The sequence below is a fragment of the Neovison vison genome, chromosome 9, assembly GCF_020171115.1.
Source record: "Neovison vison isolate M4711 chromosome 9, ASM_NN_V1, whole genome shotgun sequence".
Classification (NCBI taxonomy): Eukaryota; Metazoa; Chordata; class Mammalia; order Carnivora; family Mustelidae; genus Neogale; species Neogale vison.
In genome coordinates, this window is record NC_058099.1 from 3389566 (window position 1) to 3446510 (window position 56945).

General features: G+C 58.2%; 1 protein-coding gene across 1 annotated transcript; it reads left to right on the forward strand.

Annotated features, from left to right (window-relative positions):
• Window positions 1-3439: 3439 nt before the first annotated feature.
• Window positions 3440-26153, forward strand: ABO (ABO, alpha 1-3-N-acetylgalactosaminyltransferase and alpha 1-3-galactosyltransferase). Its single transcript, XM_044264580.1, has 8 exons — window positions 3440-3598; window positions 10884-10956; window positions 14624-14674; window positions 15453-15494; window positions 15908-15955; window positions 16914-16949; window positions 17991-18119; window positions 24352-26153. Exons 1-8 carry the CDS (start codon window positions 3586-3588, stop codon window positions 25037-25039), a joined length of 1080 nt encoding a protein of 359 aa, XP_044120515.1. The 5' UTR covers window positions 3440-3585; the 3' UTR covers window positions 25040-26153.
• Window positions 26154-56945: the final 30792 nt, after the last annotated feature.

Here is a 56945-nt window from a genome sequence, read left to right on the forward strand (position 1 = left end):
CTGAGCAGAGGCTGGCGGCCAACGCTCTTGGCACACATTTCTACATCAGGCTTGGCTCTCAGCGGCAAGCTGTGGATGACAAGTCTGTGGAGCTGAGTGGTAAGGGGATTAAGAGATTAGGGCACGTCCACCCTGAAGATGTCAGCACGAAGCTGGTATTTCTTCTTTCTGAAGGCACCAAAGCCAGCTAGGAAAATAAAAACAGAAAACAAGACGATCTTGTTGTAAGTAGGAGGCATTGGCGTCCCGACCCACACAGCCCCTGACGGCGCAGAAGCCAGCAGGAATCGAACGGGAGCAAAATGCAGTGAGGAAGGGATGTCCTTGGTCGTCGCTCTCTGGGAGGATCCGTAAGTCCCCGCTCCGAGAGGCAGATGCAAAGCCTGTGTCAGCTCCGGGAATGTGAGGGGCAGAATGGCAGCTGGAGCCCGTGTGGGAGTTTGGTCCTGGGCAGCGGAGTGCGGCATGGGGACGAAGACTCAAGCACCTGGCGGGAGCACCTCTGTGGGGGATGGGGTGACAGCGACCTTGCTCTGAGACAGTCCCCACAGCTGCCTGTTCTCTCCGACTCGGGGTGCAAACGCTGAAGCTACACACCCAGCCCTCGGTTATAAGGAAAATCCTGTTGCTCTGAAAGATAATCCCAGCTCATCCTGCTTCCGTGACCCGTGCAGATACCTGTGCTGGGAGGAACCTTCCTCTGTCATGAGTTTCCACGTGGGAATTTGCGTGAGATCTGTGTAGAAATACCAGCCGGTGCCAAGGAGAGAGCCAGGGACAGGTGCACTTGAAGAACACGTGCCAGTGAATTTTCTCAAATATTTCTTCAGGAATTAAAAAAAAACACGCAAAAGCCAATCACCTCTCTAAAGGAAGCCCAAAGTAGAAAAACGACCTTGTAGAGGCAATAGTGAGTCAACAGAAGGATTAAAAAATATCAGGCAAGGGACACCCGGCTGGCTCAGTGCGTGGAACATGTGACTCCTGATCTCAGGGTTGTGAGTTCGAGCCCCCACTGGGTGTGGAAGTCACTTACAAATAATATAATTCTAGGGGCATCTGGTGGGCTCAGTGGGTTAAGCTTCTGCCATTGGTTCAGGTCATGATCTCAGGATTCTGGGATCGAGCCCCGTGTGGGGCTCCCTGCTCAGCGGGGAGCCTGCTTCCCCCCTCTCTCTCTGCCTGCCTCTCTGCCTACTTGTGATCTGGTCAAATGAATAAGTAAAATATTAAAAAATACAAAAAATTCTAAAATATGTCAGACAAGGTCAGAATGGGAGAAAAATAGGTCATCACAGCAGTAAAACTGAAGCAGCATAAGAAAGACCACACACTCCTCCAATTTCACCCATGAAGACACGGAGAGGCAGGGACAAAACACACAAGGAAATAAAAGAAGGGGAAGCATTCAGTAGGTGCAAAGAGAAACGGCAAAGTATGGGGACTCAAGGAAAGAACCCAACAAAGAGCACAAAGAAAAGAGAACGGTCCTTCCAAGCTATAAAGAGCAAAGCAAACAGGAAGAACGTCACGGGCAGAGAGTAAACACAGCAGTCATAACTGATAATCCATCCTGTTCCCTTACCAGAGGGAAGGAGTTTCCACGTGGACCACAGAGCCAACTTGAACTCAGTAACGTGTGGGAGGAACAGAGTTTATAAAGATGTGACGCAGGTGAGCTCGCAACCAGAAGAAAACTTCCCCGAGAAAACTGGGTGAATGTAAAGTCTCTCAGGCCAGCAGCGTGGGGAGAAGGTTTTGAGGGAAGAAACCGTAATGGGACGAGCTGTTAGGCGGCTGTAACCGCAGGGAAGGGCTCCTTGCCAGCTGGGCATGGGCCGCATCACCCCTGGTCTACCTTACTTCCTGTTGGCTCTGGCTCTGCCCCACCTGCGGGCACTGCACTGGGGACTTGGGCCCAGTCTGTGCTGTTGACATTTAGGTGCTCTTTTGTTTCTCCTGGTCTGGACCACTGCTCCTTCAGCCTCATGGTACCACATGGCGGTTCTGAGACCCCAACCTCAGGCTGGAACTCTGGGGGCCCTTGCCGGGCTGCCCAGGCCCATGTCAGTGTCCAGCCCCCGCTGGTACTCCAGCAGCCTCTCCGTCGCACGTCCAGCCCTGTCAGACTCGGTGTGGGAGTGGGGACCCGCCTTCTCCCTCGGCCCCTGATGCATCGGAGGCCAGCATTTCCCCAGGGCCGGGGGATCCCAACCAGGAACAGGGAGACCCAGGGACTGGGCTGGCAGGGAAAAGACAACGTCATCTTGGTTCATTGTGAGCCGACGGTAGAAAATACAACACAGCTGATTTTTTAAGAAATATTTTATTCATTTATCTGTCAGAGAGAGACAGAGAGCGAGCGCGCACAAGCCGTGGGAGTGGCAGGCAGAGCAGGCAGAGGGAGAAGCAGGTTCCCCGCCAAGCATGGAGTCCCATGAGGAGCTCACTCCCAGGACCATGGAATCATGACCTGAGCCGAGGGCAGTGGCTAAACCGACTGAGCGCCCCGGGCGTCCCAACACAGCTGATTTTTAAAATATTATTAGGAGGGGGTGCCTGGGTGGCTGGGTGGATCGGTTGGTGGAGCGTCTGCCTGAGGCTCAGGTGATGGTCTCAGGCTCCTGGGGCCAGTCTCTGCATGGGGCTCCACACTCGGCTCAGCAGGGAGCCTGCTTCTCCCTCTGCCTCTGCCCCTCCCCCACCTGTGCTCTCTCTAATATACAATCTTTAAAAAATTAATAAAAATTGTTAGGATGGAATTCATATAACAGAAAACCGAACTTTTAAAGCACCTGACTCAGTGGCTTCCAGCGCGTTCACGCTGTCGCGTGGCTGCCAACGTTCTCTTGCTGCAGGACGTTCTTGTCACCCCCAGGAAAGACCCCATTAAGCAGTCCCTCCCCTTCCCTCCTGCCTCCCACCCCAGCACCCACCAACCTGCGTTCCTCCCCACTGAGTGACCGCCTCCGGACGCTGCACAGAAGTGGAATTACAGAATGCGGACCTTCGGTCTCCTTTCTCTCACGGAGCCCGGTGTTTTGAGATTCCTTCCCTGTAGCATCTCTCAGGACTTCCTTCCTTTCTATGGCTGAATCATATTCCATTGTGTGGACAGACGGCGTCTCGTTTGTTTGCCGATGGGTGTTTGGGCTGTTCCCACCCATCAGCCCTGAGAACCTGCTGCTGCGAACGTGTGTGCAGAGAGTCCATGATACAGGCACCTTGGCCCTGAGAGCGCGGGGAAGCCCCCAGCCCCAGCGCGGGGAAGCCCCCCTTCGGTAATCTGAGATAGGGGGCTATTTCCGCCTCTGTGCCAGCTGGGCAGCTAGCCATGGGCATCTAGCTGAAAACTCTGGTTTTTGTCATGGGACTGACCTAGCTGCCTCTCTCTGCCAGGTCTGGGCAAACCGGAAACCTGCTGAGGTTCCTCCCACCCAGAAGGGAGCCGGGACTTTGTTCCTCGGGTTGGTCTGGATCTGAGCCTAAGGTCTGAGCTGCGCTTAGCTTCTGCCCAGGAGCCCTCCACCTCCGATCCCGGCCTCTGCTTCCAGGGCACCTGGCCCGTGGGTCCTCAGAGGAGCCATGGACCCCAGAGGTGAGGGGGGAGGAACCAGGCCTCCAGCATGGGGTGAAGGCTGCCTCCATGGGCCTCTGACCATCTTCTCAGCGGCAAGGATCTGGAGTCCAGACCTGGCCTTGGTGGGGACAGCTGGCAGCAGTGGGAGCAGGGAGGGTCTGGGAGCTACATTTGCTTCTGTGCGTGGGAGTGGCTGTGCCCTTGGGCAGGGGTGACGGTGGTGCCCAGGGAAGTATCACAGATAGTGTGGCAAGAGCAGTGTTGGGGTTGGAGGCAGACCCTTGGGGGAAATGTCTTGATTTGACATGCAAAGCTCCCTGCCCAGGAGTCCTGCCCAGCCCTCCTCTGGGCTCTCCTTTTTGTATTTGTCAGAGTCCTAGGGGTGAAGCAGGTAGCCGGGAGGGCACCTCCTCCTGCTGTGAAGCCTGCCTGTGAGAGAGGGGGCTCAGAGTCCCTCCCAAGAGTTCAGATCCCAGACACAGCCAGGGCTTGGAGTGGGGATGCGGGGGCACCTGCTGGGTGGGGTTGGGGTAGGGTGGGGGGAAGGAGGCCGGGAGAGAGAGGGAGGGAATGAGGAAGTAGGCTGAGGGAACAGGAGTCTCCTGTGGGTACGGGCAGGCTCCTGATGTCAGATACATGGCCAGGAACTGGCCCAAGGTCACCTCGTGAGGCTGTCATCTAAGGACAGAGGGGAGGGAAGGAAGGAACATGGAGGGGAGGGGGCTGGAGAGCCAGGAGCCCCTTCTGGCCCTGACCCTTCCCCTTCCAAACTGGCCAGGATGGTGAGGTCTGCTGCCCTTTCCCGACGGTGGTCTCTGCCTCTCTGGCTGAGGTAGGGAGGCTTCTCTCTGGCTCTCAGCCCTCTGTCCCTGCCTGGCCCTCTGTCCCTGCCACCTCTGCTGTTCCCCGGACTCAAGTCAGATCAACAACTCTGGTTCCTTTCAGCAGGACCAGTAGGCCCCAGGGCCCAGCCCCTGTGGCCGTAGAAGGGGCAGCCCTGCTGGAGGGCTGGGCATCTGAAGTCCCCCACCCGACGGGAACAGTAGTGAGCCCCCTCAGGGACTCTTACGGCAGCACGGAGAGCGCCAGGTGCACCTGCCCCGGGCCACCCTGTTCCCAGCTGCCTCTCCTCAGTGACCAGGAGGGCAAGGGTCTGACCTTTGTTTGTGGGCATCTGTGAATGCCCAGGACCTGGCTCTGTATTCAACCTCTCATCCGTGGCCCTTTGCAGGGGCCTGGCACACAGTGTGGTCTCAGTAAACCTTCCAGAACAGCCGTCCGAAGCCCAGCCTAATGGAAGTGACTGGGCCTTGTATATCCAGATCTCTCAGGTGCCCCCCACAGCTGGGGTCGAACCCCAGGCCCTGCAGTCACCCCTCCTCCGGCCCGAGGAGAGAGAAGACATCCTGGGGGCCTCTAGGAAGGCTCCCCACGCTCTGCTCAGCCCTCTCCCCTGAGAGCAGGAGGAAGAGGCTTTGGAGAGACATCCAGGGGGACAAGGACAGAGCCCTGGGACCCTCCCTCTGTTCCCTCCAGCCTCCCGGGACAGGCTGGCTGGGTGGGTGCCCCCCAGAGCCTGGGAGGAGGCGCAGAGTGGGAAGGGGCTTCTCTGGCCCCTGCGGGAGTCACGGTGCAGCCGGGGCAGGACTGCACATGTCTTCCCAGAAGAGAAAACCAGAGACAAAAGCCACTGCCTTTCCTGATATTTAGTCATCAGAATTCTTGTGTGGATGAGGCAGCCAAACACGGCCAGGTGGGGGCTGGGCCTGGAGCCAGGCTCCCTGAAGATACCCTCTCCCGGGCTGGCTGGGGGGGACGTGCTGGGCCGTCACTGTTTACTTTCGTCCTCGCTCTAGAGTGTGTCTGCTCTTCATGACCAACGCAGAGACCTGGTGTGGGCGGTCGGTGGAGGGAAGGGCAAATCCTAGAGCCGGCCGAATCCCATGGCCCGGAAGGCATGAGCCCCTGGGCAGAGTCCAAGGGCTTCCTGGTTCCCTGGAAGGTGGGGACCACAGCTCTGGGGACAGTCACGCCCTGGTGGGGTCCACTAAGGGTAGGCGTTGGCTCTGATGTCGAGCTTCTCAAAGGAGACAAGGCTGGCAGCCTCCGACTTGCCGTCTCTCCCCCAGGGGTACCTCTCCTTAGAGCCCCACAGGCAGGGGACTCGGGTCTGAAAGTGGGGCGCCCAGTTCATCCCCGATTGTTCAGACCTGACCTGGTCAAAGTGCTGCAGGCCACCCCCTGGGGCCTGGGGTTCCGGCTTCCAGTCCCTCTGGGAAGGGCCTCTGTTCCACCCCAACCCCCAGGTCCTGGGACACAAGGTACTTTCTGCTGCTGCGGTTTTGTCGGTCCCTTCCCTTGACCGTGCCCCCGCCCCTGCGCCCCTCCTGCCTCTCCTCCTCGTGTTCTCCCCGTCTGGCTCGCCGTACCCCAGCAGGTCAGCCGCCTCAGCGCTCCCTCCTTTCTTGTCTGGAGCGTGCGGGACGTGTGCGCCTTGCAACCGGGATCACAGGAGAGCCCCCTGCGTGCGGCCAACCCGACCAGTGAGCCTAGGGGGCCTTCAGGTTCACCTGGGCCGGCCTGCTCTGTGTCAGAAGGGGCAGGCAGAAAGTCAACTGAAAGGGCCAGGACGCCCCGGGCCCCGCGCTGAGCCATGGGCTGCTGGGCTGTTCCAGGTGTGGGCTGGAGGCGTCCCATCCACAGCCGTCTGTTGAGCTCCGACGGTGGGCTGGCTCTGTCCAGAGAGGGGGCAAGAGACGCGTGAGAGCCCACGGCACTCACGCCCGCGGCAGGATGGAGACCACGCAGGACCCCGGGGGAAAGTAGCAGAGAGCCGGCCTTGGGACGGCTGGATGGGGAGGTAATTCCGTGCTCGGTCGTGGAGGGCTTGCTGCACTTTCCCCCCCATTGACTGCGCCCCAGCAGCTGCCCCCGCGCTCCGAAGGTGTGGCTGACTCGGTGCGCTGCTGGGCTGAGTTTGGGGTGGAAGGAAAGCAAGGTGGAAAGATGGCCCCGAGCTTTCCGTGGGTCCTGGTGCCCTGAAACAGGAAGCGCTCCCCACGGGGGGCAGGGGTGATGGGGACCCACAGGCCTGTTTGTCCGGGAAAGGGCTGAGGTCCCTTCTGTGCGGAGCGCCCATGAGTCTTAGGTCTCCAAGTCCGAGGTCCGCAGACAGGTGGAGGCTGGGGAATGGCAGGAGGGGGACAGCAGCCCAGATGGGACAGATAGTGCTCTGTTGCACGGTGGGGACAGAAGAAAGGCTGGGGCCATGCACGGAGCCTCCAACAACGGTGCTCCCGTGGAGGAGGGGCAGAGGTGGCCGGACAGGTGTGTCCAGAGGGCAGACCAAGGGAGCAGAGTGCAATGGCGTTGATGAGTCAAGTTGGCCGGGGGCAGAGGGGAGAGTGCGGGGTTAGGACTGCAGGTGGCGCGGAACCAGCCCGAGACAGAGGAGTCCCAGTGGGTGGCTGGCGTGACAGGCTGGTTAGGGAGACTGGGAGGAGGGACGGAGGGCCTGGGGATGACGTTTCAAGCTGTCCTCTACGGGGAGAGGGAGCGCGGGGAGGGCCCCGGGAGGGAAGGTCAGGAGGGAAGCAAACGCTGCTCAGACGTGCGGCTGGGCCGCGCCCCGCTCATTCGGGCCCTGCTCTGATCACGGCTGGTCTCCCGGCTCACCTGCTGGCACACACCTTACCTGGGCTGGCCGGCTGGTGCCCCGGGCACACCTGATGGGGGACACCAGGCCTCTCAGGACTGTCTCCGTTGTGTCGCTCTCACTGTGGGGAGCTAGAATGCCTTTAATGTGAGTTGTTGCCCCGTGGCACTTGCCCTTGAAAACAGCTCATGGGGCCTCTGGGTGGCTCAGTGGATGGAACATGAGGCTCTTGATCCAAGGTTGTAGGTTCAAGCCCTACCTTGGGCGTAGACATGACTTAGAGATAAAAATCTTAAAAATAAAACTCAATTCACCAGCTGTTGTTACTGATTAAATCACAGGAGCTGCTGTTGTGAAGGGTGTAGTGTTTTGGGGGTAGGAGTTTGAAACTACTTTTTTTTTTTAATTTGTCCCCATGATTTTTTTTTTCAACCTTGCTTCCAATTTTTATTTTCACTGGGTCATATTCATTTGTCTTCGTTTGGGACTGTTAAAAAAATCCAGGGCCAAACTCAGAAAGGGTCTCCCCACCATAGCTAACTGCTTCTGGCTACACCGATGCACACTCTGGGGTTTCCAGGTGAGCATGAATAACACACAAGAGGCAGCGGGCTGTTCCTGCTGTTCCGGACTTTGCATTCTCCCCACCGCCCCTGTGCCAGGGCTGCCCGCCCCTCAGAGCCACACGGCCTCGCCTCGGTGGCCGCCGGCTGGTGACTTCAGTCAACCCCTAGCGAGGAACAGCGGCCGCTTCCCGGCTTCCGCTCTGCAAACAGCCGATCCGAGCAGCAGGTGCTTCTCACGTGGGCAGGGGTCTCGGGAGTGTCGCGCCCCACAAGTGGGTTCGCCGGGTCAGATGTGGAGTGAGTCTGTCCCTGGGCAAACACGGCCAGGTGTCCCTCCCTGTGGAGACCGGCCCGGCCTCCTTCCACGCCCTACCGCGGCGTCTCCAAGCCTCACCCTTCCTGGGTGACGGCACTGTAAGGAGGAAGACAAAATTGAATTTAAATCGCCCCTGAGGAGAGAGAGGCACCTGCCTGGCTCGGTGGGAGGAACTTGGGACTCTCGATCTTGGGGTCATGTTGGGTGCAGAGCCTACTTAAAAAAAAAAAAAAAAAAAAAGTCCCTAAAAGGAGCAGTACTAAGGAGTAAGATTTTGCTGGGTTAAGGTAAGCTTCGGGAGGCAGAAGTCATTCATGTCTAAGGGGTTTTTGTATCCCCAAGAACCAATGTTCACCTCCTCAGCGGTGGCATCCCCTGACCTTGCTCCCTATTCCCTGTTCCTGCCTGGAGAAGGCTAGAGCTACCCCCGGTGCAGGCAGGCCGGGATCCCAGGAGCACCCAGAGAGCCTGGGAGAGGGCTTTCATGTTGTCACCTTTCAGTGGTGAGAGATGCTACCTCACTGTGGCTTTTTTTTTTTTTTTTTTTTGGCCAGCTCCGGGAATAATTGACTTATAGCAAACAATGCATAAAGTGTGCCGTTAGATAAATTTTAACATTTGCGTACATACATGAAGTCATTACCCAAATCAAGATATAACCAGACCCCCAGACACTCCCTCCTGCCCTTTCGCAATCCATCCAACTCTGCCTCACCCCTGCCGTACCAAGCCACCGTCGGCTTTCCATCCCTGCACACTAGTTTCTATTTTCTAGAATCTGACGGAAAAGGAATTGGACAGTGACTACTCGTTTCATGCCCCCGTCTCTCGGCGTCCCTGTGTTGCGATCCCTCTGCGCGGAGCGGGGCGTATCCCCAGTCCCTTCCTTTGGCTGTCCTGTGGTCGCATCTCAAGGGGGTGACCCACTGGGTGACCCACTCCTCAGGGGATGGGCATCTGGGTGGTTTGCTGTTTGGGGCTTTGACCCATAAGGCTGCTGGTGGACACGTGCATGCACGTCTCTGCGTGGACACGGTTTTGTTTCTCCTGCAATGACTGGGTCGTCCCGTGGGAAATGACCAGCTGTTCTTCAAAGCAGCTGCACGGCGTGTGTCCCCGCACAAGCATCTGAGAACGCGCTGGGCCACATCTTCGTCGGCGTTCTGTGTGGTCACTCCGTCTGATTCCAGGAGTTAGGTCGTTGGAAGTCACTGTGGTCTGCAGGTGCAGAGCCTCGTGCCTGCCGGCGCGGGACGCTACCCGTGAAACCTGCTCGGGGCATCTGCATATCGTCTTCAGTGAAGCGAGTGGTCAGAACTTACATACCCATGAGATGTGTACCGTAGAGGGGTGGAGTGTGTTTTCATGGAATTGAGTTTTGAGATAAACCTCATTTCCCCTGTATGGGATTTGGCAATAATTGTTTTCCTGGCCCAGCTTGGCTTTTTATTTTCTTAACTGTGTCCCTCAAAGCACAGAGCTTGTTAATTTTCATCCAGCCCCACGTATGCGTTTTTCTCTTATGGGTATTGCTTTGGGTATTATATTTTTCTTTTTTTGAAAGCTCATTTATTTATTATTTATTTATGTCAGCCCCACACTCTTTGTGGGGCTCAAACCCAAGACCCCAAGATCTAGAGTCACACGCTCCACCGACAGAGCCAGCCGGCGCCCCTTGATGTAACATTTTTAAAACCCTGGACTCATCCAAGGCCACGAAGCCTACTCTTCTTTGTGCGTACGTCTCTGAGATTCCCCACTGGGATACGTCCCTGGGTTTTCACATTTTCCTGCTCCGAGGAGAAAGACACATCTGGCTTGGACCGAGTGGAATTCTTTGGTGACGGTTTCCTGGCCGCCCCCAGCCGTCCGTGGTCACAGTGTTTTATTTCTCAGCACATGACCTGGGACCCCTGACACGTTAGTGCTCAAGGAGACTCTGGCTGCTGGGACTGGGCACTTGGGTGCCGTGAGACCAACAGTGGGGGGCCGTGGAGGAGGAGGAGGCTCCTTCGTCGTGGGTCTTGCCACACCCACTGCCCTCAGCTGAGATTTAACCAACGCGCGCACAGTGGCTTCCCTCCGACGTGCATCTTTCCGGCAGGGGTCTCGCCGCAGGAGGCTCTCTGGCCGGGGCGTCCTGCGCGGGACTCTGGCGAGAGCTCCCACCACGTCAGGGCTGGGAGGTGCCCGTGGGGTCTGGAAGGCCCTCGATGTTGCTGGGTTGGTGCACCTTGTCTGTCTGACCTCATGTGTCTTGTCATCAGTCACTTGAACGCTGTGTTCCCCCTGACCCCCATCGTTTGGAGCATAAAGAGTGGCCCCGGGGCCCCTGGCTGGCTGTCAGTTGAGCCTCTGGCTTCAGCCCAGGTCATGGTCCCGGGGTTCCGGGATGGAGCCGCACCGAGCTCCCTACTCAGCGGACAGTCTGCTTCTCCCTCTGCCCCTCCCCCCAGCCCCTGTGCTCTTGCTTGTTCACTCTCCCTCTTTAGAATAAAGCAATAGGAGGGGACCTATTCCCTGGGGGCTTGTCAGCAAGGAGGGGCACTGGGGCAGGGGCCGGGGGGGGGAGGGGGGGGGGGGGGGCCTGCAGGGCAAGGCTCGGTGCCTCCAGGAGAGATGACCCCCCCCTTCCCTGGGAATCCCAAAGAGGAGGGCTTCCAGCTGGAGCCGTCGTGGGCCCATCCCTGGCCAGGGCCCAGTTTTGGCCTCAACAAGGTGACTGAGGTGACCCAGCCCCGAGTAACTGAGGCTTCCCCTCCACAGGTTCCTGGGGAAAGAGCGCCAACCTCTGGCTGTGCGGGCTCCTGCTCTTCGCCGCTCTCCTGGGCTTCTACAGGTAATGGGAATGGGGGGCGGGGCGCGGGGCTGGGACCCCAATGGCAGCTGGGGATTTATTTATTTTTTTTAAATAAATATTTTAAAGATTTTATTTATTTATTCGACAGAGATCACAAGTAGGCAGAGAGGCAGGCAGAGAGGAGGGAGGGAGAAGCAAGCTCCGTGCTGAGCAGAGAGCCCGATGCGGGGCTTGATCCCAGGACCCTGTTTTAAACCACTGAGCCGCCCAGGCGCCCCCAGGTGGGGATTTACGATGGCGTATTTGACTGTAGTTCATGAAACCAGCTAGGGTTGGCCCACAGCAATGGCCCCGCAGAAGGCGTGACCAGCACCGTCCTTCTCCTTTTGGAGAGAAGGAAGCTGAGGGGGCGTGGTGGGGTCCCTCCCTCGGCGGGGCACCGGCTCGCAGCTGGCACCCTGCTCGGCTCCCCGATTACTTACGGCTCGTGTAGGAGCCAGGGGTTGGAGGGCTTCGACGGCCGAGCTGGAGAGCCTGTTAGAAACGCCAGTTACATCAGCACACGGAACTCCCATGATGCTTGAAGTACATCTGTGGACGACAGACAAGACTTTCTTTTTAAAGCCGCATTTTATTAGCTTAAAAGAAAAGTAAATTTTATGTTTTAAATCAAACTTAGTAACTTGCATCCCCTTAGAAAAACAGGATCTGGTGGATCCTTCTTCTGTTCACCGTCCTTACCCGCAAGTGACACTGTCCCCGCCCCCCTTTGCGGCGGATGCGGAACGTTGGCAGGTGGAGTTCAGACCACAAGCAGGCGCTCGCGTTTCGGGCTTCAGCTTCAGAGCTCTACACGTCGTCACTGACGACTTCCGTAATGAAATCGGTTACTGGGGCGCCTGAGCGCCTCCAACGGTTATGGGTCCGACTCTTGGTTTTGGCTCAGGTCGTGACCTCGGGATTGTGAGATCAAGCCTCACGTCGGGATCCGTGCTCAGCAGGGGAGTCTGCTCCAGCGTCTCTCCCTCTCCCTCTGCCCCTCCCCACAACGCCTACGTTCTCTCCAAAAAAGAAAAGAAAAGGAATCTGTTCAAGGGAGCTTCCATCTGCCGGAACTTCATTCTGTGTGAGGCTCTGAGCAAAACACTGATGGACGCTCTCGTGCCTTCTCTGGCAACCCAGAAAATGACATGCATCATCGTCCCTATTTTACTCCCGAGAAACCGAGGCCCCAGAGGTTCCGGTGACACCCAGGTCCCAAGGTGGGAAGTGGCCAGATCCCCGTGCCGAACAGCGTCAGGTCTGGCAGGGCGAGTAGACAGAGATAGGCTGTCACGTGAGCGATCTCCTGGCTGGGGCGGGAGACACCCCTTGACCTGCCAGAGCTGGAGACTTGCCGGGGCTTCCTAGAGCGAGTCTGGCCTGAGCGACAAGGGCAGCCGCTACATGTGGAACAGAGACGGGGCTCGTGACATTCCAGGTGGTCTCTGCCTACTACGTGGGGGCTGCCCAGCTGCAGGGGGACCTCCTGAGCTGCCTTGCTGTCCTCCTGGGGGCCTTGGCCCCCACTCGGGGCTTACCTGTGTCGTGCTGGGGTCACGGGGGCTGAGCTGGCTCCACGGCCTGTCCCGCAGGTGATCCGGGTCCCCCCGGAGCTTCATGCAGCAGGAGAGGCGCGCCCTCGGGAAGCAGCCTGTCCCGCAGTCGGATTCGGAGCGCGACCTCTCACCGCGAGAACCTGTTCTTCCTATAACATAAGGACCCCAGGGAGCGCCGAGAGCCCCTGGAGCCTCCCGGGTCGTGCCTTTAAGAATTTGGAGCCCTGTGTCCCTGTGGCCTGCAGCTTCCTGCTGTGACCCAGCTCTGAACCCCTGACCTCCTCTGGCCTTGCTGTTCACAATGGATGTGACAGCCAGGTGCCCAGAACGGTGGCCCGATGGCTCTGGGTTGGGACCCTGGGTCAGGGGTCTGGCCTCTATTCTTGACCTAGATGCAGCGGTTCATTTGACTTCGTCGTCCAGCTCCCTTTCCCTCTGCATTGTTCCATGTTTAATGTCATTTTATCTTCTTTTCCCCTCATTTTGACATACCCTGCATTGCCTTGTTAATTTTTTTAGACTGGTAAAGGTTTAGAAACCAAAAGATTCATCTGATTATTTTCTTCTGGATATAAATTTTCTTTTAGAGCAGATTTTTTCCCCCTTGGACTTTGCCTCATGTGCTCCTTTCATACATTTTCTGTGGGTGTAGAATTTTTACGTTTTGTTTGAGTGTAACTTAAAAATCCCATCCTGATGTGAATAAGCCCATACTTTAGGGCACTTTTCAAGAGCTCACAATAAGAGCTCTTTCTTCAAATGAAGACTTATATTTTAAAAGATGACCTCAATATGCAAAGAGTGATTTTAAAATCTTTCGACGTCTTTTTTTTTTTTTTTTAAATTCACGCAAACCAGGATAAATCCTAGGACAGAATTCTTTGATGGGAAAATTACCATCTCATTTGGCAACAAGAAGAAAGTCTCACACTGACAGAGCCTCAGACGGAGCCAGATCTCCTTTCTGACTCCCCAGGGGTCTGCCCCCAGGCTCCTGGGGGGGTCGTGACCTCTTCAGTTTGGTCTGTGCCCATCGGAGCCCCCCCCTTCCTCTGCAGTTCCGCTGGAGCGCGCGGTGTCACCAGGGGACGTAGTTCCTGCAGGGGGTCCGGTCAGGGAGGGGGAGTGACGGGAATTCTGTTTTGCCCGCTTTGAGTTCGAGGAGACTGCGGACCTCCAGCGATCGGTCTGTCCGCACCGGTGGGCGCTGCTGTCCGAAAGCAGATGAGGTCATGAGGTGGGCAAGGTCGCGGGGGATAGAGACCGCTTGTTCTCCCCGTGTGGCGTCTTCAGCTGCCATCATCAGCTCAGCTGCCTCCGTGCGGTCACCCCTGTCTAGCTCACATGTTCTCTCCCTCCACACCTGTGGGGCTCCAGCCTGGGTACCTGGGACCCCCAAGGCGGTTCAGGCCCTGTCCCTGCCCCCCAGGCGGCCATGTGGAGAGGCCGAGGTTAGGCCCTCGTACCCTAACCCAAATCCCAACCACAGTGCAGGGCGAGGCCCCTTCACAGGGACGCACAGAAACTTCTTGGAGGAGGGACCAGCTGTGCTTGGATGGGGGAAGCCAGGGCAGGGGAGGGGAGGGCAGGAGAGCGAGTCACGCCAAGACTGGGGTTCAGCGCTACATGGCACACCCCCGCTGCGTCCCCGGGTTTCCTCCCTGCCCTGTCGCTCAGCTGGTGAGCCACGGAGCTGGTGACCTGCCCTTCGGCTTCTGCTCTCTATGTGACTTGTTAGAAAATGGAGGAGGCGGGGCTCTCGAGTTCAGAGCGCCTGCAGAGCCCCCCGGGGGCTGGTTCGCAAGAGAGGTTTCTACCCACGACCTCCTCACTGCTCAGGGCTGTGCCGGGGTCTGGGGTCGCACGTAAGTGAATCTGATGCAGGGGTCCCCGTCCGTGCTATGGGTTACTGTGGTGATAGGATGGGGTTACAATGGCCCGGTCGCCTGGCAGAAGTTTGGGGGGGTCAGCGGGGCTCTGCTTGGGCCCCACGTCCATTCCCTCAGGAGCCAGAGGCCGAAAGGCTCAGAGTACGTGTGTGCAAGTCTCCGCCCAGTCTGTGCCCGGCCCGGCGAAGACTCAGCTTCTCGCCCTTGTTTGTCCCCCAGCAATGTTTTCAGCCTGATTCCCGGATGGGGGCAGAGAAGAGCATCTCAAAGGTAATGGCAGAGTCTTTGGAGTCAGGGTGGTTCCTTCTAGAAAGATCTAGAACCGAAGTAGAAATACACGTATGTATCAAACTCGAGGTAATTATAGCCAAAGAGGCCCTCGGTTCCCAGGGTGACTCCTCCCTCCTCCCTCCTCCGTGTTTTCTCAAACCGTGACAAAGGACAGGGCAGTGCTCTGACCTCCGTCGAGCGTTCGCGGTCACAGAGTTAACTCGCGGCCCAGCGGATGCACGGGCATCAGGGAGGGACGGCACGCGCGCTGGTTCCAGCCTCCCTCCAGCTGCGTCAGTGGGGCCAACGGGGGATGGGGCACCCTCTGCAAGGCAGGCCCCCCCCCCCCCCCCCCCCCCCCCCCCGTCCTCTCGGAGCTGATTTCTCCTGGCTGGCCGCCAGCGGGGGAGGCGAGCACTCCCAGCCAACAGCGCGAGGGAGCCAAGTCCCCACCCCAGCTCTTCCCCCTCTGTCCCGGGAAGGCTGGATGGATGGACAGGGGGCTCTTGGGGCCGAGTGCCACGACCCTGCAGCAGGCCCCCCGCCTGCAGGGCCGAGGGAGGGCCGCCGCTGAGGGATGGCAGCTCTCCGTCCCTCCTCTCCACTTGCCGAGACGGGCCTCCCTTGGCCTTCCGCCCGCCGCCCTTCACGGGGCTGGCTGGGGTCCGCAGGGATGGGGGCAGGGGTGTATTCCTCCCCTTCGCCCGGGGTGCCCCCCCTTAAGGAACGGTGTTAGCGGTCGCTGCTGTTCGTGAAGTGACACCTTTCCTCTCTGCAGCCAGGATGACCACCCTGCGGTCCCACAGCCGAAGCCATCCAGGTGAGGGGCGGGGAGCTGGGCTCCCAGGGTCGGGAGGTCCTGGGGGGTGTTGCCAGGCTCCTGGGGATTCCAGGGGCCCACCCTGGCACCCCGGCTTCTATCCTCTGGTCTCCACACCTCCTCCCTGCAGGGAGGGGCTCTCCCCGGGCTGCTGTCCCCCTCCGGTGGGAAGGCCCCTTGGGCAGAGCTGTGCCCCAGCTCCCAGACATGGCCAGCGTGTCCAGGGTCCCTCTGTCCTGTGGCGGACGCCTACTCTCCTCGCCTGGCCACACGGCCTAAGCTTTGCCTCACACGGGAGCTTTCCTCTGCAGGGGCCACGCGTGGGGGCCCCTGCAGAAGTCCTGCCTGTCTGGCTCGGCAGTGTTTCTCCCAGGACCTGGCCCTGGGCTCTGAGTACTGTTTTCTTCCCTCAGCGAAAGTGACTGCCACCGGGACACCTGCAGAGTCCCTGAGGTACCCAGGTAGGGGGGACACTTCTTTCGGCTGTTTCTGTGCCTCTTTCCAAGTAAGGGAACAGGAGCCTCTCTCCCCTCCCCCGCCCGTCTGCCCCTCCCAAGGCTGGTTCACAGGGAAGGAAGGACAAGGGACCCTGGGAGAGGAGGACAATGAGGGTCAAAGCAAAACAGGGGGGGACATTCGATGGTGGGAGTCACGGGAGTCTCTTCTTGACCTCAGGCCTGTGGCCGTCCCAGCTCAGGTGTGGCACTTGTGGGGTTCTCAGCTCAGGGGAAAACTGGACGGTGTGGTCATCGGGGTCTGGGGGACAAAGGAGGCTGCCGGTGGGTGGGTGTTGGGTAGGGCGGTGAGGTAGACGCCAGCAGTGTAGGGGTGGATGGGCCGGGCCGGGCCTCATGCTCCCAGCCCACAGGTAAGAGCGGGACCCGGGACTTCAGCCGCAGTGAGGCGGACCCATGTGAGAACTTAGAGCGCCCAGGGAGAGGAGGAAGTGCGGGGGTCTAGAACCTCAGCAGTCCTCACAGACCGTGAGGGGCGACCCCTTCCTTTGCTGGGGCTTTAGCCTCATCCCTGTATCCCTGGGAAGCCTGCAGCATCCTCATGGCTGGGTGGGCAGCGCCATGGGGGTCTGGGAGTGAACAAGGGCAGATGGAGGAGGGGAGGAAGGGGGGAGGGAGGAGACAGGAAGGGAGGGAGGTGGGCAGGACGGGAGGGGGAGGAAGGAACGGGTAGGGAGGGAGGGAGGCAGCAGGAATGGGTAGGGAGGGAGGGAGGCGGCAGGAAGGGGTGAGGAAAGGAGGGAGGCAGGCCCGCAGGAGGGGGTGGGGCCTGTGGCTGGATGCTGGCTCCCACAGAGCTGGCCAGCTGGACGGCAGGACACCTTGCAGCTGTGGGCACAGACTGACGGGCTCTGCGCAGTCTCGGTGAACTGTCCCTTGTCCCTGACGCACATCTCCTCCGCAGGCTGGCTTACCCCAAGGCCCAGGTCCTCAGTCCCATGTAAGTGAGCGAGTCCCTGCCGTGGCCCAGCCCTTGGTTCCCTGTCACCGATGCCTCGGGCTCGCAGTTCCCTGGCTCCTCTCCGGGCCGCTGCCTCTCCTTGCCTTTCCTTCCCCTCCTCGCACTGTCTCACGGGGGCCGGGTTCATTGATCCTGGGTCCGGGGCCAGGGAAGGCACCTCTCATCCTTGGTCCCAGGAGCCATGTGTGTCTTCTTATTTCTTCATTGGGACGGGGGACAGGGGCCTGGGCAGGCTGGGCCCTGAGGTCTTTCCGAGGCTGCCAGTGTCACAGGGTCCACAGTTCTGGGCCAGTCCCCACAGCCAGGCCTCCGGAGCCGGCGCCCACGCCCCCTGCTTGTTCTGCCCAAGACAGTGCGGCAGCCTGTCGCGGGGGCCTCAGACAGGAAGGTCACCCAGAGGCCTCCCTGGTCAGCCCTCTCCGTACAAGCAGGGAAACTGAGGCTCAGAGAGGTGAAGGTATGTGCCGAGGCCCCGCAGCTGGGGAGGGGCAGGTCGGGATCCAGCTCTGCCGCGGTTCCTCCCCGCCGGGAGAGCTGGAGACGCACGCTGCCCTTCTGGAAGCGGCACCCGCCTCTCCCGGACATTCTGGAGCCACCAGCCCCGTGAGGCCACGAGCACGTGACATATGACCGCTCTGGAGAGAGATGGGCTGTGGGGGGAACACGCTGGGTTTGAAGCACTCGGCACCCCCAGATTTAAAACCTCCTCCAGGATGTAAACTCTGCTGTCTGCTGGGAAAGGGGCTTAGTTCTTGCCTCACGGAGATGCAGCTCCTCCCCAGAATCAGGGTGGCAGCCTCCCAGCAGGAGTGTCCCGTGGGACCCGGCCCCCAGCTGGTGCACAGGACACACTCCAAGCAAGGGCAGTGAGGGGCGGGAGTGTCACGGCTCAGGGCTGCAGGTTGGGGTCCTGTTGCTTCTCGTTCTGCTGCTCCCACACGGTGACCCTCTGGACAAACCCTTCCCTTCCGCCGCGCCTGTCCATGCCTGGCTCTAACCTGTGCGGCTCTCTTCCCCCAGGAGGGCGGATGTGCTGGTCATGACCCCCTGGTTTGCTCCCATCGTCTGGGACGGGGTCTTCGACTCGACCGTGCTGGATGCGCAGTTCAGAAACACCACCATCGGGCTGAGCGTGTTTGCCATCAAAAAGTAAGGAAGGTCTGGGCAGCCGTGCTGAAGAGGGGCGCACGCCCCAGGGAACCCAGGAAGCCCTCCTGCGGGGCCAGGGGGCGCGTGTCACCTGGTGTCGCTCTTTTCCCGGATGAGGTGCTCTTGGGGGGCGGGGAGGCGGGGGTGGCTTGGGGTGCAGGTGAACTCCGAGGCACACCCCTGCTCGAATTAGCAGCCGCACACCCGAGAGTCACCTGCCCCAGAGCTCAGAGCGGGGGCCTTTGAGGGCCGGGCCGCCTCCACGGACCGCCCGCGGGGGCCAGCCGCCGGGCCGGGAGCCGAGCGCCCCCAGACCCTCAGCAGCTGCTCTGTCGCCCCGACCCCGTCCCAGACACGCTGCCCGAGGCTTCGCCTCCTAGTTGGCCTCGGCGGGTTTACCGGGGGGGCCGAGCTGGATCTGAGCCCTCCAGGCTGCAGGCAGGGCTCTGCAAACCGCCTCGTGTCTCACGAAGCACATCTTCACCTTCACGCGCCGCTGCTCAGGCGCCTTTGCCCTCGGACGCCAGGGGACCGTCCTCGTTCCTTTGGTGGGCAGTCCGCTCTCCTGCCCGGGTGCCCTGCCCGGCTTGGCCTGCCTTGCAGAGGCCCACGCGGCATTGTGACAAACACCACCGCGGCACGAGACAGCTAACCGCGCGGCCGAGTTGCAGGAAGTGTCCCGGGAGCGTGTGCATGTCCGGCCGCCGACGCGCCCCGACGTTCTCTCCTCTCTCCCCCTCGTGCTCCCTAGTGTCATTGGCCTATAACGGACACGTCCCTTCGTGCAGGTGTAGAGTGAACGAACGACTCGGTGATTTGACGGGCGTGGGCACAGCGCGTCAGCTGCCGTCGCCGCTGCGTGTCTCGTTCCTAGAACTTACCCGTCTTCCTTCTGGAAGACTCTGCGGTGCAGCCCCTCCACCACTTCCCAGTCCTGCTGCCCTGCCTCTGGTTAGCCGCTCGCCTGTTCTCTGTTGCCGTGGGTCACGTTTTCTTAGGTTCCACGTGCGGGTGAGATCGTACTGTGTTCGTCCATCTGTCTGACCCACGTCATAGAGCCTAGTGGCCTCAGGTTTCCAGCGTGTTGCTGCACATGGCAGGGCTGTTTTCTTTATCGTGGTGGAGTGACGCATGTCATGCGCACACGCCTTGTGTGTCCGGTCAGCTGCTGATGGGCACTTCGGTACTTTCCGTGTCTTGGCTCTTGTAAACGAGGACGCAGCGCACGTGGGAGAGAAGTCGTCGCTTGGAGATTCGGCTTTAATCTTCTGTCCCTATCCCTGTCTCTGTCACCTACCTCTATGCCTCCAGAAGTGGGATTGTTGGATCCTCAGGTAGTTCTTTTTTTTTTTTTTTTTTTTTTTTAAGATTTTATTTGGGGCTCCTGGGTGGCTCAGTGGGTTAAGCCTCTGCCTTTGGCTCAGGTCATGATCTCAGGGTCCTGGGATCGAGTCCCGCATCGGGCTCTCTGCTCAGCAGGGAGCCTGCTTCCTCCTCTCTCTCTGCCTGCCTCTCTGCCTACTTGTGATCTCCGTCTGTCAAATAAATAAATAAAATCTTTTTTAAAAAAAGATTTTATTTATTTGAGAGAGACAAAGATTGTGAGCAGAGGAGAGTCAGAGCGAAAGAGAAACCCAAGCAGGATCCTGGCTCAGCGCAGGGCCCGACGGACACCCCGATGCGGGCTCAGTCTCACCACCCTGAGAGCAGGACCTAAGCCCAAACCAAGAGTCCAACTCGGAACCAACTGAGCCCCCAGATGCCCCAGGGCCCTTCTCTCTGTAACTGTGGAGGAGCTTCCCTACTGCCTCCCACGGGGGCCACACGGGTTTGCCTTCCCTCCCAACCGGAGCACGCGGGCTCCCTTTTTCCCACGTGCTCACCAACACGTGTTATCTCCTGTCTTGCAGACACTCGCCTTTCAACAGGTGTGAGGTGACATCTTGTTGTGGTTTTGAACTGGATTTCTCTGGGGATGAGTGACATTGAGCATTTTCATGGACCTCCTGGCCATTTGAACATTTTCTTTGGTCTGATTTCAACTTCTCGAGTTTGCTAACATCTGTTTCGTGGCTCAATATATGGTCTACCCAGAAAGTGTCCCATGTGCCCTTGAGAAGAACGTGTGTTCTGCTGCTGTTGGATAGAACATTCTGTGTGTGTGCGGGAGGTCTGCTGGCTCTGCAGCATTGTTCAAAGACGCTCTTTCCTCACCGCGTCTCTGTCTGGATGATGTGTCCGTGCTTGGGAGTGGGGTTACTAAAGTCCCCAATCAATGCGGTATTGCTGCTTATTTCTCTTCTAGTTTTGTGAGTATTTGCCTTATGGGTTTGGGTGCGCCCATGTCGGGTGCGTAAGTGTTTACAGTTGTCATTTCTTCGTCAGGGATTGAGCACTTTATCATCATATCATAACATTCTTTGTCTTGTTTGATCATTTTTAGTTCAAAGCCCACTTTGATGTCAGGATAGCTACCCCCCGTTTTGGAGACACTGTTTGCTTGAAACAGCTTTTTCGTTTTCTTTGCTCTTGCTCTGTGCCTCTAAAGCTAGAGTGAGTCTCTTCCAGGCAGAATATCGTTGGATCTTTGGGGGGAAAAAAAATATATATATATCCATTTACCACTCAGTGTCTCTTGATTGCAGAATCCTTTTACATTTAAAAACGTCTAAAGTAATTATCGAGAGGGAAAGACTTACTTTCACTGGTTTGCTCACGGTTTTCTACCTGTGGACCTTTGTTGCTCGTTTCTCTTTAGCTTTGACGCCCTTACCATAATCTTTTGTGTGTCTGTGACCAGTTTTCCTGCTCTGGTTGTGGGGTTACATAAAATATCTTCTCCCAATAACCAGCTGATAACAACCTGACTTCAATAGCCTCCATAAGCTCTGTTTTTCATCCTCTCTCCCTCGCATGTTTGATGATGGATACTGCATTTGTGCATTTTTAAATATGGTGTTTCCGTGAAAAAATTATTGTAGTTATGATTCGTTTTTATGTTTTTTTTTAACTTTCGAGCAAGAGTTGCAAGTGACGTATGCACTGCCGTGACACTAGGGCGTCTTACTTTGACTGACGTTTACCGTTACCAGTGAGTTGTCTACATGCATCAATAGACTCATAGGAAGTCACTGGAACCAGTTTCTTTCTGCTGGAGGAGTGGGATGCCCTGGGACATTTCTTGTAAGGCGTGTCTGGGGCTGACAGACCCCCTCAGCTTTTTTTGGGAAAGGCTTTATCTCTCTGTTTCTGAAAAGCAGCTTTGCTGGGGGAGGATTCTTTCAATATTTTTACTTTTGTTTTTGTTTTTTGGAGAAGGAGAGAGCATGGGAGTGGGAAGGGGGGGCAGAGGGAGAGAATCTTAAGCAGGATCCTGACGAGGGGCTTGATCCCACAGCCCTGAGATCACGACCTGAGTTGAAATCAAGAGTCAGACACCCAACTGACTGAGCCACCAGGTGCCCCAGTATTCTGAATACGTCTTCTCACTCTCTCCTGGCCTGCAGCGTTTTGTTGAGAAAGCTTCCCGTAGTCTTCAGAGAAGGGTTACCTTATACGTGGTGACTTATTTTTCTCTTGCTACTTTGACATTTTTCTCCTTGTCTTTGACTTTTTAAAGTTTATTCATTTTTTTAGTAATGGCTATACCCAATGTGGGGCTCGAACTCACGACCCCAAGATCAAGAGCCTCACGGCCTTCCAACTGAGCCAGCCAGGTGCCCTCCTTGTCTTTGACTTTTGGCAATTTAATTCTAATGTATCTCTCTCTAATTCCTTTCAGGTTCAGATTTTTTGGGGTCCTTTGAGCCTCATGAATCTGGATGTCCCTGGCTCATTTGGGAAGTTTTCAGCCATTATTGCTTTAAATGTATTTTCTGTCCCTTTCTCATTCTTTTCTCCTTTTGGGATTCCCATATTGCATACACTATTTCCTTTCATGGTTTCCCATAAATCTGTAAGCTTTGCGATGAACATTTTATTATGCTGGCATGATCGCTAATCTGCCCGCCTGTCACCCTTCTGTCCACCTGTCAGTTCTTACTGCTTTAGATATACACGGAAGGTAAATCTGGGACATCAGCAGTGATCATCAACTAGAACTCAAGATGCGTTTATGGCTTTCTTTCTTTCCAGGTAAATTGTATGTACAAAGGTTTGCTGAGTTTTGGCAAATGCATATAGTTGTGTAACCAGAATCCTTTCTACTCATACGACATTCCCGCCACCCTCATAAAGTTCCCTCATGCCCCTTCCCAGCCAATGCCCCCCCCACCTCCCCCGCATGAGTGTTTTGACTTTTTTTCCCCACTCTTTAAGATGGAATTGTAAAGTACATACTGTTCAGTGTTGTCTTTCCTCACTCAGAATCATCCCTTGGGGATTTACCGCAGTTTTGCATGAATCAGGAGCTCTGTTTTGTTGCGCAGCATTCCATCCATCACGTGGGTGTACTGTAGTTGGTTAACCCATTTTTCTTTTGCCCGACACCCCGTTTCCAAGTTTTGGACATTATGAATAAATATGGATAGTCGGACAGATCTTTTGTGGACGTACATTATAGTTTTCCTTGATTGAACATCCAGGAGTGGAATTGCTCAGTCCTAGGTCAAAATCACATGTAGTATTGTAAAAGATTCCCCATATTTTCGCATATTGGTTGTAGCATTTTATATCCCCATCCACCATCTAGGGAGGTTCTGACCACTCCGCATGCACCACAGAATTTTGTGATGTGAGTCGCCTGTAAACCTTCATACTTGGGTCTTTGCTCCGACATATGAGTGGAGAGGAGTCCTGGAAGTGAATCTGGGGGAGAAAGGGCACATTTAAAGCTTTGGTATATTGGTGGCTCTCAGTCAGTAGGGCGTCCATCTCTCGATTTTGGCTCGGGTCATGACCTAACGTTGTGGGATCAAGCCCCACGTTGGGCTCTGTGCTCAGCGGGGAGTCTGCTCCTCCCCACCCCCACGAACTCTTTCTCAATAAATAAATAAATCTTTAAAGTGTTGATATATTTTCTCGTATGCCCTCTGAAAGGATTATAAAAATTGGTATTTTCATTAGTGGCATACGAGAATACCTGCCTTCCCTTGCCCTCAACCACACAGCGAAGTAGCCACTTTCTCATCTGTTACAAAGGTCTTTCCTGAAAACTTACTGTGTGTGGACTATAGGGATAAGGCAGTTACCCACACAGGTGAAGGCCCTGTTTTCACGGAGCTGTAGTCTAGTGGGAAAAGACAGAAGAACAAGTAAAACACAAATACAAAATATGTTGCATGGTCATTTGGGCTCTAAAATGGGTAAGGCTGGGTCAGGGGATGGAGAGATATTTGTTTGCACATTTCTTTGTGGACTTATTTGCTCCTTTTTATTGAGTTCTGATTTCCACCTGGAAAAATGTACGGGTCAGGTGCACAGCCCACTGCGTTTTTACGTCGGCTTGCACCTGTGCTGCTGCCAACAGGAGGAGCTATGGGGCACGGATGGTTCCGGGCACCAGTCAGGGGGTGGAAGGTGCGGCAGGGGTGAGCACTGCAGGACAGCAGGAGGCAGCAGGAAGTGCCAGGGCTCAGAGAAGCAGGCCCGGCCTGTACCCGGCGCAAGAGACGCCTGCCTGCCCCGATAGCAAGAGGGAGGCGAGTGGGGAAGGAGCCGAGGTCAGGGGCAGATCTTGTATGGTCTGGTAGGCCACTGTAGGATATTGATTTGCATTTTCTTTTTTAAGGAGAAGAAGCCATTGGTGGGTCCTTAGTCGGGAGAGATTGGTCATTAGATGTTACCCATCCTTTGAATTTTTGCCAATCTCATGGATTAAGAAAATATGGTTGAGGCTACGTGATCAATAGGAAGGGACCTGAGTGCCTCCTCTTACTCTACAGCTGACACACGATTCGCATGGTTGTGCCGCCGTGGGCCGCCCACCTTCACGAGCATTTTCCTCTGGGAAGACTGAAGCTCTGTGCCCTTACACTCTCGCTCCCGGTGTCCCCGCCCCAGCCTCTGGCACCCGCCTTCTGCTGCCTGTTTCTATGAATCTGCCCATTCTAGATGCCCGTGCGAGTGCGATCAGGAAGCGCCTGAACGGCGCCACCGGCTGATTTCACTGAGCAGGGTGCCCTCGAGGTGCGGCTGTGGTGCCATAAGCCGCTCACGCTCGCCTGTTCTTCGGCGGCTGTTTGGTCTGTGTGATGCCCACCGTCTCTTTCTGCCGTGCTGTCGTTGCTCTCAGGTACGTGGTCTTCCTGGAGCTGTTCCTGCAGACGGCGGAGAGGTACTTCATGGTGGGACACAGGGTCACCTACTACGTCTTCACCGACCGGCCAGCCGATGTGCCCAGCGTGCCCCTCGCCGAAGGGAGGCAGCTGGTGGTCCTCGAGGTCCGGAACTACGCGCGCTGGCAGGAGGTGTCCATGCACCGCATGGAGATGATCAGCAATTTCTCGCGGCAGCGCTTCCTCCGCGAGGTGGACTACCTGGTGTGCGTGGACGTGGACATGAAGTTCAGCGACCAGGTGGGCGTGGAGATCCTGTCCCCCCTCTTCGGCACCCTGCACCCCAGCTTCTTCAGGGCGCCCCGCGAGTCCTTCACCTACGAGCGCCGGCCACAGTCCCAGGCCTACATCCCCAGAGACGAGGGGGACTTCTACTACGCAGGAGGCTTTTTTGGGGGGTCAGTGGCCGAGGTTCTCCGGCTGACCTCAGCCTGTCACCAGGCGATGGTGGTCGATCAGGCCAATGGGATCGAGGCCGTGTGGCATGACGAGAGCCACCTGAACAGGTACTTTGTCTACCACAAGCCCACCAAGGTGCTGTCCCCGGAGTACCTGTGGGACGAACAGATGCTGCAGAGGCCGCCTTTCCTCAAGAGACTGCGCTACGTGGCGGTGCCCAAGAATCAGGCCGAAATCCGGCACTGAGGAGCCCGGGGCCCGGGATGTCTCCCGACAAGGCGGCCGCCTTAGCAGGGCTTCCCCTGGGAAGGGACGGACCAGGGATGTGGTGCTGAGTGCCTGGGTTTCAGAGTCCTTTTCCCCGGGAGGCTCCCTCATCCTCAGTATAAACCGGGCTGTCCTTCAAGGTGCCTGCAAGGTCGCCCTCCCCGGGAAGCCTTCTTTGATTGACTTTTCCTCCTACCACTGAGATGCACGGCTCCATGCTCTGCGTCTCTGTGAAGCCCAGAGCGTCTCCTCCTGGCCAAGCCCTGCCCTTCTGCCTCCATTTCCCATTGGTCTTGGTCCTCACAATGTGGGCTCCTGCGGGCAGAGGTGAGGATCTCTTCTTTGTACACGCCAGCACCCACACAGTGCCTGATGCCCAGAGACTCTCGAAACATGACCCCTCAAAGCCCGGTGGACCCTGTTCCCAGACAATGGGCGAGGCCCAGCCTGAAAGCGCGCTTCTGGGTTTGGTTTGTGTGCATCGGTACCTGGTGGCTTTGGGTTGTTTTTCTGTTTCTTACGGATTTGTGGGAGTTTGTTATTGCTTAAGGTGTTAGTATTTTTCTCAGACACAAGCTAAGAATCTCTTCTTCTGGTTTTTATGTTGCTACTACAACTCTTTTAACATGGGTGAATTTAAGAATTCCTTTCCTGCTTCAAAATCATGAAGACAGTGTCTTCTGTTAGAAGATAGTGTCCAGAAGTTTTATGTTTTTGCCTCACACTTAGGTCTTTAATCTACTGACACTGACTTGTGTGTGCTTTTAATGTCAGGATTTGATTTAATTTTCCTGTCTCTGGATAACCATTATCTGAGCACCACTGATTGAAAACCCATTTGGAAACTTATGGAAAAGGTCTTTTCCCTGACTTGCAATATCATCGGCCTCCTAGTGTCGCCCGTCCCCATGTGCCTGGGTCTGTCTGTGGGTCTGTGCTTGTGGCCATACCCCCTCTTGTTACTGGAGGCCCGTAATCCAGTCTCCATCCGGGCCACACGCCCTCCCGCCTGTTTGCTCACGAGCACTTTGATTGCTCTCGGCTCTTGCATTTCCACGTCACTTTTAAATCTTCTGTCAAATTGCAGAAAGGAGCCTACTGGAGTTTTTATTTATTTAATTTATTTATGTTTTTGAGAGAGAGAGCATGCAAGTGAGAGGCGGGGGTGGGTCAGTGGGAGAGAATCTTAAACAGGCTCCATGCCCTGTGTGGAGGCCGGCTGGGAGCTCCATCTCACGACCCTGAAATTACGACCTGAGCCGAAATAGAGTCAGAAGCTTCACCGACTCCCTGGCTGGAGTTTTCAAAAGTGTTGTGCCCAGCTGAGCAGCACTACCGCTGGCTGCTGGAGGTGGCCTCAGGAGCGCAGTCCGCGGGAAGGCTCGCAAGCCAGGGCTGGGTCCTCCTGAGGCTGGAGGGAGACCGCCGCTTCCTCTCCCCCAGCGCCAGGCCCACGCTGGCGCCGCAGGTGCTTCCCCTGTGCTGGTGCACCTGCCCCACCTCCGCCCCCATCTCTGCAGACCATCCTCCCTGTGTGCCCAGCCCCGCTTCTGAGCAGCTGAGAGTTCACAGAACACAACACACAGGATCCTTCTGTTGCAGGAATTCTCTGCCTGTAGTGCCCGCAGCTCTTGGTCCCGCAGCTTCTGAGAATGACGAGGCAGACCCGATGAAGAGTGCTGGACACCAAAGCCAAGTAGATTGAGCAAACGTGTAAACCTCCCAGAGGCGGGGGCTCTGAAGGGGCTGCCCCTAGAGTTTCTAACTTGAGGGGGTTTTATGAGCTCTTTTGCAAAACTATCTTAAGCAGTCAGGGCTTGTGGAGTCCTGCCATTCGGGCTTTGGTCACATATCTGTCCCCCTGTTAGGTTAATGTCAATGTGTTGATGGTCCTTTTTTGCTGGCATCTGGGGACGTATGTCTGAACTGTCCCCTGCCTGTGATACGGACAAATGCTTTGTGGTTAATTGCCTTAGTTCAGGATGTTTTGCCGAAGTCATTTCTGCAAAGGTATAAAGCAGAATGTTAGTTAGGTCCTGTCTAAGCCGTAAAATGGGTTGTTAGCGCTGCTTGTTAGCCATCCTGACTCCATATTTTCTTGTTGTGGACTCTGGCCTGACGACCTATCTGTCCAGCTCCCTCCTAACACTTCCTTCAAAAATCACTCAATGAAGAAAGTAGTTCTTGAGATTGAAGAAAAACAATTGGAGCTTCCCCACTTCTTTCATCTTTGGTTCAGTTTCTCTCTCTCCCTCTTGTCCACTGTTCTCGTGGCTCGGAGCACGCTGCCCTGCGCACCTCCTGGCCTCTGGTCCACACAGTTTGCACTCTTTGGTCTTCTGTGAAGTGACGATTCGGGACTAGCCCCCCAGGCTGTGTCCAGCCAGAGTCACCTGCAGACAGTGCCCTGCAGGACTCCGGGGCTGGCCTGGGGCACCCCTGTTGCCCTCCTTACTTGAAGTGGAATGTCACTGGGGACTCCGCGCAGGAAAAACTCTGCCTGGGGTTGTTGCCTGGCACCCTCTCTTGTTACGCTGAGAATGTTTCCCTCTAGTCTTGCTTAATGAAAACTGTAGTTTTTCCCCCTAAATCAGGAGTGGATTTTGAGTTGGGTCAAATCTTTTTGTAGTCTACTGTGAGAATCATATAATTTCTCTCTTTATTATTAATGTACGTGACTTGTAAATGCAAAATCCTTATTTCTGGGCTTCATTTCCCTCACAGACCTGGAATTGGCCCTACTCGGTGGTGTGCGTCACTCTGCCATTTTGGTTTCTTCTTCCTTCTGTCTGTAGTCACCAGGAGGACCATCTATGGGTCGTTTGGGGTCTTCTCAGCAGACTGTGCTATCGTGGTCCAGATGGTCTGGGAGACTGAATTCAGAACGTTATTTTCTATGCTCTGGGATATCTGAATCCTCTCGAGGTTTGTTTTTGCTCAGAAAGCCCACGGAACCTACTGTCATCGATGGCGCTAACACCTGGTAGGCTCTTCTTGTTCCTTCTATGGCACATGAGTTCCTTCTAGAGTCGCATTCAGGTTTTCTACTTCCTGAGTCAAGTGTGACCATTTACATTCTCTCGGAGAATTGTCTACCTCACGTTGATTTTGAAATTTGTTGGCAAAAAGAATAGAATTTAAGCTTTACAGTAACGTTCAATCTCTGGAATCTAAAATCATACTGTCTTATCGCTAATGCTGTTTCTTTGTGCTTTCTTTCTCCACCTTTCTGGTCTTTTTACGTGAGTTTCAAGGATTATCTGCTTTATTTTATTTTTTGGAAGAAGCCTCTACCCTGTTGTTGCTTTGTTTGTGCACATTGTCATTCCTTTCTAAATAGTCTGCTTTATTTCCTCCTTAACTCAGAATTATTTAAAAGAAATCTCAAAACTTCCAAGAGTGGATTGTGATTCCTGTTGCAATCTTTTAGTTGTGTGTTTCTGGATGTATAGTTTCATGGTAAGAATACAGCAAGTGCATAATTTTAACTCTGGGGAGTGTATTGAGCTCCTTTTATGGCTTACTGATGGATTGTTCAAAATGTTGTTATGGGCAGTTGCAAAGAATGTAGGCAAAATGGTACGGACGCTCGGGAGAATGACTGGCACTTTCTGGGAAAGTTCACACACACCTACCCTGGAAACCGTCAGTTCCACTCCCCGGTATTTGCCCAAGAGACCTGAAAACACACGTCCGCACAAAGACTTGTATAGGAATGTTTCGATCAGCCTCCTTGATAAAGCCCCAGACCGGAGACAATTCAGACGTCCACCAAGAGAAGGGCAGGCAAGCGAAGTGGAACGTTCCCTGAGTGGAGAAATCCTCAGCTCAGAGAAGCAACGGGCTGCAGGCGCATGAGGAATGCCGGTGAGTCTGCAGGACGCCACGCTGAGCGGGAGACCAGACCCGGGAGCGCACAGGCCGTCGGATTCCGCGGGCCTTAGCCAAGCGGGGGCGATACCCCTCTGTGGTGACTGATCCCAGACAGGGGCTGCCACGGAGGGAGGTGGCGGTACTCGTCTGGACACGGGGCACCAGGGGACTTCATGGAGGGGACGGATGTTCTTCATGCAGGGCTAGGTGGCCGAGGGTGTACACAATTGCCGGGCATATTTCGTGTGTTACTGATGTGGATGAGATGCCAGGTAAGAGGACCGGGACTCTCTGCGTGTGTCAGGACCAGCACACTCGGTGGGGGGCTGCAGTAGCGTCCGCGTGTGTCAGGACCAGCACACCCGGTGGGGGGCTGCAGTAGCGTCTGAGGACTGTCGTAGTCAAGCACCAGAGCCGAGTGGCTGAAAACAACGGAAATTTGCTCTTTGCAGTCCTGGAGGCTGGAAGTCTGGGATGCCGGTGTCGGCAGAGCCTCGGTTCTTCTGAGATTCGGGTAGAAGAAGCCTCCCTGCATCTCCCAGCCCGCGGCGGTGGCCGCCCGCCCTCAGCCTTCCTGGGCTCGCAGCTCCCCTGCCCCGTCTCTCTGCGGCTGCCGTCCCCTGCGCTCCTCCCCCCTGCTGCTGAGCCCATCAGCCATCCTGGGTTATGAGCGACTCTGCTCCGCTATGACCTCACGTTAATTTGTGTCTTGACTGCACCCACGAACAAAGCCCCTAGTCCACATCGAGTCGTGTTCACGGGTGCCAGGGGTTAGGATATCAACCTGTATTTTGTGGGGGGCATTATTCGACCCATAACATGGGTTCAGTCAGCCTTTCTGTTCCAACGCTCTGTGTCTACTGCCTCTTCGCGTTAATGGGTTTTACGTCTTCAGAGCAGTCTGAGACGCCCAGAAGGACTGAGCACACTGGACATTTCGCCGGCTGCGCCCCTCCCTCCGGCACAACTTTCCCTAGTGCCGACCTCCTGACTTCGTGTGGGGCACTCGTCATATTCGACATGGGAGACTCTCGGTGCGCTCAGGTTAAATGAAGTCCGTGGTTTCCATGAGGGCCCTCTTTGTGTTGTACACCCCGTGGGTCTGGGGCCATAGAGGTGATTGATGAGCTCTGAGCTCTTCAGGTCTCCGGAGCTATGCCTTTTCCAGAAAACCACAGAGTTGAGATACCGGAGGCGGCCTTTTTTTTTTTTTAAAGGATTTTATTTATGTATCGAAAAGGGGAGGGCCAGAGGGAGAGAGAATCTCAAGCAGACGCCCCGCGGAGTACAGAGCCCATGTGGAGATCCAGACCTGAGCCACCCAGGCGCCCCACATACCTGCTTTTCTTGATGGAAAAGACAGAAGAGGCAGCCATGGGTGGAGAGCCCAGCGTGGCAAGTGAGGCACCCACTAGGAGGCCCCTTGAGTGGATAGGGGCCCAATGTCGGGGCCGAGACCCCTGTTCCCGCGGGGACACCACGGCCTGACCTCAGACAAAACACGGCTGCTTCCTCCCGGGGCCCGCGCACGCCAGGGCAAGGCAGAGAGCTGGAAGACACACCTCACGCGGCCAATGCATCGCTCACCACCCAAGGCCAGAGAAAGCTTTCTCCGGCCTCTGGTTCCAACCAGGCTCCACGTCACCGGGTCCCACAATGACACAGACCGAAAGCATGCAAGTCCGGAGGGGCGTGGCAGATAGGCACGGGGGGAGCATGCGTCAGTGATGCGGGAGCTCCCGGGGAAGGCTTCTGGCCCAGGAAACCCTCTGGAGGCAGCGCGGGTCCCCCTCAGACCGGCAGGTGTCTGGCCTGGGGACCAGCAGCCCCGGGGAGAAGGGGAGGACACGGAGGTCCAGGGCAGGTCCCCGGAGAGAAGGGGGACGGGCACCCCTGTCTGGGACAACGGTGGGCAGCGCCCTTCCCAGGCCGCAGGGGCACTCAGCCCCTCCTGAGACGCCCTCCTGCCCCCCTGCTCCTGGGAACATTCAGACTGGTTGGAGGAGGAGGCGGACAGGATCCAGGATGACAGAGGGCCCAGGAGAAGGAAGGGCAGGACGGGACAGATGCACGTGCCCCGAGCCACCGTCCAGGGTCTGGGCTGGGACGCCCTCGGACCTCCCTCCAAGCAGGACTCCTGATGGATGCGCCGCACTTCTGTGCTTTCACGGCCTCCCTCCCAGATTCCTTCGTCCCTCCGTCCTTCCCTCCCGCCCTCTAGACCTTCCTCTTCTTTCCCTCCCTCCTTCCCTCCCTCTCCCCCAGCCTGACTCCCTCCCCCCCTCCCTCGTCCAGCAGAGGCTCTGGGCCCCCAGCTGGGAACTGAGCACTGCGGCTTCATCCGGGAGCACCCCCCAACCACGTGGTCCCTGTCCCCGTGGCACTCACGGTCACTGTGGGAGCCGACGGGGGACAGTCCTCAGGCTGAGCAGCGGGATGGGCACCAGGAGTCCGCTCCGGAACACGGGGCCGGCTGCACCAAGAGTGGACAGAACGATGCTTCGCCCTGCCTCGGGACACATCGAGTCCTGAAAAGGGAGGCAAAGTCAGGATAGCCTCGACCTGACGCCCCGGGAGTCCTCCTGGTCCCCCGGCCCTGATTCCTCGATGCAGCAAAGAGTGCCTCAGGCAGTGTGGACTGGGGGTTTGGGACACAACTGTTCGGCCCCAGGGACAGCATCACAGCCAACATCCCCAGGGCCTCTGAGTTTCCCAAGGGCCTCGGAGGTCCTCTGAGCCTTACGTCGTCCTCCTTGGGAAGCTCTGTCCTGTCATCTTCCCTGTCTCCTGCCTCTTCTGGGATCCTTCAGGGGCCTCCCCCGCACGGCCGCCCTCGCCAAGACTCCCCTTGCCCCGTGGTGGGACGCCTTCCTCCTGCGCTGGGCCCCCCACAAGCCCGGAGCACTGTGCGAGGCCTGTGCGCTCGCTCGGGGATCCCGAGGCATCTCCCGTGCAGGGCCCTGCACCTCCCTGCGCTGGGTGTCCTCGGACGAGCCCTGGGAGGCCAGCCGGTGCCCGTAGCACAGGCAGGGAAGCGCGAGGCCAGAAGGTCCAGACGACCTGCTCCCGGTCCCAGCGTGTGCAGCCTGGGCCGAGGGTTCCCCCCAGCAGAGGGGGTGCTGGGCCCAGGGAGCCTGAGGGAGGACGTGGCACAATGAGCCCAAAGGAGGGGAGGGAGCGCCGTGGGGGCCCTGACCTCAGGCCCACTGGGAGACCACGTCCCACCTGCACCGCTCTGTCCCCAGGGCAGGGGGTCGTCAGGATGTCCAGGCTCCCAGGCTGCATGGCTGGCAGCCGCCGGCTGGCATGGGAGGAGGCACTGCGGGGGCAGGAGAGAGCCCTCCGCAGAGAGGAGGGGGCAGGCACTCCCCCAGCGGCAGGTGCATGAGGGCCTGCAGCGCCATACCGGGTGCCCCAAGGCCGAGGCCCAGACCCTCTACAGCATTGGCCCCCGCACCCGCTTGTCTCCACCGACAACCCCACTGTTCTGTGTCTTGGCCGCTTGCTGTCTTTGGACTTGACCTTCGATCCTGCCTTGTCGGAGCGGCTACCCTGTGTGGACTGAGGTCCTAAACAAGGGACAGAGAGGGCTGGGGGGGATCCATGACATCCCTCAGCTGGGGAGGGACCGGGCGTCCACCAGGCCCCAGCTCCCCCGTGGCTCAGCCTGGAGTCCTGCCCCGGCTTCCTCGGAAGCAGGAACCCCCAGCCCCGTGAGTGTGCGCCCCACTCGCCACGCCGGGCTCTCCACCCATGGCCCCCTCTCCTGCCCTCCCTGCATCTCCTCTGCAGAGAACAAGGACGAAGACGTGGACGGACAGCGTGGTAGGACCCCAGCACCCCCGGCGGATGGGGGCTACGGCGGGGGGGTCATCCCCAGCTGCGCTCCTGGGAGCCGGGAGCCCGAGGGCACAACGCCTTCCTCTGGGAAGCCTCAGAGCTCCTCGGGGAGCCTGATGGCTGGCCTCCTGCCCCACTTAGCTTGGGGGGGATAGTCGCTGGCCCCCACTGAGCTGTCTCCACCTCCTGCCTTGTCCCTCCTTGAAGGCGACGGATTCTCTTGCTGACGAGGTCCCCGGTCCACCACTGAACTATTCCTTGAACTCCCCCAGATCGGGAATCTGGTCCAGCCCAGGGGCAGGGAAGGGGAAAGTCGACCCCTAGAAGAAGAGGGGGCTTGCTTGGGCCCCAGCTGTGAATCCAAGGGCATAACCTCAGGGTCCAGGTCTACAACTCCTTGTCCCCAAGATGTGGGAACTCTTCGTCAACAGCCTCGCGTGGCTGGTCCCCTGTGAGGGCCTACCTGCTCCGCACCGTGGGGACAGCAGCTCCCCGCGGTCAGGCAGGTGTGCCGAGCCCCTCTGAGGTAGATTTTTATCGGCAGCCTCTGAAGCTCTTCCCTGGGTCCACCCCATTCCTGGCAGATCAGTCAATGGCTCCCACTGGGAAGGCGGGCACCACCTTGAGCCTGGGGACAGGGACACTCCACCCCACAGGCTCGAGTCAGGTCACCAGGGAGAGTCCATGACCGGGCAACGTGAGTGTGGGTTCGCGGCCGGACTCTGTGAGTCTGGTTCCCTCCAAGGATCCTTCAGGCAAGGGCTCCTTCGTGCAAGCCCGGCTCCTGCCCACAGCCCGGGCCACGTTTAGAGCGCCGGGGGGACATGTGAGGACAGCCCGTGTTTATGCCGTGGGCAGTGCTGCGACGGAGCCACCCGTGCTGACCACGAGCCCTGGGCAGCGAGTGGGACTGATTTCTGTCCCGTCTCCAGGAACTGGAGGAGGATTCTGGGCCGAACCTATGCCCGTCTCAGTCCCTGCCCACAGGGCCCAATGCCTCTCTCAAGACGGCCTGGGGAAAGGGTCACCCAGGCCTCAGGACGATCCGAGGGCCTTGGGGGAGCTTTTGGAGGAAGGAAGCTCCGCCTGCCGCAGGCCCTGCACCCCTGGGCTCTCATGACCCCCCCCATGGCAATCCTGAAAGATGATCTGTCCCCAGCCCCACCTTCCAGGGGCTCCGAGGAGCCAGGCCGCTTGCCTGTAGCCGTGCCTCGCATGCTCACGGGTCACGTGGGTCCCATGGCCTCACTGCTCAGCTCCTGCTCAGGGACCTGGGGTCTGGCACTGACTGCTGGGTCTGACCTTGCCGTCCCCCTCATGAGCCGCATCCTCTAAGGGACGCACAGGAGGACCCAGCCCGACGGGCGTAGCCTCGCGACCCGTCCACTGCACGTACGGGTCTCCCTTCCACTTGTCTGGTTGGAAGTTGGTAGCCTGCAAGTTGGGGTGCGCTGCCCCTTGACTCCACGGGAGAGCGGACCGGTGTCAGGGCTGTGTCTGTGCCGAGGGGGGTGGCAGCAGGGAGGAGCTGTCATCCGCGGTGACCCGCAGCCTGAGAGGGAGCCAGGGGGTGCCCCTCGGGGGGCCCAGGAGAGCCCGTAAGGCTGCTGCATGCACGCACGGTCACATTAATCCCGAGGACGGGGTCCCTGCCCCACTCTGTGCTGCACATGCACACACACTGTGATGTCCTTGGTCTCTCCTGCCGGCCCGTCCCCACCCTCTGTCATCTCATCTGCTTACTTTTTGATAGCAAACACCGTTCGTCCGATGGCGGCGTTCTGTGGCCGGAACTGCTCATCCATGCTCCGCGTGGGAGCTCCCTTTCCAGACGACGGGGGCAGCCACCGGGTCAGGACAAGGACATCGTTCCTCCTGCACCACAGGAGGCAGCCTGTGAGCCGCCTGGAGGGTCAACACGCCAAGGGCCCCGGTGCCCACCACCCCCACCCGGGACACCCCTGCCCCCAGCCTCCATCCCTTCAGGAAACCACACGGACGCCCTCCTCCCAGAAGGACTTCGCACCTGCAAGAAACCTATGAGATGCAAACCCATACTCAACCCTGTGCAGCCCTCCCCGCTCTAAGCAAGCCCGGACCCTGCGGCACCTGAGTGGGAGCTGGGATTCCCCAGCAAGGAGAGGGGGGAGGTCCCCTCCCGCGGTCTCTGGTGGGCAAGGGACAGAAAGTGGGAAACGCCACCCGGAGAGGGAGCAAAGCAGAGAATGATCTTTGGGCCCCGCATCCAGATCTTGGCAGCAGGGACAGGAACACGATCCACAAAGCACGCGCCGGCCGAGTTTTCAACGAACCCGTCCTCAGCGTCTGCCTTGAATTTCCGTAAGTTTCTGGAAAGGAGGTGAAGGGAGGGGAGGGAGGGAACACATTTCAGTAAATTTACTCACGAGGGGGTCAGCACCGTGGGCCGGGGGTAAAGCATCCTGAAAAACACACAGCCTGACGTGGCTTTGCAGGAGGAGGCGGCGCCCAGTGGGGCTGGAGAGCTGATGCAGGGGACCGAGCTTCTGGGTCCTTCCAGGAGGAGCCGACCCCACAGGCTGCACCCCCGCGTGTCCCGCACACACGTCCGAGCGGAGGCTGACCAGCGGCTGCACAACACCGCGTCTCATCCTGAGGCCCCATCACGGGGCTCCCTCCCCGGGCGCTACACACAACCGGCCTCGGTCTCGTGGGGCTCATGAATCTCGTCCCCGTGCACACGGGTTCGCAGCAGCAGGTTCTCAGGGGCCGACGGGGGGAAGCAGCCCAAACGTCCATCAACAAACAAACGAGACGCCGTCTGTCCACACAACGGAATACGATTTAGCCATGGAAAGGAATGAAGTCTGGGGCACCTGGGTTGCTCAGTGGGTTAAGCCTCTGCCTTCGACTCAGGTCATGATCCCAGGGTCCTGGGATCGAGCCCCGCATCGGGCTCTCTGCTCAGCAGGGAGCCTGCTTCCCCCTCTCTCTCTGCCTGCCTCTCTGCCTACTTGTAACCTCCCTGTCAAATAAATAAATAAAATATTTAAAAAAAAAAAAAGAATGAAGTCCTGATAGATGCTATAGGGAAGGAATCTCAAAAAACCGGGCTCGGTGAGAGAAATGAGACCGAAGGTCCGCATTCTGTAATTCCACTTCTGTGTAGCGTCCGGAGGCGGTCACTCAGTGGGGAGGAACGCAGGTTGGTGGGTGCTGGGGTGGGAGGGAGGAGGGAAGGGGAGGGACTGCTTAATGGGGTCTTTCTGGGGGTGACAAGAACGTCCTGCAGCATGAGAACGTTGGCAGCCACGCGACAGCGTGAACGCGCTGGAAGCCACTGAGTCAGGTGCTTTAAACGTTCGGTTTTCTGTTATATGAATTTCATCCTAACAATATTTTTTTAAGGATTGTATTTTTTTTTAAAGATTTTATTTATTTATTTGACAGAGAGAGATTACAAGTAGGCAGAGAGGCAGGTAGCGAGAAGGAGGAGGAAGCAGGCTCCCTGCTGAGCAGAAGCCTGATGCAGGACTCGATCCCAGGACCCTGAGATCATGACCTGAGCCGAAGGCAGAGGCTTAACCCACTGAGCCACCCAGGCGCCCCAAGGATTGTATTTTTTTTTTTAAGATTTTATTTGACAGACAGAGATCACAAGTAAAGAGGCAGGTAGGAAGAGAGGGGGGAAGCAGGCTCCCCGCTGAGCAGAGAGCCTGATACAGGGCTGGATCCCAGGACCCTGAGACTATGACCTGTGGTGAAGGCAGAGGCTTAACCCACTGAGCCAGCCAGGTGCCCCAGGATTGTGTTTTTTGAAGAGAGAGAGAACAAGAGAGAGCACAGGCAGGGGGAGGGGCAGAGGGAGAGGGAGAAGCCTGCACGCTGCTCCCCTGGGGGTCTTCCCTAGCACCGCAGGCCCCTGTCAGGGCCGTGCCTCAGTTCCCCTGCAACGCCTGGCAGCGCCCCACGGGAGCCCACCCCACATCACCAAATGGTGCTTCGTGAGCCTCCAGAGTACGGGGACCACAGGCAAAGGTAAGACATCTTGGCGCTGTGCCCCAGCAGGACCTGGTGCGTAAACATTCACGTACTCAGTGGATGTTGGTGATGGTTTGCGTGGCAGGCCCTGTCCCAGGAACGGGGGAGACTCGGAGGCGCCTCCTTGCCAGCAGGCTCTGCCCGACCTTAAGCGCTGCTCCTCCGTCCTCTACTCTGTGCTGCTGCATCTCACTACCAACGTTATGCTCATGAACACAACTAATCTAGAAGCAAAACTTCTCTTCTGGGAAGTGTACATGAATCAAAATGATCTGAAACCTAAACCTGTGGGTAGGATTCTGTAAAGTTTTGGACCTTGTTTTATTTCATCATTATTATTTATTTTGTGACAGGGTTAACTCTGCACATTCTCTCCGCTTCCTTTACGAAAAGCAGTCTGCTTTAATCTTCTCTCTCTCCCAAAATCACCTTTGCTAAACTGTATTTCCTAGGATATGATCTATTTGTTCAGATTTTCAAATCTATTTGCATAGAATTAGGCCAAGTAACCTTCTTTTCTTCTTCCTTTTTTTAATAGTTTGTAGATTTGATGTGGGATTCACATCTCCTCTGACCCACACCAAGTCCTTTTCTCTGCTTCCCTATCATTTGCTGTTCTTTTCCTTACTTAATGCGGATGTTTAATTGACTTTTTATTTCTTGTCTTTTAACCTAAGTAATTAAATCAGTTGACTCCTGGGCACCTGGGTGGCTCAGTTAGATAAGCGTCTGCCTTCAGCTCAGTTCATGAGCTCAGTTCATGAAGTGATTGGCCAGAAGGAGGGAAGCAATCCGAGACTGGCTGGCGTGTGCGACCAAGGTCCGAGGCGCTACCGAGGGAACTAGGACGGATTCAGTGCTCGCCTCCGCTGCCCACACAAAGCCTGGAGTCCACTGAGGTCTGCGCTCAGGCATGTGAAGCTCCCAGACATCCCCTGGAATAACAGAAAGGTCAGATCCCCATGGAGAGGTAGATGCGGAGGAGCCTGGTCATGTCACCTGCTCACCCACCCACAGATGGTCACGGGAGGATCAGGAAGACACACCTTTGCCACATGCAGAGCTCAGACGCCTTGGAAAAGCAGCATGGTGGTTCCTCTCTGAAGCTGGAACACTGCTATGAGGCCGTAACTGAGCTCCCAGGGCCAACGCAGGTGTCTGTCACGACCCAACAGCAGAGAACACGCAGAGAACTTTTATTTCCCAGGCCACGTATGCAAGGTTCCCATGACTTCCTGCCAGACTAGAGCGGGGAGCTGGATGAGACGACCCACCGGGGCCTGGAGATCCTCTGTCCCCCATCCCCAGGTCTGGCAAACAGACGCCTCACTTGGGCTACCTGATTGGTCACAGCCCCTCTCTGAATTTCTGAACATGCATTAGTTCAAGTCCTGGGGCCCCAAATAGGAGGGACGGCCGGCTTCCTTCTTCCTAGCCTCACCCAAAGAACCAGTGCCAATGGGAGACTCCTGCTGACTTTAAAACCGCCAGTACTTTGCCCCCAAAATGGCTTTATTAGGGATAGCAGCGAACTATAATTTGGGACATGCAAGCTATAACAAAGCCACCGTGAAATCCAACAAAGAAAGGAGAGTTATTTTATGAGGACGCTAGAAGGGGGGCTGTCCTGACCCGAAGCCCCTGGGTGGGAGCAGGACTTCAGGGTGAGGGCAGGTCCTCACCGGCTGAGCCGCTGGGCTGGTGGATTTCTCGACAGAGATGCAATGTCCCTCCTTCCCAGTTGGGTCCGTCCTCATGATTCCCTCTTGAGGTCACATCTCCTGGGGTTTGTGCCGACGGTTCTCCCTGGGACAGACTCTGGCCGGAGCAGTGCCAAGAGCTCCTCTTCCTCCCTCCTGACTCCACTTCGGTGAGCTCTCCCCTCACTCCCTGTCATCCTACCACTGACCTTTGGGACTGTTGGAACCCCAGTGCCCGTGCAGGAGGGGTTCGGAATAGGGCAATCTTCATCCACTTCCCTCTGCCCCAGGAGAGTGGGCTACCTTCGAAACTGGGGACTAGCACCATTCGGTTCTGGAAACGTTTCTGACCTTTGGTCCTTGGACGATTGCTCCCGCGAGGCTACACGCAGGCGTGTCACCCCTGAGGCACACAACACCCAACTTTGTCTCTCAGGCCTCCGAGAACCCCTTGTGATTTTCTGACCTTTTCTTCTCTATTGGCCACGTGCCATCGTCCACTAAGGCCCCCGAATGAGCTGCCCCTGTTGCCACCTGGCCCAGGACACACCACGGGCTGCCCTGCCCTCACACCAGCAGCCCCGAAGCTCTGGGCCAGGGAGGGACGCGACTGGCCAGGCCTGGGGAGGCCGAGAAGGTGAATCAGGGTATTTTCAGGGTTGACACTTGGGGTTAGGTTCCAAGACCTGCAAGTAACTCAGAAGGACGTTTTCAACTTCTAAACGTGGAACTCAGGCAATCACCCCTTGACTCTAACAACTAAACCCTGCTGCGGCCAGACATCATGCCTGGGAGGGCGCCGATTCCTTGAGACGGAGCTTGCTTTGTGGACCAGGAGCTTGCTTCGTGGACCAGGCGGTGAGTTCTCGTTGCTGCCCCAGATGTGGGTGGCCAGCCGGCCGCTTGTGCCCAGACACAGCGCTCTGGGTCCTTAGATCAAGCTCCCAGCCTGCCTCTAGATCTTCCCGATCCACTGGAGTTCTGCCTGGTGTTTCTCGGCCTGAGAGAGGCACCACATAGCCTCTGCCTTTGTTTGTGGGCAGATTTCCCCTGGGGGACTCGCAGCTCCGTCCCTGGGGGCGTCAGCACCCCCGATGGAGGCGTCAGAGCCCTCCATCCTGCCCTGACCTACCTTAGCCTCTGCGGGGCTGTGGATCCTCAAGTCCGCTCTGGCCAGGATGGCCACGCCAGCCTTTCCGTTCCCGTCGATGCAGCTGGAGCTCCGCCAAACAGTTAGGAACGGCTTTACTGAGGAATGACTCATGAGCCACGAAGCCCCGGGTCTTGCGCGTCTGCAGTGGCTCTGCTCCCCTGCAGGGGTGTGTGGAATCCCACCGCCTCCGTGGGCGGCGCGCATGGCCCCGCCGAGTCCTGGCTCCCAGCCGTCCTTGTCTGCTGCCTTCTCCGGCACGACACCCTCCAGCCGCCCCGGCTGCCCCTGCCTCCCCGCGCAGCGCACGCCCCGCTCGTCCTCCGGCCGCCATCGCTCTCTCCACCGAACATTTATTTATTTTAGAGAAACAGCAAGAGCAGGGAGAACCGAGCGAGAGCACGAGAGATTTCAAGCAGACTCCACGCTGACGGGGGAGCCTGGTGGGGGCCTTGATCCGAGAGCCCTGAGGTCCGGACCTGAGCCAAAGCGAGAGTCGGGGGCGCCTGAGCCACGGAGCCACCCAGGGGGCCCCCAGCCGGCATCACGGTTAACACTTCCCGTGTGGCTGTTCGCCTTAGGCTCTGACTTCGCTGCTCTTGCAGAGACTCAGGACGGCGCCTCCCAGTCCCGGCCATGCCGGTCCCACCCTCTGCCCGTGCCGAGGCCGGTGCCAGCCTGGACTTGGGCTGCAGCAGCTCTGAGCTTCCTCCCTTCCAGGGGGCTTTGGACGGACACGGACAGTCCCCAAGGCCACACTCTCCCGGCTCCTGTCCACACGGCAGGGGAAGGAGGAGGCAGGGAAGAGCCCCTCAACCCTCGCGCCCTCCACGCACCCCACCCCCCAGACTTGCGGCCTCCCAAGAGAAGGCAGGATCCGGGACCCGGTCAGCCCCTTCCAGGCTCAGAAGGACCTGGGCCTCCGTTCCCAGTAACTCCCCCTATCCTTCCCCCGGGGGCGCTGAGCCTTCCCAACCAGCTTGTGGGGGAGCCCACGGAGCCCCGAGAGCCGAGGAGCACAGACCGAGCTCCCGCCGCTGGCCCATGAGGTGGGAGGGCAGCCCCGGGCCGCAGCCTCATGCCAGGCCGGCCAGTTCCAGGTCCTAGGGCAGGATCCGGCCCTTCCTGCGGGCCTCTTCCAGGCGCCCAACCCCACCCCTGACGTGGAGCCAGCGCGGGCTCCCACCGCAGGGCTGGGGCTGGGGGGCTGTGCAGGGAGAGACCAGATCCAGGGACAGAGCCTGCACCAGCCCACGGCCGCTCCCGCTGCGGAGCCACACCCAGTGCCAGGTCCAGGACCAGCGTCTTCCTGTCCTCTCCGGGGAGCGCACTCCTTTTCTTTCAGGTTTTTTTTTTTTCCTCTTGTCATGATTCAGGTATGTTGTGTTTCAAACCTAATATAAAATAAACGGTATCTTTTTAAACATTTCCAAGTGTGCAGTTTGCTGATATTAACTACCTTCCCCAGGCTGTGAACCATCTCCACCATCTAGGCCCAGAACGTTTCGTGCCCTGGAGAAAATCCCTGCGCCCACGGAGCGGTCCGTCACTGGCCATCCCCCCTCCCGCCCTGTCCTGGTCAACCACGAGTCTGGCGCTGGGCCCACTCGCTTACCTGTGATGAATTTTTCACACAAGCAGTATCAGGCAGTATGTGGTATTTTGCCTCTAGTGTCTTCCACTGAGTATAATGTTTTCCAAGGGACCGCGAGTACCAACACTTGGTTCCTGCTCTGGCTGAATGAACCCCCTGTAGGAACACGCCGCGACCTGTTGATCCACTCACCGGTGGACGCACACGGGGGCTGCTTTCCTTTCGGGTCTTGTCAGCAGGGCTGCTGGGAATACTTCTGGGCCGGCTTTGTTAGAGCGCCTGCGTTCAAGTCCTTGGTTGGGACGACTGGCGGAATGGGCTCAGTGAGGACACCATGCTTACCAGCTTGTGGACCTGCCACCCCTCGGCTCCCGCAGCTCCGCCATGCTATGTCTCCCCCAGCGACGGTCGAGGGCTTCTGTTTCCCAGACTCCTCTGCAACCCCGGTTCCTCCTGCTTGGTCCGGCTCGCCCCTCCGGGGTGGGGAAACGTGTGTCCTCGTGGTGTCGGCTTGCGTTTCCGCACCCTCTGGTGAGGGTCCCCTTCCCGTGTGCCTGCCAGGCTGTCTGGCTGTCTTCCTTGGGGAAATTGTTTTGAGTGGGATTGTTCATGTTCTTAAATTGTAGGAATTCTTCGGACCTTCTAGATGTAAGGCTCTTATGAGATTTAGGGTTTGCAAACATTCTACCACGCTTTGGGCTTCCTCATGTTTTGAGGAATGAAAGTGTCCTTTCATTCACAAACATTTTTAACAATAACGAAGCCCGATGTACCTGTTTACTCTGTTGTTCGTGCTTTGGATGCCATATCAGAGACACCGCTGCCAGGTCCAAAGGAATGAAGACGTGGCCCTAAGTGCTCTTAGTTTACTTCTGAAGAGCTCAGAGTTTCTGCTCTTAAAGTTTGTTCCTTGATCCATTTGGAGTTCACTTTTTTACATGGTGTGAGGTCATGCTCTGACTTCATCTTTGCATGTGGACATCTGGTTTCCTCACACTGGTTGTCGCAAACAGTGTTCTTCCCTCCTTGAAAGACCCTGGTGTCCATGTTCGGAAACAAGTGGCCGCACAAGGCTGTATTCCTGGATTCTCAGGGGTCTTCCATTGGCCCATACGTGTCTGTCTTCTCTGCTCACACCTTCTCAGAAAATGTTATAATCTCACATAGAGGTGTTTTTTTAATTCTTTGGAGTTTTTCCATATAAGATGATGTCATTTATAAATAAACATTTTTTCATCCTTTCCATTTTAATAATTCACCTTGTATATTTTCTCTGACCAAATTTCAGTGACCCTATTGACATGAAGTGGTGGGAGTGGGCATCGTTGATTAATTTTGGATCTTAAGGAGAAAGCTTTCAGCCTTTCACCACTGAGAATAATATACATATGAGCTTTTTAAATAAATATCCTTTATCATAATTTTTAAAGACTATTTATTTGAGAGGTTGGGGGGAGGAGAGAGAGAGAGGGAGAAAAAACTTGAAAGAAGAGAGGGGGAGAGGGAGAGAATCCCCAGCAGATTCCCTGCTGAGGGCAGAACCTGTCATGGGCTGGATCCCATGACACATGACATCATGACCTGAGCCCAAACCAAAAGCCAGACATTCACCCCATGGAGTGACCCAGGCACCCTCCTTTATCACAACGTAATCTTCTATTTCTATTTTACCGTAAGCACTGATCATGAAGAGGTTTGGATTTTGTCAAAGCTTATCCTAATCAATCGAGATGATCACGTTTCTTACTGATGTCGTTACGACATTAACTAGCGACACTGAACAGCCTTGGCACTCCCGGTGTATGTCACCCTTGGTCGGGATGCATCGTCCTTCCGATGTGCTGCTAGATTCTGTCTGCTGGAATTCTACGGAGGATTTTTTTTCTCTCTCTTCATAATGGTGTTCACTAGCAGTTGTCTCTTCCTGTAACGTCTTCGTCCGTCTTCGGAAAAAGGACGATGTTGGCGTTCTAGGGTCATGGGAAGTGTTCCCTCCTCTTGTACTTTTTTCAGTTTCAGAAGGATTACTGTGATCTCTTCTTTAAATGCTTGGACAAATCACCTGTGAAAGCCTCAGGTTCTGGACTTTTACTGCTGTGAAGTTCTCGTTGCTGCTGCTGAGGGAATTTACTTACTGGAGGTCTACTTGGGGTTTCCATTTCCCCGGAGTCACTTTGGTAGTTTGCGAACTTCTCAGAATTACCAGCTTCATCTCAGTGAGCCAATACGTTGGTCTAAAATGGTTCCATTTTCGTCTCTTTTGTGAATTTGGTAAATCTCTAAAAGAGAACCGATTTTTCACTGATTTTCTTGAGCGCTCTTCTCTTCCAATTATCTCTGTTCTAATCTTCATAATTTTTTTGCTCTACTCACATTAGGTTTCCTTAGATCTTCTTCTTCTGCTGACCCAGAGGAAACTAATAACCACAAATACAAGTCAGCCTCAGGGCCACTGTCCAGGTCTGGGTTGTTGGGTGGAGAAGCAGTTACAGACCCCCGTGGATCAGGCTACCTGGGCAACTCCTAATTCAACTGGCATTCCAGGCCACCACCAGACCATTACGTCAGCCCGATCCGCCCTTGCTGCCAGGCATGACGCCCAGCAACGGACTGCCCTGCTTCCCATGAACCATGCACGACCTTAGGCACCTTCTGTGCTCTACGAACAAGAAGACTGGCTGAATTTTACCAAGGAGCACAGCCCACGGGCAGAAAGCCCTGCACGGCGCAGGGCACTGTCTTCTGTGCACTTCCTCACACCTTCCCGCCTGTGGGCCACTGCCACCTGGGCCCATACGCACCCAAGGGCACCCACTCACCAAGGGCGTCTGCTCAGTGCAATGTCAGCCCGTCGACTCCACCACCAGACCCCGACACAGCAGCCAAGACCGAAAGGAGGCCCCACTCCACGTCCTGTGAGCAGCTCAGACGCAGCCCCTCCCACCCAGCAGGGACACTGCCTCCCTACGTGGGTGCACTCAGACAGCTCCTCCAGCCCGACGTGGATGTGGAGGAGATCCACATGGGCTCCATCCCAGAGTCCCTGACGGCCAGGAAAAGAAGGTGACTGTCCACCCTTTCCCCCTGACAGATCCCTTCCTGGAGCCCGGGCCCCCACTGCACACCCACAAGGACCCAAGAAGCCTCAGTCTCCAGAAGCCTCTGGGCGAGATGCTGCATGGAGTGCCCGGCACGATCCAGTGTTTCGGACAGTCCTGCAACTCCTCTCATTCCGGAGCTGACCTCCCAGTCGTCCCTGGAGACCTCAGGCCTCATCGCAGCCTCGGGCGGCAGCACCTCCCCCTCCTCAGCCTCCTCCGAATCGGTGGCAGCCTCGGGCTCCCACGAGCTCTGTGGCTCGGGGTCTGCAACCACAGCTCCTCGCGGCCACTCTCCACCCAGCCGGGGGCGAAGCTGCTCCCCGTAAGCCTGGACGTGCGGACTGGCACCACGCCCAAGAGTGTCCTGCTCAGCTGGGCAGAAGGGGCGTCCCTTTGGTCCTCTCACTCAGCCCTCTTTGGTACTGGCCGCTCTGGAACAGCTACTGACCAGGAGCCGTCTCTGGACCTTCCGCGCAGCACGCCCAGGCCTGGGAGGAGGCAGGCGACCCCCAGGGACCCCACTCTACACAGGAGGAAACTGAGGCAGCCTCCTCAGCCCTGGCTGGTGCTTGCTGATCCACGCTTGAGTGAGGGCAGTAACATGCCCCCCAACCTCCCTCCACATCTTGGGTGAGTGGCTCTGATAAGACTGCTCGGATTGTGTCCCTCGAACCCCACAACCTGCAGGGACCCCGCCTCCTTCCCCAACATCCAGAGAGCCCCGCGTGATCAGGTCCAGATGCCCTCCCCAGTGTGCACCCTTCACCCCACGCCAGCCTCTACAGGGCCTTGCCCCCAGGGAGCCTGTCAGGAATGTGCCGCTCAGAGCCCCCTGCCGCCGCTCCCCACGGCCCCCATCCCACATGGCCTCACCTCCAAGGCTGCACTCAGAGGCTACTTCCTCCGGCTCCTCTGCAAACTCGGGCTTTGGGTCAGATGGATCTGGGTTCAAACCCACAGTAGGGCCAAGCCACAGCCCCGTGCCAGGCAAGCTCCTGTGGTAACGCTGGGGACCCCAGGTTTCTACTTTGAAAATGGGGTCAGGGACTCGCACCTCAGGAGGGCGTGTTGGGGATTAAGGCGGGGAGATGAAGGTGTTTGGCGGGCTGGACTTGGGGAGAGAGGGGTGCTGCCAGGAAGACAGGGGGAGGGTCCCCAAGGAGGAAAAGGCGGCCTGGCCTCCTGCCTGCCCAGACGGGTCCCCTCCAGCTCCCCCTCCCCTGACCCCGCCCTGCACTGAGAGGAACACGGCAGAGGAACGTGGGGTCAGGACAGCAAGGTGGGGGTATGTGTCATTTCTCTCTAGTGCCCCGGTCTCCACGTCCACTCAGTCATCGCCCCCGCCTAAGAGGAGGGGAGGGTCCCCGAGCAGGCAGTGGAGACGGGGACACAGGGACCCAGCCCCGTAGGAGCCCCCCTGCCGCGCACGCCCTCGGGAGCCGGGGTCCCGCGCATGCGCTGTCTGCGGGTCCCTGCGCGCGCGTGCGAGGATCCAACTGCCACCGCCGACCGTTGGCGGGGGCGCCCTGCCCGCCCCAAACGGTCCTGCGCCACGCCTGCCCCGAAGGTGGGATCCTCCAGTCCCGCTGAGCCCACTCGTCAAGTTCCTCGTCCAGCCCCTCCTGGGACAGTGGCCGACTGAGGGCAGCAGCGGCGGGGACTGGCCCGGACCCGACAGGTGGACAGAGGCTCGGGGAACAGGGAGGGTTTCGGCCCCCAGGCCCGGGCTGCCCCTTCCCGAGGGGTTTCCTTGAAAAATGCGCCCCTGAGATCCTGGGGACCCTGCCCGCCGTTCCCATGTGGGGCCCGTCCTCTGGGCATCTCCGAGTGGGCACAGGTGCCCGGGCGCGCCCCCACAACGCACACAGACTGACTCCACAGGTGGGGTCAAGGGAGAGTGGACCCCGGAGGTGACAAGGGGGAAGGAAGGGCGAGGTTGGAGGCAGCTGGGCTGTGGGGTGTGGGCGTTGTCTCTTGGGAACATACCCAGGCCATGGTCTGGGGGTGGGGGACATGCCAGGCTGATGGCCAGGGGTCCCCAAGATACCCAAGGGGCTGCCACGGGCACCCCCATTCTACAGGCAGCCCCCATCCAGTTCACTAGGCTTGAGATGCTCCGATGAAAATCTGTTGTCCTGCTTTATCCTGATGTCCGTAGGACGTGGTCTCAGGGAAGCCGGCAGCGGGGGCCATTTCCTACACTGCAGACTGTGGGTCACATCTCACCCTGCTATTCTGGCCGTTTGCCTGGAGGGCCCCAAAGGTAAGATAGGGAGGCCCAAAGCCAGCCAGTCCCGCCAGACGCTGCTGTGATCCGACTATGCAGCCGCAGTTCCCCTGCCCGTGTGTGTGCGTGTGTGAGTGTGTTTAAGAGGGATTGGCGGGGGGGTCAGCAGGGGGCTCAGCCCGAGCAGGAGCAGGATGCTGAGGGGTCAGATACCTGCAGGGTGGGTCATGTTCACAGCCCAGGTCAAGGCTGACTGTGTGGGATGGGGTGCAGGCTTCCCATCCGTCTCCCCAGGATTTATCCCGAGCCCTGTAGGTGTACATCCCTGCATCCCAGGCGCAGGGCTGTGATCTGGGAACAGCAGGGGGACTGGGTAAAGGACAGCAGGGATGGCGGGGCAGGGCTGCGATACCTCCGGGGCCGCTAGCGGTCCCTTTCAGAGCCCCACGGAAGCTGCACTGCTTTCTGCTTCTGCACCTGCTCCTAGTGGCCTTCGGAGGAATCTCCTCCGTCCAGAGCTGCTGCTGAGCTTGGAGCCAGCCTTAGCTCCTCAGATGGAGCAGCTGTGAGAGGAGAAATGTCACCTGCGGGCCTGACTCTGTGTGTGCTTTTGCACGGACAGGACCCAGACTGGGGACTCCCAGAGAAACCACAGCCAGGAAGGAACCCTCACTGGGACATCTCCCCGATTGCAGTCCACCTGCTGGGTGCCCTAACCCAGTCCTTGCTCCTGATCCCAGCCCAGCCTGTGGAAGCTCCTCTGCGGGGGGGCCCAGCGCCGATCCATCCCCACAAACCCACAGGCACGCAGCCCCGGCCTTCTCACCCTCGGGCTCGACCTCCGCAGGTTCCAGTTTCGGAACTGCTGTCCAACCTACTCCCAGTAGGGACAGTGACCTGAGCAGTGTCCCAGGTCTTCTCAGGCAGTCCCTAGCACCTGCTCCTGGAGAGCCCTGTGTGCGCACTCCCTGCACCCGGGAGAAGGAGCTGGGTCCGCCGGCCTCCTCCCAATCTTCCTGAAGGACTTCTGCAATGGCAGAGACCAGTAGCCAGTCCCGAGGCATCACGCAGTGCCATCGGCTCCCCCAGGGGCCCGGGGCAAAGGAGGGGGCCGCAGGCTGTGTGGACCATGCACAGCACCTCCGATGTGCCCACGGCCATCCCTCGAGAGCCCAGATGAACACACTTGAGTCCTGGCGACACTCACCTTGGGGTCGCCCACGCAACACTCCCCAACGGACAAGGACACGAAGGCAGCCTGGCCTCTGGCCGCCCGCACCCTAGGGGTCCTCCTAATTTTCAGTGCAAAGGGGAGTGGAAACAGAACCCAGCCCCTCCAGCTCCTGACCTGGCTTCGGGATGCCCCAGCCCATCGGCCCCATGGCCATTTTGCAGACCCCCTGGCCATCAGCTTGGCAAGACTCCCCTCCTAGTATTCTGCATGCTGAGCATGTTGCCAGGACAGACAGAGAACAGAGACCAGAGACACCAGAGAAGGAACCCGTGAGCGGGAACCAGGAGAAGTCCCAGACTTCCCTCCATCAGCGGGGAAATGACATCCCATCGTTTCGCCCCATTCTCTTCTTGAGAGCGCAGTCACACCGGCCGTCCAGCCTGTGGGGAGGGAGTCCACAGGGACGTGTGCACAGGACTCGGGGATGCCCAGGAACCACTGTAGGAACGGCCCAGCCTATGGGCATACGCGAGGCCCTGGGACCAGGACACCTAATAGGAGCCCCTGGAAGTCTGTGTCACCAGGGGACAAGGTCAGAAAGTAAATGGCAGCCTTCCCCATTGGGTCCGGGACACGGGCAGCAGGGGAGTGGCTTTGCCTGGAACTCAGAGCAGACCCAGGCCCCTCGGAGCTATGTTGCATACCCAGCCCAGCCCCTGCTCCCCCTTGCATTGCCAAGTATGTGCACCAGCCTCCTGTGATAGCAGAGACAGACCGTCTGTAGAGTCCTTCCCCAGATGGCGTCCTGAGAAGTAGAAGCCAGAAAACCCCACTGCGCAGATAGAGAGCCTGGGGAGGCCCTGGGAGGCACAGGTCTGCTCAGGGTCACAGTCCCGGGTAGAAGCAGGAACCCGGACTAAACCCAGCTCTCTGTCCTCAAAGCGAGGACAATGGTTGCATCAGGACTCAGGGGGACGTGGATGGGCTGTGTGGGTGCCACTGTGTGGACGGGGCATGGGGTGGAGGGTGAGCCCCGAGCAGCTGGGGGAGGGGCCCTCGGGGGCTCTGCTGGGAGGAGGAAGCCGGGGAAGGGGTCCCCAGGAGTGGTGACCTCACTTCCCTGACCACAGAGCCCAACAGAATTGGAACCCGCGTCACCAGACACTCACCTACCAGGGACAGCCCCCTCCCAGCTCATCACTTCGGACATCGTCCAACGAACAAGATGTTTGCGTGTTGCATCCCCAACTCGGAACGGTGCAGGCAGAGGACTGCGCGCCCGGCAAGCACTCCCCCTCGCTCAGGAGGTCATTTCAGGACAGCCGGACGTCTCTGGGCATTGGCAGGAAGGACCAAACAGTGACACCAGGAGGCCAGAGCTGGTCACCCAACCGCACATGCTTTGATCGATCTGAGTAGCCCCAGGTACCCCACCCCCATGTGTGAGTCTATGTGTGTGCGTGTGCGTGTGCACGCATGTGTGTGGAAGGAGGACTCACGTGGGGTGGGGTCTTCCCGAACAGGAGCAGGTGGATGACGGGTCAGATACCTGTTGGGAGGGTCATGTTCAAGGTCAAGGTTGGCTGGGTAGGACAAGGTGTGGGGGCTACGCACTTCTGCCCAGGGTTTTATCCCGAGAGCCTTGCAGGTGTGGGTCACTGTCCTTGGTGTAGGGCTGGGCTCCAAAGGTCTGTTTCTGATGTGGGAGCAGCAGGGGGACCGGGCAGGAGCACAGTGGGGTCGGCTGGGCGGGGCTGTGATGCATCCGGGCCGGCGACCGGTCCCTGTCTTTGCAGAAGGCCACAGATGACAAGAGGAGGCTGGCGGACATGACTTCTTCCCTGACAGAGGGACTTAGCGCTCAGGGCTCCTCTGGAGCAGGAATGGGGGACAGCCTGGGAAAGCCTTCTACACCTCCGAGGCCACTGTTCCCAGTGGTAGGATGTTGGACAGCGGTCCAGGCCCGGAGCCCACGGAAGCCGAGCCCGAGGGTGAGAAGGCCGGGGCTGGGTGCCTGGGGTTGTGTGGGGATGGGTCGGTGCTGGACCCCGCAGGAAGGACCCCCAGAGGCTGGTATGGAGGCAGCACGGCTCCCCCTCAGACTGGCAGGTGTCTGGCCTGAGCACCAGCAGCCCTGGGAAGAACATGAGGACACAGAGGTCCAATGCAGGTCCCCCGGATCGAAGGGGGACGGGCACCCCTGTCTGGGACAACGGTGGGCAGCACCCATCCCAGGCCGCAGGGGCACCCATCACCTAGCAGTGCTCGTCCTGAGACTCACCCCGGAACCTGGCGCGGTTCTTCACAAATGTATGGTCAGGAGTGCTCAGCCCAGCGGTGGTGGGGACAGCAGGGACGGAACGGCACTAATGCCCGAGGAGAAGGACGCGATCCACTGCCGCCTCCGGAACACAGCCCCTCCCCCATTCTTTCTTTCTGGGAGCCACACCCTTAAGGACAGCCTCTGGCTGCAAGGTCCTCCATCTGCCCCGGTGACAGGTGGTGACACACACCTGTCTGCCCATATCCTCCTCCCGGGGCTCTGAGAACAGGCGTCACCAGACACGGGCTTGTGGCGATGGACTGTGTCTGCTGGTGTCTGCTGTGTCTGTCCTCATGTCCCTGGAATAAACCACTTCTTGTCCATGGGACTTGTGCCCTTTCCTTCAGTCTCTGGGCTCCTTCGGCCTTTGGGGGTCACTGTGCACGCAGCCCCTTCTGGGAAGAAGGCGGACATGCCTCGGGCTCTGGAGCAGGCTTTGGGGCTCTCGCTGCTTCTGCCGCCGCATCTGCCCGGGAGTGTTTGCCAGCCCTGGGCCAGCGGCCAGTTCTGCATCCTGAGACGATGCCGAAGCAGCAGGAGGAGAGAAGGTCACCAGCCTGACCGCCTGTCCCTGTGCCTTCGCGAAGGGAACAGCCCACGGCCTTCCGGTCGGCGTCGAGCCGGCTGGAGAAGTGGCTCCCACTCCCGGGCTCTGACCCGGGCGCTGGAGCCGCGCTGGCGGCGGGAACGGGTGCGCAGCGGGCTGTCCTCGGGAAGGGACGCCGGCGCTTGCTTTCCCTCTGGGGCGTCCGTGGGACAGAGCCGAAGCGGCTCTCGTCTGTGGGGACCCGGCTCGGCCTCTAGAGCGGCTTCCACGGCTGGCTCGAGTCCCGCGCCGGGGCAAGTTCTAGGGCAGGACGCGGTTCTAGATCTTGACTGACTGCAGGCAGAGCTCGCCGACCCTCTTCCCTGGGGTCAGCGTGAGCGGGTCACAATCCTTCACGCTTGACATCCTCACAGGAGGTTGGGGTGCCAGCCCCAGGACGCTGGATGACAGAGACTGTAACCACATCTGCACAATCTCACGTAACATTTTGACTCCCGTGAATTTCTTATCCAAAATTGAGGATTGCACCTAAAACTCTGGAATTTGGATTTCTCTTTAAAATCAAATCGGGGGGCACCTGGGTGGCTCAGTGGGTTAGATCCTCTGCCTTCGGCTCAGGTCATGATCTCAGGGTCTGGGGATTATGCCCCCATTGGGCTCTCTGCTCAGCGGGGTGCCTGCTTCCCCCTCTCTCTCTGTCTGCCTCGCTGTCTACTTGTGATTCCTTGCTCTCTGTCAAACAGAGAAAGAAAATATTAAATCAAATCAAATCAAGTCTGGTGCGGTGCCAGGGTGGCTCAGTCAGTGAAGCGTCTGCCTTTGGCTGAGGTCCTGATCTCAGAGTCCCCGGATCCTGCCCCTCCTCGGGCTCCCTGCACAGCGGGGAATCGGCTTCTCCCTCTGCCCCTTCCCCCATGTCATTCCCTCCCTCTAAATTAAATAAATAAGTGCATTTTCAAAAGAAAGAAAAATAACATAAAGTCACGTCTGGCCACGGGGAGCCGGCCCTCCCAGGCCGCACCGCTGCCGGGAGCGGAGTCCGGACTGGTCTGCACGCTCCCCACGGTCTCTACTTGCCTTCAGGCCTCCTTTGGAGGACACACTGTGCGCCTTGGAAGGTGGGACCCCTGCTCAGAGAGCATTCTCTGGGCCCGAGCCCCTGCAGCAGCACAGGAAATGCGCCCTTGGCAGGTGGTGAGTCTGGACTGAAGGTGTTCTGTGCCCTTGCCCTTGTGTGTGCTCCTGGGAGGGCCTCTGTCCCACTCGACAAGGGTGTGCCTATAGCGTGGCTCTGGGTCCTTGTGTGCCCCCTGTCCCACCCAGGGAGTGGGGCAAGACAAGGAATGCAGGGGCTGGGAGTGCCCGTGCCCTCGCCCAGAGGGGCTCAGGTGATCTGGACCGAGCAGTGCCATCGGCTCCCCCAGGGGCCTGGGGCAAAGAGGGGACCGCAGGCAGTGTGGACCATGCACAGCACCTCCGACGTGCCCGCGGCCATCCCTCGAGAGCCCAACTGAACACACGTGAGTCCTGGCGACACTCACCTTGGGGTCGCCCACTCAACACGCCCCGACTGACAAGGACATGTGGAGGCTCCCTGGCCTCTGGCCACCCGCACCCTAGGGGTCCTCCTAATTTTCAGCGCAAAGGGGGGTGGAAACAGAACCCAGCCCCTCCAGCTCCTGACCTGGCCTTGGGATGCCCCAGCCCATCGGCCCCATAGCCATTTTGCAGACCCCCACCACCACCCCGGCCATCAGCTTGGCAAGACTCCCCTCCTCGTATTGTGTGCGCTGAGCCTGTTGCCAGGTCCTGAGGGCCACTGGCCCATGGCCTGGCTGCCTCCAACCTCTTTCTTCTGACCCCTTGTCACCTTCCCCATATGCACTTCCCTTCTGCTCCCTAACTGGGCAGAGAGAGAGAGAAACAAAGAGAGAGAAGGAGACAAACAGACAGACAGTGTGTGTGTGTGTGTGTGTGTGTGTGTGTGTGTGTGTGTGTGTGTGTTGTGTTCTGGTTTTCCTGTGGGGCTGCCATACTGGTGCTGACCACCAGGGGTCAGGCTGTGCCCACTGTGCTCAGGGAAGCCACCAGAGCAGGGAGGGGACACCCAGGGGTCATGCTGGGCGTCCCCTGCATCTCCCCCAACAGGCTCCTCGGGTTAGGAGCCTCCACGTCCACCACGTGAGCTGCTCAGAGGCAGGAGGGGCTCCGACACCCTCTCGTGGACGCACTCAGCTACCGTGCCCCTCACACTCACCCTAGCAGGGGCTGTGCGAGGCCTGGGGGGGGGAGGCTGGAAGGTCCCCAGGAGGGACCCTGTGCTCCAGGAGGTCCCAGCCCAGAGGGGGGACGGACCAAAGCGCCAGAGCAAATCCAGGTGAAAGGGAGGGGCGGGGCCTGCAGGGACGTGAGGCAGTGGGGAGGGGGGCAGGCAGGAGCCCCTGGCGGGGGTCTCACAGCCTCCAGGGTGAGCGTGATGCTGGGAGCAGGGTGGGAGGAGCGGTCCTGCCCCGTCTGCGAGCAGTGTGCTGCGGGGGAGGCCTCGGGGGCACAGAGGGTTTGGCCAAGAGGAGCTGGGAGAGAGCTGGACAGCGCTCTGGAGGGAGGGGCCGGGGCCAACCCCAGCCTGCAGGGGGGGCCTCCTGGCTGGCTGTGCCGTGGGACCCACGGGCCTCCAGGGCACCTGCTCACCCTCCGAGAGCCAGAATCCCGACTCAGCTCGCCGAGGAGCCCCTGCCTCCTGGTCCCCCAGAGGCCAGGGCTGCAGTCCCCGCTCAGGCCCGACTGGGGCGGGCTCCGTCTCCAGGACCGTTCGCGGGTGTTGGTGGGAAGCAGTTCAGAATGGGGGCGGCAGGACTTGCCTGTCGGTCGTCCTGGACCCTCGGTAGGTTCTCTGGACTGGGGTCTCCCAGGGCGGCTCAGCCGTATGGACTTGCCTCTCCAAAGCCCTGGATCAAAGAGAGACACCAGGACAGACGGAGAACAGAGACCAGAGACACCAGAGAAGGAACCCGTGAGCGGGAACCAGGAGAAGTCCCAGACTTCCCTCCATCGGCGGGGAAATGACAGCCCATCGTTTCGCCCCATTCTCTTCCTGAGAGCGCAGTCACACGGGCAGTCCAGCCTGGGGGGAGGGAGTCCACAGGGACGTGTGCGCAGGACTCGGGGATGCCCGGGAACCACTGTGGGGACGGCCCAGCCCATGGGCGCATGCGAGGCCCTGGGACCAGGACCTACAGCTCATGGAGCCCCTGGAAGTCTGTGTCACCAGGGGACAAGGTCAGAAAGTAAATGGCAGCCTTCCCATGGGGGCTGGGACACGGGCAGCAGGGGAGTGGCTTCGCCCGGACCCCAGAGCAGACCCGGGGCCCTCTGAGCTCTGTTGCGTGCCCCACCCAGCTCCCCCTCTCATTGCCAAGTGTGTACACCAACCTCCTGTGATAGCAGCGACGGAGCGTCTGTAGAGTCCTTCCCCGGATGGCGTCCTGAGAAGTAGAAGCCAGAAGTAAATGCTGGGTAAATGGAGAGCCTGGGGAGACCCTGAGAGGTACAGGGTCTGTCAGGGGTCACAGTCCCGGGTAGAAGCAGGAACCTGGACCAAACCTAACTCTGTCCTCCCCAGGGAGCCCTCCGCAGAGAGGAGGGGGCAGGCGCTCCCCCAGCAGCAGGTGTGTGAGGGCGGGCAGCGGGCAGCGCTGAGCTCCTGTGAGCTGGGGAGCCCGAGGGCACAACACCTTCCTCTGACCAAGAAGCTCTCAAGTGGAGGCCTGGGTCCTCCAGGCTCTGAGCAGGAAACTGACCTTTCCAGATCCGTCCTGGGATGAATGTACCAGCCCAGGATCACCGGTCCAGTGGGCACAAGGCTCCTCCTTCCCAGAGGCCCTCCATTGGGGCCAGTTCACCTTCCCCTGAGCAGGGATGGCCGGGCCCTGGCGTATCTCGGTCCCCTCTCCCGATGCACACCAGACACACCCTGGCTGGTGGCGGGTCAGGAACCCCGTTCCCATCGGACCCCGTGCACACACACACCCACGCACAGACACACCCATGCACGCAGCCCACGAGACCCTTGACCCTTCCTGGGAAGCGTGCTGTCTTATGTTTTCTATTTTGCTTCAAAAACGTAGCCTCTCCTCCAAGGGAGCTCACGGACCACTAAGCCACGGGATCTGTAGGGACCCAGGCCCCCTCACCCCACCGGCACTGCACACCCTCGAGCTATCTCCTGCAGGGCTCTCAGACAGAGACGTACAAGGCCAGGTGCGCAGCAGCCCGGCACTACATGTGTCCAGGTCTTTCCTCTGGTTTTTCGAAGGAGACAAGCTGGGTAAAAGGGGTGGGCATCTCACACCAGGAGTCACACAGCAGGAGGAGAGCAGACCCCTCCCTGCGCTGTGGAGGGGGTGTCCACTCTGCCAGCCACCTGAAGGGCTTCAGGTGTCAGGGTTTTGGGGAGGACACTGTGTGGGTATGGGCTCCCTCCCCAGCCAGATAGCTCCTCTCCTGGATGTAGGGTGTGGGGGGCTCAGATCCATTCCTTTGGGGTACTCTCCTCTCCCTGGGTCTGCTCCAGGGGTCCAGGCATGGTGACCTCAGAAGGGCTTGGCAGATCTGCTCCCCGTGACCAGGCTAGTGCCAGAAACAAGCGCTCAGTGGGCTCTGCCCCTGGGCAGGCCAGGCTCAGCCAGCGCGGGATAGTGGGACTCCGACTGAAGAGTCCCTGGCCCTCAGACTCGGCGGGTTCCCAGGTGGACCGAACAGCCAGCTTGCTCCCCTACTTGTTCTCCCGAACTCACAGGACAACAAGGATCACAGGAGCAGGGTCCCCAAGGGTCAGGGCTGGCCCAGTGCTCATCAGCCCTGACGTTTTTTAAGCCCCACTTTTTTGGGGGGTCGGTGTATATTGTTCTGATGATGCTGAATGCAGAAGCCCAGTTTCGCAAACGGGGTGAAGCTGGAATGAGACTTGGACTCCCCCCAACCCCGATACGCTCCCCAGGGACTCGGCTCCCTGCCCGCCAGCCCCCGGGTTCCAAGAGGCCCAGCTTGACAAGCACAGAGGGAACTCATTGCCTCCTTTTATACCAGGAAAAACAGGTTTTGTGAGACTGGAGGTCTGTCCTCAGGGACACATCTCCTGTTGCTGCCCACCCCCCCGGGACCAGGGCCCAGCAGATAGGCTGAGATGGATTCCGCAGTCTCTGCTAGGCTCCCAAGAAAATGCTGGCCCTTGTTCCAGACAGCAGTTTCTTCCTCATGGTAAGAAAAGGGAGGCCCTGGGCTGGAAGCCCTGCCTCCACCCAGCTCTGTAGACACTCCACCTGCCCTGGGAGATTAAGGTCTAGGGAATCCTGCTACCCCTGATCATTCCAGGGTTCTAAGACATGCCCCTTCTTCCTGAGAGACACTCTGAGGCACTTTCGAGGATCCCAGGGGTAGGTCAGAGCAGGGGATCAACTGTGAAGGTCTGCGGGTGGTGGGGGATCTGAGGACAATCTTTGAAGACCAGAGCCTCCAGCCCAGCTTGGCCACTAACCAGAAGAAGAACCCTAACCATCCCCCTGGGACATTGCCCAATCCCCTTGGTGAACTCAAACCCAGAGATCCCCTCCCCTAGAGTTACCAGTGGGGAGACAGACCAAGGGGAAGTTCTTCCTTATCAGTTTGGGAGAGTCAAGTTCAACTTCATGGAAAAAACCTAGGGATAGATTTCCTTACACGCCCCTTTTACAGATGAGTAATCAGAGGACAGGTGAGGGGGGGAATAGACACGTGATTATCCAGGGTAGCACGGACATAACCCCTCCACAGCAGGCCTCCCCTGGATTGGTCCTAAGCTGCTGGACAAGGTGGCTGATCCCACCAGCAAGACCGCACATCTGGGACCAGAATTCCCCATTTAACCCCTGCTCCGGTCAGCTCCATGCGAGCAGGAATGACATCACGTCATTGCTGTAAGCCCAACGCCCGAGAACAGTAACCTCTAGCAGACCCTTACGTTTTCTTGACTCAATAGGCAAACAAATCCATGCAAGGGGCCGCTATGTTACAGAGGAGAAGCCACTGTGTCTCTGTCCGTGTGTGGATGCATTCGTGCGTGGACTCGGGGCCCCGTACGCTCCCCGCCGTCCGCAGGCACCTGGCGTCTGGCAGTGACCCCAGCGCCGCCTGACAGCCCCACCCACCGTCAGGAAGGGCCCCGGCAGCCCTCGTGGCCCTCCTCATCCTAAAAAGATATTTAAGGAATACTTAATAAAAGCTTTTTCTAATTACATATATAGGGGCAGAGCAAGTTGGGAGGAAGCAGCTGACTGCAAACCAGGGCACCAATTCCGC

What these genes read in the sequence shown, in the direction of transcription:
- ABO (XM_044264580.1), top strand. An exon ending in CCACAGCCGAAGCCATCCAG is followed by an intron (nt 15,495 to 15,907) that starts GTGAGGGGCGGG and finishes TTCTTCCCTCAG; the next exon opens with CGAAAGTGACTGCCACCGGG. An exon ending in AGAGTCCCTGAGGTACCCAG is followed by an intron (nt 15,956 to 16,913) that starts GTAGGGGGGACA and finishes TCTCCTCCGCAG; the next exon opens with GCTGGCTTACCCCAAGGCCC.